Source organism: Tasmannia lanceolata, unplaced genomic scaffold, assembly GCF_043159265.1.
Source record: "Tasmannia lanceolata isolate RefF3 unplaced genomic scaffold, GAP_Taslan_0.1 ptg000113l, whole genome shotgun sequence".
In the NCBI taxonomy this organism is placed as follows: domain Eukaryota; kingdom Viridiplantae; phylum Streptophyta; class Magnoliopsida; order Canellales; family Winteraceae; genus Tasmannia; species Tasmannia lanceolata.
In genome coordinates this window covers 163,553-235,641 of record NW_027518790.1, presented here as the reverse complement: position 1 = coordinate 235,641, position 72,089 = coordinate 163,553, and the positions used below count along the sequence as shown (strand labels likewise).

The 72,089-nt window shown below is 41.2% G+C and overlaps 1 protein-coding gene across 1 annotated transcript; it reads right to left on the bottom strand.

Moving 5' to 3' along the window:
* Positions 1-43,595: 43,595 nt before the first annotated feature.
* LOC143865836 (uncharacterized) lies at positions 43,596-71,698 on the bottom strand. The gene is made up of 3 exons (XM_077375936.1): positions 68,444-71,698; positions 67,725-68,282; positions 43,596-44,019 (listed from the first exon to the last, which is right to left on the bottom strand). Exons 1-2 carry the CDS (start codon positions 71,240-71,242, stop codon positions 67,800-67,802), a joined length of 3,282 nt encoding a protein of 1,093 aa, XP_077232051.1. The 5' UTR covers positions 71,243-71,698; the 3' UTR covers positions 43,596-44,019; positions 67,725-67,799.
* Between the last annotated feature and the right edge of the window lie 391 nt (positions 71,699-72,089).

The window sequence follows — 72,089 nt, the reverse complement described above, 5'->3', positions numbered from 1 at the left end:
TTGAGGAATTTTCTATACCTAGTTGGCCATTGTGGATTTTCAACTTCTTATGACTGTTAACAAGAGGGATTTACCTCCCAGTATCAGACAAGAGCTACCTTTTGGTTCCAATTGGATACTCTCAAAGTGTTCCAGATGTTAGTGTACATGCCTATGATGACCACAATGAACAATTTATGTGTATTATGTCCCAAATATAACAAGCTCGGCTTCGTCAATGCAACCAAGTCTTTGAAGTAGGCTAGAATCCAACCCTTTAAACTCGTAGCTGAGATAATAGAAAGGTAGGATTGCCTATCAATGAAGACTAATTATGTAAGGGTAAAGATCGGACACTATATAATCTGATAACAATGACTATGATTCAACTCTTTCTTTACTTAATTATGTTCTGGCATTTGGCAATGTGGGACCCGATCCCACGAGAGGGGTGGGGCGCGAGCCGCCACGCTCTCTCTTGGTCTCTCGTACCCACGCGATTGGCGTGTGCCTTTTAGTATTGATTTTAATTCATCTTTTATGTGAACTTGGGATCACTAAGGCAATCCGAATTCCACACAAAAGAGACTGACAGAGTCGCCACCTAGATGTGGGATCTAGGACCCATAATTAACCAGAAATCTAGACTCGCTACCTGGTTACAAGAATGGAAGGTATGGGGAGTTATCCACCACATGCACCATTCCTGCCCGTTAATCGATCTTCGATTCCAAAAGCTAACTCTTTTAAATTTATTTTAAATGGCTCATTCAACTCTCTGTTAATGTGCGAACTAAGTGACATGCATCCTATGATCTAATTTCAATGTAGATCCTAAGTGTGTATCTTGATTCCTTTATTTGTTTGAATTCAATCTAGGTGCAAGTTCTCCTAAGATTCTAATTTCATGGAAAGCCCTAAGTGATTTAATTAAGCATTTACAAGAAAATTAATATACAAAACCCCACAATTTGTTGTGGAGCCGACTCGCGGTTGGTATGCCATCAGACATCCAAGCTGCCTACGTACCCAAGCCTCACTGGGATCAGAGTCGACGTAGTTCGGTGCACCTAAGCTAAGCTACTTATGCCTAACTCAACTAAGACACCGACCTAGACGGAATGGACTGTTTCAACAGTTTTAGGAGAAGTTATTTAATTCAAGTTGAGGATTTTATTATCCTAGGATTTCATCTAAGATGCTATATGATTCTTATCTAAATGCAAGTGGTTCCTTAGACTAATGCAGGTTAGCCTACATCCTAGTTTACTAGGCTTGTCCTAGGGAAAAGATTGGGTGACTAGTGTAACTAGACATATGGCACGGTTGCTATTCATAGCAAACGTCCGTGATGAGGCTGGACTCCTAACTCTAGGACTCCCTAAAACCTAGGACACGAACTGACACAAGTGTTTCTAAGTTGGGCTCTAATGGTTCTTATGTCGGAAACCATAATCCAATGGTTCCGAAAGACTCGAGACATATCGATTCAAGTTCTTGAAGTTAATGAATTTCAGATTTCAGGGATTTTCAGTTTATAGACATTTAAGGAATACCAATGGTTCTAGGTTTCACCAGTTTCGGCCCAGAATAGCATCCAAGGAAGGGAATCGTGCGCTCTTTCCTTGTGCAATTTAATACTTAGGTTATAGCATCTTATTGCCTGGCATATATCAGGATTTCCGTAGACAGTGGACCTCGGAGCCAACAACATGCTATAGCTTAAATATTCAAATTGTCAAAGATCAAGTGCAATTGGGATACGATTATGGATGCACTGGCCATTTTTCCTGGGAAATCTAAAGATCCTAAGATTTCTGTTTTAATAGATTAAGGAGTGAACGTGTGACAGAATTTTAAGGTTCTTTAGAAGCTTTATGATGATTTTTAGTTAATTTTCGTTTTTCAATGGATTTTATCAATTTTAAACCATATGAGTGATTTTAGAAGTGAAATTGTTGCAAACGAATTCGAAATGATTTGAAATTTTTGCAGCAACAAGACATGATGGGATGTATCTTATTGAAAGAGTTTTACAGATTTTTAGATTAAGCTCATATTTAATTTTGATTTAACAATTAATTGACCAAATTGCAAAAATAACACAGAAACCACTAGAAATAGAAATCTAAATTCAATGAAATTTCCACAGTAGTAAGATATAAGTAAAAATAGCATGTTGTGAGATTGTCATGAATTTTAGAAACTATTTACTATCAGTTTCAGATTTTTCAATTTTGAGACCAGATTATGAATTAACACTACATCCCATATGAAACAAGATCTAAATCACTTGAAAAGTTTACAGCAACTAGAAATATAGAATATAAGACTACTGTGAAACTTTTGGGAATTTTATCTGTGATCTAATGTCTGTAAAAATTCTCCCAAAATCTGATAATTTTCAAAGAAAACATAAAATAATATACCAAACCAATTCCAAAAATTCTCAAAACGTCATGGTAGAATGTACCAGTATCATATTATTTTTCCACAAAATTTTATTAATTTTCGAATCCGTTTAGTATATAATTTATTTTTCTTCGTCAAAAAGATATTTTTGAAAAGTTTTCTATTTTTAAAACACGATTTTCGAGAAAATTATGACTCCGGAAAACGTCCTTTAATCTTGTTCCCGATATGATGAACACAAGAAAAATTTTAAATTCCAAAAAATAGATCATCCTGAGATGGCTAGTTTTTCGAATTTTGTAATTTCTCAGCCATTATTTTAAATAAAATTCTATTCTTCACTCAAATTCTAAAAAACCGTTGATCCAATGTCCGATCCGATCCGACTGTTATTTTAGTCTAATTAAGTAGATCATTGTATTAAATTTCGAGGCGAAACGGAATTGAAACACCCATGCAGATCATGATTTTGAGCACACACATTTAATATTGAATTAAAATCATTTAAATGCTTGAAAATCATGCAAAAATCTAAAAACAAAATACCAAATAATTCGGGAAAAATTCGAGAACAGTGTACCTACCTGTGGTGGAGATCCTCGCCGAATCCGAGAGTGAGAAATCCGAAATTGTCCCGTCGACGCTAGATCCGCTCCGCCGTCTTTCGCCTTTTTCTTTCTTTTTTTTTGTTTTTTGTTTTTTTGTTTTTTTTCACTGTAGATGAGGAGAGGGAGGTAACTGAGAGAGAGATAGATGGGAGATGGGCAAGGAGGGTTCGATGGTGAGGAAAATACAAAGAGTGAGAGCGTGAGAGAGCGAGACAGAGGAATAGAGAGGGAGTATGAGAGAGATAAACAAAGAGAGGGAGTAAGATAAACAGACAATGAGAGAGAGTGGGATAAACAGAGATTGAGAGAGTGAGATATAGAGATTGAGAGAGGGAGAGACAAGCAGAGTGATGGTGAGAGTGAGGAATGACAGAGGGTGGTGAGAGTATGGGAGGGACAGAGATGGAGCTTACAGAGAGACTCTCTGTTTTATTTTTTTCTTAGAGGAGGTGAGTGTAAGACCAAGAGAGATGTAGTGAGAGAGAGAGTTGCAGACATAGAGTGAGAGAGAGATACAGACAGAGTGTGAGAGATAGAATGAGAGAGAGAGAGAGAGAGAGAGAGAGAGAGAGAGAGCGAAAAAAAACAGAGTATTACGATACTCTGTTTTTTCATGCTCCTTCTCTCTTTTTTTTCTTTTTTTTTTTTTAAATATAGGTGCTGCTGATGAAGGGAGGTTGGAGGGAGAGATAGGTGGTGGGGGATAAAACAACAGAGGGAGGAGATAGGGAAGAACAGAACCGAGTGAGATGTAGAGAGGGAGAGTGCTAGAGGTAGAGGGAGAACCACAGAGAGTGGTGAGGTATGGCTGCTGTTGGAGGTGGGTCTAGAGGTGAGGGAGATGGAGAATGAGAAAGAATGTGTAAGATAGAGAGGGAGATGGAGAGGGAGAGATGAGAGTGAGAGAGATCAGCCCGAACCGAGAGAGAGCCGTTCCTCCTGTTTCTCTCTTCTTCTTCTTTTTTTTTAAAAAAAAATAGAGCCCACCCCACACACGCTGCCCCTCTTCTCCTCCTCTTTTTTTTTATGAGAGCCCCCATAACCCTCTTTTCTTGAATCCAAGCTTGCCTTTTTTTCTTTCTTTTTATTATAGAAACTCCTCTCTTCAAAGAGCAATCCCCTCTACATTTATAACCTATGCTCTTTATTTTTTATCCCACAACAGAGGGGTGGACAGATTCGTCCACCGATTGAGCAGACTTTCCTCTATTATCCAAACCTTCAAATTCACCAACATGCTATCTTGGTTGAAACATTCCTAATTGTTATTACCACCTATGTAGCTTCGGTTCGTAAGGAATTGGTAATTCCTCCTTCCATTTGGCAGCTTTCTAAAAAAACATTGAGAGGAATTAATAATTGTCTTTTCAGCTAAGTTGCCGAATGCAATAATCCTAATTAAGGAAATGCATGAACATCTCTCCGAATAGCCAGCCTCTCAAGCGATGTAATTATGGAAATTAGTCCATACAAGAGCTTTATAAATTTCTTTAAAGGCAACAGCTAATACACTTGATTGAGACAAAGAGCATCTTCCTCATATGGGATCGTCCATCACCCTTGAGGTAACATAGCAGCAGGTCTCCACATGGGAAATTTATTTCCAAGTGAGAAATAACTCTAAAGTCCACACGTGCAAATTGTTGGAGGTTTCCAATTTTACATAACCGAGACCGAATTCATCATGCCCTTAAGATTAGAAAACTTCAAACACTAACTCCCCTTACCAAGTTGGTCACACCCATTCGACATCCAAATTTATGACAATGGCGGGCCTCTTCCCCGATGGCCAAAAATCCTTGGAAATAAACTTCAACAATTAATATAGCGGGCCTCATTCAATGTGGACAAATATCCCAACGCATTTAATCGAATTTCCCAAAAATATAGTGGGTCCCACTTGAAACCGAATGAATTTATGTTCCCCTTAAATTCCAAACATTTAATGGACCCAGTTGAATGCGGCCAAATATTCCTACCCATTTAATCAATTCTATGGGCTGATCCATACCATCCAAACGATGGGCTGCACTGCGACTTGAATTGGTCATCACTAACCCCTTCTGTAGAATGATCCTAGCTGTCTGATTATTGAGCCATAACATGAATGGTCACACCCCACAAATCAACCATTGGATGATCCAATCCGCCCACTTAGTGGGCCGCAACGAGAAAGGATTGGGCCCACAAACCATTTTCATGACATAATCCGAGCCACTGATTTAATGAACCTCAATATAAATTCGCTGTGCTCCTTGCATAGTTCTCAAATGTTATCTGGATAGCTCAACTTGATGATCATCTTTATGCATTAGATCGACGCAGGCTCAACACTCATTTTTCATTAAAACAATATGCGGGCCCCCTGGTTGATCCAAATCTTAAACAAATGCTCAATGCGGGCCCGCCGAATGGGTCCAAATTCTCCTCTTGTTTAGGTTTTTGTAAATAACCCTCCTCAACACTTGGCGGACAAGTGCGAAACATGGCGGAAATAATTGAAAAGATCGAGAAAGCATAAGGGACGGACACGGGAATAGAAAGCACTGAAAAAGACTGATAACAAAATATTAATTTCTTTGTTGATTAGAGCGGAGCAAAATGGGGTGTCTACAGATGCCTCTCTTTGGTAGAGATGACGTAGTCATCGAATACCAAAGCAAAAATGACAGAACCATTTTGCGTAGCTTTAATCGACAAAGGACTCTCTAGACACAACGCAACTTAACATACTGCAAGACCCTCGATGAAATCCTGGAATTGGAATGTAATAAAAAATCCCGCTGCGGTGCCGTTCTCAAACGGGCAATTAGAGAATGAGATATCATTTTCGAATGGATTCTGAAGGGAAAGGACAAAGATCGTTCTCAAACGGTTTTTAGAAGAAGATGAGACGCCGGTCATAAGCGGTGTTCAACGAGGATAAGAAGCATTCCCAAATGGACTCGGACAATGAGGCACCGTTCACAAACGGGCTCAAGGAGGACGAGACCCTTCACAAATGGATTCGAGAAATGAGGCACCGTTCACAAACGGGCTCAAGGAGAAGACAAGACCATTCACAAATGGACTCGAGAAATGAGGCACCGTTCACAAATGGGCTCAAGGAGAAGACGAGACCATTCACAAATGGACTCGAGAAATGAGGCACCGTTCACAGACGGGCCCAAGGAGAAGACGAGACCATTCACAAATGGATTCGTGAAATGAGGCACCGTTCACAAACGGGCTCAAGGAGAAGACGAGACCATTCACAAATGGACTCGAGAAATGAGGCACCGTTCACAAACGGGCTCAAGGAGAAGACGAGACCATTCATAAATGGACTCGAGAAATGAGGCACCGTTCACAAACGGGCTCAAGGAGAAGACAAGACCATTCACAAATGGACTCGAGAAATGAGGCACCATTCACAAACGGGCTCAAGGAGAAGACAAGACCATTCACAAATGGACTCGAGAAATGAGGCACCGTTCACAAACGGGCTCAAGGAGAAGACGAGACCATTCACAAATGGACTCGAGAAATGAGGCACCGTTCACAAACGGGCTCAAGGAGGACAAGACCATTCACAAATGGACTCGAGAAAAGAGGCACCGTTCACAAACAGGCTCAAAGAAACAAGATAGCTTTGATTGATGAATTCAACAACGAAGAATTTAGAGATTTTTCATGAACTTGAATTTGACGTAGGATTGGATTTTATTTTATTTTTTGAATCGGGGATTGGATTTGATGAATTTTTTATTTTTGAGAAATGAGGCACCGTTCACAAACAGGCTCAAGGAGGACAAGATCATTCACAAATGGACTCGAGAAATGAGGCACCGTTCACAAACGGGCTCAAAGAGAAGACGAGACCATTCACAAATGGACTCGAGAAATGAGGCACCATTCACAAACAAGCTCAAGGAGAAGGCGAGACCATTCACAAATGGACTCGAGAAATGAGGCACCGTTCACAAACGGGCTCAAGGAGGACAAGACCATTCACAAATGGACTCAAGAAAAGAGGCACCGTTCACAAACGGGCTCAAAGAAACAAGGTAGCTTTGATTGATGAATTCAACAACGAAGAATTTAGAGATTTTTCATGAACTGGAATTTGACGTAGGATTGGATTTCTTTTTTATTTTTTTGAATCGGGGATTGGATTTGATGAATTTTTGATTTTTGAGAAATGAGGCACCGTTCACAAACAGGCTCAATGAGGACATGAGACCATTCACGAATGGACTCAGAAAATGAGACACCGTTTACAAACAGGTTCAAAGTGACCACGAGACCATTCACAAATGGACTCAGAAAATGAGACACCGTTCACCAAACAGGCTCGAAGAATATAAGAAACTATTCCCAAATGGATTTTAAAAAAATGATGCACCGCTCCCAAACGGGTTAGAAGAAGATAACAAGCCATTCCCAAATGAACCCGGAAGATGAGACACCGTTCACAAACGGGTTCAAAGAAACGAGATAGCTTCTTTTGATGAATTCAACAACGAAGGATTTAGAGATTTTTCATGAATTTGAATTTGACGTAAGATTGGATTTGATGAATTTTTTATTTTTGAACTCAATGAAATCGGGGATATTATGGATCGTGCCCGACAAAGATGTTGGAAACTACGATTTTGACGAATGATGAAACGGCAAACCTTAGGAACGAAGAACCATTACTAACAAGAATGGATTAGGGACACTTTTATGAAACTTCAACAAGATCTTTCTCAAAGAGACTGCTGGTCTTGTCTTCTAGGGATTTTGATAACTGAAACCTTGAACAAGATACTTGAAATTGGTAATCTAGAACAACGGCTCTCTTGGATATAATCATGGAAAAGTGGGATTTGCCTCTTGACAGGTGTTTAGATAGACATTTCTTGACCAGGATAGTATTTAACTAACTGGAAGGAGATTCTGAATTTTAATGGTTCATCTCTTTGAGAAATTGGCTCAACCACCATTGCATCTGAGGCTCTTCCAAGCTTAAGGTGCCTTCCTGGGGTATGATCTTTTTACGGAAGCTGGGCTTTCTGATGTTTCTACTTCTGAATTTTTCTGAGTTTATCTTCTTTGAAATGAAGCTGCTTGACTAGATTACCGAGCTCTTTCATGCGATCGCAGGGAGTTGCCGAGGCCGGGCCTCCTTCACCAAGACAGTTGCATCATTTAGGCATAAGAACGACGATTAACTCTTTCTAAAGAGAAAACTTAGATCAAAGGTACTACTCAAAAGATTGAGCAGCTCTGAAGGAGTGAACATAGAATGATAAAGATTGACTAACTACACTGACAGACACAGTAATGCTTCTGACTTAGTTAACGTTTTATTTGGTAAGTCTATTCTTTCGAGGAATATATTTTTTTTACAATTGGTAAACACTGGACTTTTTCCTTAAAACAGTAATGCCTCAAGGATTTAATTACGACTCCTAAGATTGCTTAGCTTCATTGCCCCCAGTTTTGAGGATGTCACTTGAATTTGCTTGAACTTCAATTGATCTTCAGTCTTGATACCGACTGTAGCCTTCTTATAATAGTTCTCTTACCGTGACCAAGTCACCTCTTCGGGGTTTTTAACTTGGCGGACCGTGCTAGCCTTAACTTTTGCCTGAACCACCTTTCTAGGTTTTCGATTCAGCAGGCTATCCCCTTAGCTTTTGCCTAAGCCGCCCTTTCGGGTTCTCAACTTAGCAGGGGAATGATCTTAAATTTTGCCTAGACCGCCCTTTCAGGTTTTCAGTCTAGCAGATCTTCAAACTCCGCTCTTCTTTTTTTTCATCATTTTTTTTATTACTTATTGTGTCTTGGGACCTAGATCATTAGTTCTGAACACCAGAAGGACTTTATATGTAGGATAGGGCTTTTCAAAGAATGGCTTAAGGTTTAACAAAGATTTCGACCGAACCTGTGAACAAGTTGCCTACATATCCCAAGGTAGGAATCAGGTCGTGGGTAGCTCAGGGCGGATGCCCCTAGTTTGAAGATAAATTGTTTGAAGGTTAATTAATTTTTCTTTTTTTTTCTTTTCTTTCTGGAATAATTGACTTCTCTTCTTTTGGAACTTGTCCCTCTTTTTTTTTCTTTTTTTTTTTGAAAGTGGTTGAATTTCTCTCTGTTTTTTTTTTTAATCGACCGAACTCAGTTTAACCGAGCTGCCTACGTACCCCAGTGTAGGGATCAGGTCTGGCGTAGTTCGGGGTGAATGCCCCTAGTTTGATGGGTTTTCAAGAAAATTTTATTCAGGCTCAAAGGGTTTACAAACAAGTATTTGTTTTGACATTGGGTTATGATTCTGGGATTTGTTCGGCCAAAGAAGGCCTTCCGATGTTCAGATTCGGACTCGATATAAGTTACTAGAGTCCCTCTGGTACTGATTATTTATTATTATTATTATTTTCTCTCTTTTTTTTACGGAGTTTGACGGCATTTCCAAGTAAGAGATAATGGATCTTCTTCTTTCAAGATTCTAATATGTGTTTTCGACTTTCATAGGGCGAAACTTGTTCTTTGACATCCTCCATCTATGGATTTGTAACTCTTGATATCTGATGATCACTTTTCAATGCTTGCTCTTGAACTTCTTATCTTGAATTTGTTGGCTTCATGCTATGAATTTGAGAACCAAGGTCATTGATTGGAAATATGAAAGTTGTTTCCGCTCTATGCCCCTTGTATAGCATATGTCTTTCACTTTCTTCATTCTCTTGAGCTTTCTATCTATGTCTTGCCCCTGGTATCGGTTGTAGCTTTTCCAGACAATCTTCTTATTCTTGAAATAAGTTTATCAATTCTTCACACTCTTCAGAGGGTAATGTACTTTTAATCGGCATTCACTGAATCAAAGTTTCAGTGCCAATGTTTACCACTTCAATTTCATCTTTGAAAGGCTGGGATTGACGCTCCTTCTCTTGTTCAAGTAATTGCTGTGACTCAAGTGGAGTTTCGTTAATTTTGTCCTCATTTGAGGAGGGAGTCTTACTTTAAGATCAGAAGCATACTTAAGAAACAGACACAAGTGAACTATTGGAATTGAAATTTTTATTTAAAGAAAAAGCTATTACATCTGACGACCTATCCTGAACATGCTCAGGATTCACAACTTTGAATAAAGAGAAAAGCAAAAGATAACTTGCCTGGACTAGGCATTAACCTTGAACTGTAAAACCGGACTCAACAATTGTACTGACCATGATGACTGACTTCAACATAAAATAGTAAACGACTAAAACTTTAACTGCCGCAACTGTCTAGCTTCGGAGGCTCGGTGAAGGCTGGTTCATATCAGGATAGCAGCTACTAGAACATCTTCACTGTCTGTATCTTCTTCTTCTTCAAAAGGTTCCGACCCAGACGTTTCAAAGGTAGGTTCTAAGGCACAGATAAGAGTGAGAGGATCAAATTTTGGGTCCCCTATGGTTATAACACTGACAGCAGCAGCAGGGTTTGCATGACCAGGTAATGGGTTATCGGGTTTTGGCTCGAACACAAGATCTTTGTTGTCGAGCAACCTCTGGATCCTGAATTTCAGGGCAATGCAATTATCAGTGAGATGGTCGGAATTTCTATGGTATTCGCAGTGTTGATCTGTTCGCCAATTTGCTGGTAAAGGATTAGGAAGAGCCCTAATGTCGGGCAGGATTATGCGACCTGAGGCTAGACACTCCTTGAGTATCTCAGATGGTGGAAGAGGGAGAGGGGTAAATTCTGTCTGGGCCTGTGGCCGAGGTGCAACAGCAGGTTGGGTATAATCCATCACCATGGGGTTCTGAGGTTTTGAAGGCTGAGGCTTGGAGCGGGAAAGGTTATTAATTTCAGCTGATGGAGACTTCCTGAATTCTCTGGTATTCGGGTTACTTCGGTTGAATACACCTTGAGCCATAGCCTCCTCTATTTGGGTGCCTGCCACGATAAAGTGTTTGAAGTCCGGATAATACTGCAACGACATGTGATACTGGAGCTGGGGGGAAATATTTTTCATGATTATCTGGACCTGCTCTTCCTCAGAAGGGCGCTCCATCATCTGAGCTGCTAGTCTTCTCCATCTCTTCACAAAAATTAGAAAAGATTCCCTCGAATCTTGCTTGGTCCTTTCTAAATCCTTTCTAGTAATTTCTGTCCCATCGTCATATTTGAATTGCCTGATGAATTGCTCACCGATGTCTTTCCATATCCTATAACGAGTCTTGTCTAGGACCATGAACCACCTTCTAGCGACCTTGGTTAGGGAAACCGGGAACAATTGAGCCATTTGCTCAGGAGATAAGCCTTGAGGCTGACACATGATGGTAAACATCTGTAAATGGGTGATTGGACAACCCACACCATCATATTTGTCGAAATCTGGCATTTGAAAATTGGCAGGGAGACGGATTTCGGGAAACAGCGTAAGATCACTTGGATTGAAACCACCCTGGTCTTGAAACTGGATGTCTTGAACTTTCTTGGCAAGACTTTCTAATTTCTCCATAACTGTCTTATCAACCACGGACTGAGAAGGCCTATTGCGATCCTCGCTGTACTGCTCTTTTTCCAAATCTTCTTCGGCTTTATCGGGGATAGTGATGAATGCTGGCTGGGCAGGTGCGGTTGAAGTAGCTGCATGGTGCATAGGCCCTTTATCTTTGGACAACGACGGCCCCAACTTCTCAGAAAGCTGAGCCTTGATAACTCGGTTCTCTTCTTTGAGCTCTTGAAGTTGCTGGAGAATCAAGGTGAGGGTATCGGTAATAGCAGCAGGTGGAAGGCCATCTTGGTTATCTGCCATTGGTGAGGATGAGAAAGAAGGAGATGCTGGGGTTCTCAGAGAGGGTGGTGGAGAGACAGAATTCCTCTCCAATCGTGAAGAGACCCGAACCCAAGGAGCAATGGGGTTAGCTATGGTGTTTTACTGCCCTGAAATATTTGAAAGACACATTTTAAAATCACGCAAAGAAGTAAACAATGACGCATGCATAGACTAAGATAATGAGAGAGAAAGATGAACTTTATTGATCAATCATTGAAGCTTGAGTACAGGGTTCATTCTTTCAAAGATAAACGGATAAGATTAAACATGGAACTAAGCATTCTTTTTAGACTTCTTCTTCGGAAGACAATCTTCCTCAGCTGACTCTTTTAAAGGTTTGATGATTCTGACATCCCAAGCAGATGAAACGGCTTTGACAATCTTGGGCTTGAGATCCTCAGGCGGATAAAAATGACGAAGGGGAGGCACAATAGATTGCTCCCTTCCATACTGACGCAGGATCCTGGCAGGAACATAAAAGGAAGTCTTTTCGAGGCCAAGAAGGCGAACATAGTTAGCTTCTCCAGTGTTGAAGACAGCTTCTTGGATTCCAGGAATTTGCCAATAAATTTGATCTTGTTGGCGAGAATTTAACCATTCAACCCAATCGCTCTTATGATCGAAGGAAACATCATGACGCCATTCGCTGAAGGTGTATAATGTATGATCGAAATGCACAGGAGCTGCAATTTTTAGCTTGTGGCATAACCACACCTGAAGTAAAGCAGGACATCCTGAGAAAGAACCAACGAAGGAGCGAACATAAGAGCCTTAACCTGAGCTGGCACGAAGACGAGCCATATCATCAAATCCATTGAAGGTTTCTGCAAGCATAGTAGGAATTGGATTGGGTTCTCAAAGGTTATCTGGATAGCTCAACTTGATGATCATCTTTATGCATTAGATCGACGCAGGCTCAACACTCATTTTTCATTAAAACAATATGCGGGCCCCCTGGTTGATCCAAATCTTAAACAAATGCTCAATGCGGGCCCGCCGAATGGGTCCAAATTCTCCTCTTGTTTAGGTTTTTGTAAATAACCCTCCTCAACACTTGGCGGACAAGTGCGAAACATGGCGGAAATGATTGAAAAGATCGAGAAAGCATAAGGGACGGACACGGGAATAGAAAGCACTGAAAAAGACTGATAACAAAACATTAATTTCTTTGTTGATTAGAGCGGAGCAAAATGGGGTGTCTACAGGCAATAACACAAACACTCACCAGACTTGTATTTTATCTTGTCTTCTCTAGGATCTGCAGAGCTCGAAAGCCTCACATCCCCTGCTCTGATACCATTTATTACATAGATGGGACCTTGTAGGAAGGGCTCTATTACCAATTTAAATGATGTAGGCTGTGTAACAATTGCTCTGATACTATAAATTGATGTAGGTAAAATGGCACTGAAGTGAAATTCACAAAGAAATCCAATGGTAGAGACTACTTTGATTGGTTCTCTAGTTCTTGGTGATTTCCTTGGCTTTAAGACTCAAGAGATCATATGACCAACATAGTATGATTAAGCAGATGCATGATTGGGCTAATGTTATTCTCTTAAAAAAACCTGGTCAACTGGGTGTACTAGCCTAAAATATCACTTGGTTGCACACCAATTATCTCATTGTAAACCACACTTAGTGTAAACAATTGTCCCTAGCTAAGCTCATTCTCTTTGTCCATGAATTATTTGGGTTACTCATCATGACCCAGTTCAATACAATTATCCAAATAGAAGAGATTACAGCTACAGGAGAGAATAATAGAACCTGTTATACAATATGCCACTACCAAATGATATGATGATAGAATGTCATAGTAGAGGGAATCAAACCTTATTCACAACAGTAACACTCTAAATCCAAAAAATTAACACAGTGGTATGGAGTAAGAAAGAGTTTAACCCAATGAGATCTCCATATCTACAAACGAATCAAGACCATTTAAAATTTGCTAAACTATCATTGAGAAATCCCAAATTACTGTATTGGCGTGTTCATCAAACACGACCTAGAACCTAACAATGTGCATCAAAACTCATCTTTGTTAGGAATTGTAATAACATATTTTTACTATTAGTCCCGAGGTTAAACCTATCTTGTTCCTGGCTTAATTAGAAAACCATCCTAACATTCAAATCAGTATGAAGCAAATAGCGTGAACTAAACCTGGGATACTCACAGAGAATAGAGGATAAGAGTGAATATCCAGTAGACAAATCAAGGCATTAACAAATATAATCGACTTTGTGAGAGTAGATGTTGGATAATATCCATATCTTAAGAAGCCCAAATATTATGATTCTTAAGATTGTTGGATAAAATGGACGGATCTGATTTCTACAGATATTATAAACAAATAATGAAGAAATGATATATGGCTTACTCGAACCCCAAAAGACAGAAAGCCGAAGTCAAAACAAGTTTTTCGAACCCAAAACAAGTTACTTGAAAACATGTTACTCGACCTCAAAATAGTGCAACTTGAAGCCAAAAATTCATGTACTGTAAATCCAACCATAATTGAAATAAAACATGAAAAAACATATTGCAGTTATCTCTTTTGATGAAAACCGTTTGGAAAAACCAGATTCGAAGAGAGAAGGCTGAGTCGTGCCACATGGGCACTCTCCTTAAGAATCGTATTTGCCCCTACCGGTGCAACCGCGATCCGCAAATCAACGATCCAAGCTAAAACAGCCAAATATGGCTCTAGTCCACGTACACTCGCTGACTGGTCCACCCAGAACCACCTTAGAACTGTGCTCAAACAAGGAAGGAACGGAAGGAAGGAGATCACGCAAAACCAGAAAATAGAATCTTTTTTCTGTGTAAATCTCTTCTTTTTCTATTGTCAAAAGCCACCCCAAAACGTCTGTCCAGATCACTTTTCTGTGTATATAATTTTTTTAGCAATGATGTTTCTTCCCCTCTATATAGACCCACAAATGTGACTGTTGGGGAGGGAAAAGCCACCATTAAAGCCATAAAACGTTTATCTCCCAATAGCCACATTTGTGACCGTTGGAGATGAAACGGTTTTGCAAGTTTAATGGGTGTTATTATCACAACCGTTTGGGGTGCCAATAGAGCAATTAATGGGGGTGTCCATAACAAAAACGTGGGGGTAAAAATGAACCGTTTTGGGCACTGGATCCAACAAATTCTAAAGCCCCTTGAAGGCCCAAGCCTTTCTCCAACTCTCCATCTTATATGGATGAGAAGCATTTTCTTCGAAAGCAATGTGGGATTATTTGCTTTTGCTTGTAGTTGAGAGCTCACTTTAAGCACGCACACTCCTAGGTCTTGGGTTCAAATCCCCCAAAAAACACTCAAAAGTCACTAGCTTTTGAAATAAGAGGAAAACTAAATTTTGAGTCTTTCACTCTAAATTTAAAGACAAGGCAAAAGGTACTTTTGACTTTTCAAATTCTTTAAAATTTCCAACAATAGATCGTTTACATACCAAGTTGTAATCATAGAGTAGAAAGCTAAGATGGCTTTGTCAACATACAATACTACTAAACCAATTTAAGAACATGGATCATTAAAGCCTAGTAACTCTGGAATTGACATTAAACACAAGAGTCATCAAACAAATAAACTAACACGAATATCATTCAAAACAAGTACACTTCGCAACTGAAACAGAAATCCCCTTTCCATTGTTTCTTTATTAAAATGCAATACCTAAATCAATCAGGTGATGACAATCAGATTCGCGGGCTAAAGCTCATTTCAGCACTTGTTTGAATACATTCAGCAAAACCGAAACTAGTGATCAATATTGAGAAACCAAATTTCTTCTTTGTTCTTTCAAAAGCATGAATTAAAATTCCAAGCAAAATTGAAATAGGATCTATGATCATGAATACTCATAATGATAAGGAGAATAAGCAAACTGCCTGATGAACACATTTATGTGTGAATGGTAGTGATAGGAAACATGCATATTTTATCATTTAAAGCGGTGCTACTAAGGTATTTTCTTTGTTTTTGTTGTTTCAGGCTTAAATATGAACTTTCATAGAAAATTGAGCTAAAGAGATGAAATTCCAAAGAATTTTCCATCAATTGAATGGTATGGATCATTCTATGGAATAAATGGGTGGTACAAGCAATTTACACTATGGCCACATTTCATTACGGGCAATCATATATACGGCCTAGATCAACACAACATGGAAATAGATTGGGGCCACCAAGGTTTATTTTTGAATTTAGAATTGTGGACCCTACGAGTGGAAATGATATTTTGGGGTGCAACCTATTGCAATTATCCATTCTAAAGAGGTCGAATATATAGTTTCTATTTGGATTAAAGGGCTAGTGTCAACCAATGGAAATGATACTTTTCAATACAATCTCGGTGGGATCATCTAAATGGGTGGTCATCAATTTGGACGGTTTGATCATTCTATTGCTGGGATCAAATTTTTTTAAATTTGAGGGCTGTGCATGTGTAGTCCAACAATTTGGCTGGTTGAGATCATCCTTTAGAAATGAATTAAGGAGGTGCTACAACTGATTTGCATGTGTGGCAACCACTTTGAATTGGATTAGCCAATAATTTGGACCGTTTGGATCATCTTGGGTGAATATGTTTGTTTGTGCATAGAGGGGCAGTTTTGCCATTTAAGATTGAATTGGTTTGAGTGGGCTGTGCATATCAATTGAGAGTGGGTTGATGGAAATTTGAATGCATGGGCTGCACAAAGGTGGTTCGGCTGCTGTTGGGGATAACATGTAGAAATTTAACATGTGTGAACCACACACGTGGATCACATATGTAGGACACACCCCATTTACATTGTGGCCCAATCAAATGTATGGTTTAGATCATCTATGATGGGTCGTATAGCAACATTATATCATAGCTAGTATTCTAATCGGTACAAGAATATGATTCACAAACAAGATTTCTCTTCCCTGAGTTCGACCCGTGACTACACGTGATCCGTGCACTTGCGGTTATTTTATTTCCCAATCAAGTTTTTGGCGCCGTTGCCGGGGAAGGGAGTTGATTAGAATCTTAATTAATGGAAGTGTTAGATTAGTAGTTATTTTTAGTTTAGTTATATTTTTGGTTTCTTGCCTATTCATCTCTCTTACTTGGTTTTCTTGTGTTTATGACCGTAGGTTGGGTGCGGAACTCGGCCAATCGACTAGAAAGAGCAAAACAGTTAGAGACGGCAGAAGACATCGAACCTAATCCAAATCAAGTAGTCATGGCGGAAGAACAAGAGCCGCCCAAGAGTTTGCACGATCGCTTCTATCCGGCCCGAACCGCGCAACCTTCTTGCATTCGATTGCCGGTTGCGCACGGCAATAATTTTGAGCTAAAATCACAATTTATCTCTTTGCTTCCTCATTTTCATGGCCTCCCATCGGAGGATGCTTATTTATTTTTGAGTGAGTTTGAAGATGTATGTGCTTTGATTAAGTTGCAACAACTTACCGATGATGCGGTAAAGTTGCGGTTTATTATGTTTTCACTCAAAGATGGAGCCAAAAAATGGCTCTATGGCTTACCAACGAACTCCATCACCACTTGGGAGGAATTCGTCGTCGCTTTCCTAAAAAAGTTTTTTCCATTACATAAAACTAATAAGCTTATGAATGATATTTTACAATTCAAACAAAAGTCATTAGAGTCATTTTCTAAGTTTATGGAGAGGTTCAAAGACCTACTCCAAGAGTGTTCTCACCATGGAATTGATTTGTGGTACTCATGCCAAATTATTTATGAGGGCATAGATTACCAAACAAAGCAACTTCTTGAGTCCATGTGTCCTAATGGTTTTACATCTTTCACGGATGAGGCCGCGGCATGGAACTTCTTACTTGATTTGGCAGAAAAAATAAGAGAGTGAGAATCCACTCAAGACAGTAAGAGAGCCACTTCAAGCAAGGGATTTCTAATAGAGGGTGCCGTGGCAAAAGAAGCCCATCTTGATAGCCTAATCAAAAGGCTAGAAGCAATAGTTGTCAAAGGACCTTCACAAGTCAATCAAATTGCACATAGTGTTCCCATGTGTAATTGGTGTCAAGCCACGGACCATGTCATGGAAGAGTGTCCAACTCTTGCTAAATTTGGTAATTCTAATGAGAATGTGAGTGCTCTTTATGCTAATAATCCTTATTCTAGCACTTATAATTTGGGATGGAGAAATCATCCCAACTTTTCATTGAGTCAAGGTGGGCCATCCAATTTCCAAGGCCAAGGCCAATTCGGCCAACCTAGGCCCACCTTCCCTCGCACTTTTGTTCGGCCATCACCTTCTCTTCCTACTTTTGAAAACCCCATTTTAAATAATGTTTCAAATCAACCCCCTCTGGGTTTTCAAAAGCAAGGGAGTCGGCACGCATTGCATCTTTAAAGAAGAACATAGAGCTTCTCATGAGTACCTTCATGACAGGCCAACACAACTTTGAAAAGCAAATTTCTCAACTTGCTACGGAATTAAGTGAAAGGGAAAAATGAAAGATGCCAAGTCAACCCATTCCTAACCCAAGGAATGTGGCCATGAATGGGAATCAACAACCACATGTGAATCAGTTGAATGCCATGCAATCTAGTTTGTCGTAGCAGGACCCTGCGAATCAATGCAATGCGGTTTATGCTTTGAGAAGTGGAAAAGAATACCAAAAAGAGGAGGTCAGCACCGAACCTTCTAAAAATGCACAAGATCTTCCAAATGAGGTAAGTGAAGAACCTTGCTCCACAGGCTCAGAAAAAGAGCCCAAACAGGTAAGTACAGAAGATGTAACTTCTCCCCCTGCACGAGATTTCATTCCTAAAGCTCATTTTCCAAGGAGACTTGCTAATAATAAAAAGGTAGATCAAATTGATAAAGTTTTGAATATTTTTAAACAAGTGCATGTGAATATTCCTTTGCTTGATGCGATTTTTCAAGTACCCACATATGCTAAAGTTTTGAAAGATCTATGTACACAAAAGATAACAACGAATGTGCCCAAGAAAGCTTTCTTGGCCACAAACGTTAGTTCTATTTTGTCCCATCAAATGGTAGCAAAATATAAGGACTCGGGATGTCCCACTATATCATGTACTATTGAAAACACTCAAATTGATCATGCCTTGTTAGATTTGGGTGGTAGTGTAAATCTCATACCGTTTTCGGTTTTCAAGCAATTAGGACTAGGTGACCTCAAACCTACCACCGTCACACTCCAATTGGCGGATAGATCCATTAAAACACCAAAAGGTTTGGTTGAGGAGGTCCTAGTAAAAGTAGGCGATTTCTTATTTCCTATGGATTTTGTGGTTTTGGACATGGAGCCGGTTGTTAATAACAAGAACCAAATCCCTATCATTCTTGGTAGGCCTTTCCTTGCTACTAGCAATGCTCTCATTAATTGTAGAAATGGATTAATGAAATTGTCTTTTGGAAACACATCGGTTGATTTTAATGTCTTTAGATTGGGTAAGCAACCTAATTTTCATGAAGAAATCAATATGTTGCATTCTTTTCCTGATGATATTCTTACTAATTTTGAAATTGATTTTGATGCAGGTTTCCAAAATTGCTTGAAGGAGCTAGGAGGTGATGAAGGAAGCGATTTCTTTGCCGATGCATGTGCCATTCAAAATGTGGAGCCTGGATCACTAGCAACATCTCTTCCAAAGCCATCAATCGAAGAAGCCCCACAGTTGGAGTTGAAGCCCTTGCCTTCTCATTTACGTTATGCTTTTTTTGGTGATAATTGTACTTTGCCTGTAATAATTGCTGCGAACCTAACCTCCACTCAAGAGGAGGAACTCATTAAATTGCTAGAAGATAACAAGGAAGCCATAGGTTGGACAATGGCCGACATAAAAGGAATTAGCCCTTCGATTGTGCAACATTACATCCACCTCATTGAGGGTTCCAAACCTTCAAGGGAACCTCAAAGAAGGGCTAATCATGTGATGAAGGAAGCTATCCAAATTTTGTTTTTAAATGGTTAGATAACGGGATCATATATCCCATCTCAGATAGCCAATGGGTGAGTCCCGTCCAAGTAGTGCCTAAGAAGTCAAGAGTCACGGTTATACAATCCGCCACCAACGAGCTTATTCCTACTCGTATTCAAACGGGTTGGCGGGTTTGTATTGACTACCGAAAGCTTAATACCGCTACTTGGAAGGATCACTTTCCTTTACCTTTTATTGATCAAATGTTAGAAAGGTTAGCAGGTCATGAGTATTATTGCTTTTTTGATGGATATTCCGGTTACAACCAAATTCCTATAGCTCCTGAAGATCAAGAGAAAACGACATTCACATGCCCCTTCGGAACGTTTGCTTATAGACGCATGCCTTTTGGGTTATGCAATTCACCTGCAACTTTCCAAAGATGCATGATGAGTATCTTTTCTGACATGGTGGAGACCTTCTTAGAGGGTTTTATGGATGATTTTTCTATTCATGGCTCCACCTATGCCGAATGTTTACATCACTTAAAATTGGTCGAACAAAGGAGTAGAGAAAAGAACCTTGTCCTCAATTGAGAAAAGTGTCATTTTATGGTAAAAGAGGGCATCATTCTAGGACATGTGATTTCTAAAGAGGGAATTAAGGTTGATAAAACCAAGGTGGATCTCATTGTCCATCTTCCACTGCCCAAAAGTGTGAAGGATATTCAATCATTTTTGGGCCATGCAGGCTTTTACCGAAGTTTTATAAAAGATTTTTCTAAAATTGCTAGGCCTCTAACCAACTTGTTAGCAAAAGATCAAAATTTTGAGTTTTTCAAAGAATGCTTCGATTCTTTTGAGTGTTTGAAAAAGGAGTTAACTACTGGTTGCATTATTCAAGCACCCAATTTGACCGAATCGTTTGAAATTATGTGTGATGCTTCCGACTTTGCAATAGGAGCCGTGTTGGGTCAAAGATTCAATAAATTACCGCATGTAATCAATTATGCAAGTAGGACTCTCAATGATGCACAACTCAACTACACCACTACGGAAAAAGAATTCTTAGCGGTTGTGTTTGCATTAGAGAAGTTTCGGTCCTACTTGATTGGATCGCATGTGATAATTTATACCGATCATTCGACAATCAAGTATCTTGTTGGAAAGAATGATGCTAAAGCTCGCTTCATTAGGTGGGTTTTACTTCTTCAAGAGTTTGATTTGGAAATTAGAGATAAGAAATGTACGAAAAACTTGGTTGCCGATCACTTGTCTAGACTTCCTAATGCAAAGAATAACAAAGGTCCAATTAATGAAAACTTCCCTGATGAGCAATTGTTTGCTATTTCTAGTGAGCCATGGTATGCGGATATTGTGAATTACTTGGTTACAGGTGCTACACCGGATCATTGGTCCAACCAAGACAAATACCGGTTTCACTCACAGGTAAAGTATTTCTTTTGGGATAATCCCTATTTGTTCAAAACTTGATCGGATCAGATTGTCCGACGATGTGTGCCCGATCATGAGCACCAATTGATTCTATCTTTTTGCCATGATCAAGCCTGTGGTGGCCACTTTAGTGCAAAGAAAACCGCGCACAAAGTTTTACAATGTGGTTTCTATTGGCCTAGTCTCTTTAGGGATTCTTTTGATATTTGTCAAGCTTATAGGTCATGTCAATCCTTAGGAAGAGTTACAAAGCGAAATATGATGCCCCTCAACCCGATCTTAGTGGTAGAAATCTTTGATATGTGGGGTATTAATTTTATGGTTCTGTTTCCCAACTCTTTTGGAAACTTGTATATTTTGTTAGGTGTAGATTATGTGTCAAAATGGATTGAAACCATTGCTTGCAAATCCAATGACCACAAGGTGGTGGTCAAGTTTCTTAAAGAAAATATTTTTTCGCGCTTCGGTACACCTCGTTCCATCATTAGTGATAGGGGTAAGCACTTTTGTAATAGACCGTTTGAAGCTCTTATGAAGAAATATGGTATTACTCATAGGTTGGCCACCCCTTATCATCCTCAAATGAGTGGCCAAGTGGAGGTTTCAAATAGGCAAATTAAGCAAATTTTGGAGAAGAAAGTGAATCCAAACCGCAAAGATTGGTCCATTAGATTAGTGGATGCCTTGTAGGCTCATAGGACAGCATTTAAGAATGATCTTGGTCAGTCTCCTTACCATCTTGTATATGGAAAAGCTTGTCACCTCCCGGTTGAATTGGAACATAAAGCTTTTTGGGCTATTAAGAAACTAAATTTTGATTTGTCTGATGCAGGTAATCATAGAAGACTTCAACTTGCCGAGTTGGAAGAGTTGCGGAATGATGCCTATGAGAATGCAAAAATCTATAAAGAGAAGACAAAAGCTTTTCATGACAAACATATTTTGAGAAAATCGTTTCAAGAGGGCAAAAAAGTGCTTCTCTACAATTCAAGATTGCATATCTTTCCAGGCAAGTTAAAGTCTCGATGGGATGGACCGTATGTGTTTAACAAAGTTTTCTCCCATGGTGCGGTCGAGGTTCTAAATCCAAGCAATGGTGAGATTTTTAAAGTTAATGGTCAACGTTTAAAGCCGTTTATTGAGTTGTCAAAGCCGAATATGGAAGAAGTCATGGATCTCCATGAACCTTCCTATTCTAATTCTACTTAAGAAAATACGGTATGTACCCTCCTTTCTATTTTTAGTCCTCATATTTTTATTTCTATTTTTAATGCATTGAGGACAATGCATAATTCAAGTATGGGGGAGTAGCTTTTAGAAAATTTCCTTCTCTAGACTTTTCTATGGTTTAAAGTTAGAAAGTTTCTTTTCTTTTTATTTTTGGTAATTTTTCTCAAATTAGGAAGAACTTGGTATTCTTAGAAAGAAAGTTGTTTTCCTATTTTAAGAAAGAAAGTTAATGGATATTTTAATTCTGGAATCGAAAAAAGATTAGAAAGTATAATTTCCTTTCTTAGTTTGGTTTTCTTTTAGAATCTTTCTTTTAAAAGAATTTGAGTAAGGAATAGAAATAGAAACTTGCTTTTCATATGGTGTGGAAAGAAGAAAAAAAAGAAAAAAAGTTCTATTTTTAGAAAGTTTACCTTTTGATTATAGTTTTGATTTGTAGCCTTTTTGACTTGAGCTATTAAGTCTGAAGGGTTTTTATGCCTAGTTCCTTAAAGCCAATTGGCTTGAGAGCAACTGATTGGAAACTCCATACATAGGTCAATTAGAAAGCTTAATAAATCAAAGCAATGCACATAATCAAAGGTAAAGCTTGAACTCATATGCATAAATGTCTACGACAATTGCAAATCAAATATTAGTCGGACATTGCTTAGTAACCTAGGTGTCTGGTGCATGCCCTGCATGTCATTCACGCCAAAAGCAGTAGAGGATTACAAAAGTGAGTTCTATTCTTAGAAAGTATTAGAAAAGTGGAAAGTATGGTGGGCCATATAAATTTATAAATTTTCTACTAAGTTTCCAATTCAAATTTCTTTTATGGTATGATTACATTAGAATCAAATTTAAGGGAGAATAGTAGGAAAAATTCAAAAGAAGATTCCTTACTTAAAATATTTTTTCTACTTTTTCGTCTTTGGATAGGATGCAAAGTTCAAGTATGGGGGTATTCTTGTTCTTCTATTTTGAGTAATTTATCAAAGAAAAAAATTAGAAATTTTTGGCTTTATTTATTCTATAGTGAGATTTGGAAAGAAAAGTTATTTTTAGAATTTTGTGTGTATATTCACTGCAAACACTCACGAGACAAAACTCGTCCACTAAGGTAACCTAATGGTTTAAAGGCTTGTTGCATGTGCTAAGTGCAATCATGATTCCTACGAACGTGAGTTAGAATTTTATTTTGTTTCTATTTTTTCTTTATTTTCTTCTTATTTGCTTGAGGACAAGCAAAGTTCTAGTATGGGGGAATTTGATGAACACATTTATGTGTGAATGGTAGTGATAGGAAACATGCATATTTTATAGTTTAAAGCGGTACTACTAAGGTATTTTCTTTTTTGTTGTTGTTTCAGGCTTAAATATGGAGTTTCATAGAAAATTGAGCTAAAGAGATGAAATTTCAAAGAATTTTCCATCAATTGAACGGTTTGGATCATTCTATGGAATAAATGGGTGGTACAAGCAATTTACACTATGGCTACTTTTCATTATCGCCCATCATATATACAGCCTAGATCAACACAACATGGAAATGGATTGGGGCCACCAAGGTTTATTTTTGAATTTAGAATTGTGGACCCTACGAGTGGAAATGATATTTTGGGGTGCAACCTGTTGCAATTATCCATTCTAAAGTGGTCGAATATATAGTTTCTACTTGGATTAAAGGGCTAGTGTCAACCAATGGAAATGATACTTTTCAATACAGTCTCTGTGGGATCATCTAAATGGGTGGTCATCAATTTGGACAGTTTGATCATCCTAATGCTGGGATCAAATTTTTTTTAATTTGAGGGTTGTGCATGTGTAGTCCAACAATTTGGCCGGTTGAGATCATCCTTTATAAATGAATTAAGGAGGTGCTACAACTGATTTGCATATGTGGAAACCACTTTGAATTGGATTAGCCAATAATTTGGACTGTTTGGATCATCTTGGGTGAATATGTTTGTTTGTGCATAGAGGGGCAGTTTTGCCATTTAAGATTGAATTGGTTTGAGTGGGCTGTGCATATCAATTGAGAGTGGGTTGATGGATTTCGATTTGAATGCATGGGCTGAACAAAGGTGGTTCGGCTGCTGTTGGGGATAACATGTAGAAATTTAACATGTGTGAGCCACACACGTGGATCACATATGTAGGACACACCCCATTTACATTGTGGCCCAATCAAATGTATGGTTTAGATCATCTATGATGGGTCGTATAGCAACATTATATCATAACTAGTATTCTAATCGGTACAAGAATAGGATTCACAAACAAGATTTCTCTTCCCTGAGTTCGACCCGTGACTACACGCGATCCGTGCACTTGCGGTTATTTTATTTCACAATCACTGCCCTAACATGGAATTACAAACAAGAAGGAATGATAGAGTCAAGCCTAAATTCCAAGCTCTATACCCAAATTTTTTCAGAATTCACATAACTTCAACTAAAATAAAGCCCTAACTTTGATCTCATCTCATTCCTTGATTTTTCTACAAAATCAATCAGAAATATGAACAACTAACGAGATGTAGTTCGCAGACAGTGATTTAAAATGCATATTCAGAGCATTAACTACATGATACTTTTGAATCACACAAAATCATATTAAATCTTGTTAAAAATCAGAGGTTCGATGCTAAAATCAAAGTATGTAACTCATCAGGAGCAAGATCAAGTGACTAAAACAAGAAAGAAAATGAAAGGAAACAAGAAGAAAATGGCTAATGATAATCACCTTATTTCTCAATGGATTTTATATGAGAAAACGAACAAATCTGTTAGGAATAGAGATCTTGATCTGAGCTCCGATCTCTCTACCTTCTCTATTTTCTTTCCTGATATTTAGTCCTTCTGATCTGAGATTTCTCCTCTTCTTTCAACTAAATGAGGGTTTTATGGTGATGAGGTAATGATGGCTGATGGAAACAAGAGGTGGATGTAGTGGTGATGTGATGGTGGAACACTCCGGGGTCGGATCTCCGGAGGGATCTCGCTGGAGAAGATGATTAGGGTTTGGGGCTTGAGATCCCCTTTCTCTCTCTAGCTCTCTCTATCTCTTTCTCTCTCTAAAACATTAGCAAAACCCTAATTATTCTCTAAATGAGCCTTAATGTCTTATTTATAGACATTTTCAATAATTTCCCCCCTAAAGTTGTCTAGACAACCCAAATATATTGATTCATAACTACATTTTATTATATAGGGGTGTCTCATAAAAAAAATAAGTAAGTAAATAGTTAAGGAATTTTGACTTTATTAAACTCTGCTGGACACTTTCTATTAGTCTAATTCAACTCCTTTTGTAACACATTCAGCTCTTTCTTCCAAAGGCCAACCCCTATTCCGGATAATGGACTCTCCTTTTTACTCTATATTGCAAACTCGGTTCGTCTTATTAGGTAATTTTAGCGGATTTCAATGTGTTGGAGGTATGAAGATTCGAAGTTTCAAATAGAGCCAGACATATAAAAGGATCGGAGAACCTTTGAAAGAAGTAGCGACTTTATTGGCAATATTGTCTAGTCCATTAAGGGTTTCTGCCGGGATAGTTGGCACTGGATTACTTCTTTGAGAGATTTGGTCAACAAAATCTAAGAGTACAGGGGAAGTATTGTCACCTTGGTGAAAAAGGAGCCACCTAGCATAAACACAAAGGACTAGGGCATGAATGCGACTGGTTTGATGCTCTCGAGTGTACTTTCCCAAATCAAAAAAGACCTTGACCAACTGAGGAACTGACAAACCCTTGTCATTTAAAAAGAAATTGACGAGCATTAGTGAGGTAGGAAACTGTTTCGTGAAATTAGCATTGTAACCCAATTGAAATTTTGCAGGGACCTACTGGGGATCGTAAACTACTCTAGGGTTGATTTTGTGACTAATTCACTAATTTGACGGATTTTTATTCATACATGATGGTTTAGGGTTTGGTCAAAATGGGGTGTCTACAGCGTGCGATTCTTCCTTTTAGCAATTCTATTTGATTGAGGTGAGTAAGGGGCAGTGGTTTCTGCCACAATACCATGCTCCTTGAAATATGCCTTTGCCTCATTGAACTCGTATTCACCACCTCTGTCATTTCTGAGCCTTCTTTACAGGTCGACTCTGTTGCTTCTCAACCCTGACTCGAAATTCTACAAACTTCCCAAAAGCTTCATCTTTTGACTTCAACAAGTACACATGACAAAATTGAGTGTGAGTATCAATGAAGGTGAGAAATACTTCATACCTCCTCTCGTAGTAAAGCTTCTGAAATAACACGTATCAGAGTGAATGAAATGAAGACACTCTATACTCCTTGTAACTTTAGGAAAGGGCTTTCTAATAATTTTGGTTTGTGTACACACTTCACACTTTACAGGTTCATCACCCCCACATTTGGGTAATAATCCCAAACTCTTATTGTCTTGCAACTTCCTATAGTTAACATGAACAAGTTTATTGTGCCACAACTCAGAAGAATAATCAAAACTAGTAATTTCATTAACATCAGAAGATACAATGCTCATTTTGTACATTCCATCAATGCGGTAGGCTTTTCTAAAATGCGCATTGTTATAAGAAAGAATAGCCTTACCACCTTCAAAATCAAGACGCATACCAGCATCAAATAGAAGACTTTTCGACACCAAGTTCTTAGCTATGGATGGAACATGCTTTACATTATTCAAAGTAAGAGTCTTCCCAGACGTGAGTGTCAATACAACAGTCCCAAAACCGAGCACATTAGTAGTAGAATGATCCGCCATAGCCACTTTCTCCTTTGAAGCACATAAGAAGAAAATAGTGACTTGTTGGTGCACACATGAGAAGTAGCACTGGTACTTAGTCACCAATCAATAGAATCTGAAGTACCCTCAACATCAGAGAATACTGCCACAAAATCTGAAATCTCTTCATTTCCAATGACAACATTAACTAACTCCTTGAGTTCTTTGTCCTTTGGTGGTGCCCTATGATGAACACATTTATGTGTGAATGGTAGTGGTAGGATGCATGCATATTTTATGTTTTAAAGCGGTGCTACTGAGGTATTTTCTGTGTTTTTGGTGTTTTAGGGTTATTTATGGATTATCATGGAAAATGGAGCTAAAGAGATAAAATTCCAAAGAAAGATTCAAAAGTGGAAACAACTATGAGAACAACACCATTTGTGGCCATCACTTGGACGGTTGGGATCATAAAAAAGAAGAAGTTGGGGTCGATTTATCACTTCCAAAAATTAGAAAGAACCCCAACTGACCCCACTCTTTTTCTCTCTCTCTTCCCCTAATTCGTTTCCAATGTATTTTGTCTGTTTCCTCATTTCGTAAGCCCATTAAAATTGGACGATTTGGATTATCACTGAGTGGGGCCCACCATGCTCTTTGAAGAATGTCAGATTGCATGCTAGAGTGCAATATATGGGCTCCCTTTCCAGCAGATTACCTCACCAATTGGACGGTAGAGAAAACCAATTTATGTGCCCACCAATTGGACGGTTCAGATTACCTCACGGAAGAATTTGGGGGGCACATCTTCACACGTGTGATTGTGGGCTATTTTTAGTGGGTTGTGAATTAGGCTATTATTATTAATCAAATGGATGGTATGGATCGGTCTTGGGAATTTGAGCGGTTTGGATCAACCTAAGGTGATGGGAAAGGCGCATTGGATTAAAAGTTAAAATTGAGTTTCGGCCAACTTGTATTGGGCCCACTAACGATTCTTGTTGAAGAAAGAGAGAGAGGTAAAAGGTTGGTAAACATGCTATATAAGTTACATTAACAGCACATGCTAATGGGGGCAAATTGGGAATATTTTTTTCTTCTTTATAAAAACATGATGTCACGTATGTATGGCTTTTGGAAATCCATGCAAGCTTTGCATGGATTGGATTATTGCGACCATGCACGTGTAGGGGAGTACAACATGCATATGCATATGAACACAGGCGGCAACAAAGAGAATGGAGTGGCTAGTTGCTATTTTTGCATGCCAATATTTTTTGGGCAATTATGCATGGTATAAAAAATAAAAAAAGAAGCAAGTAATGCAGGCCATCAATGGATCGGATGAAGGCATGCACCTGCATGCACAAGGAGTGTTAATAATAGGAAGGTGGCAATAAAACGGTGGGGCCCACTTGAACTTTATTCGGAATGCACAGCATATGGCAATTTCTCTCTCTATTCGGATTTATCGTTTACAATGGAAACTTGCCTCAGGTTTCGGATATCCATGTGACATAATTTATCTCTCATATTAGATATTTTGCTTTGACGTGTGACAATGCATGGTTATAGTAACTATCACGTAAATTACTACTTTCCAGTTGGAAGAAGATTGTGTGGACGTTAAGAAACGTTTTGCTCATATTCTATATCCAGGCTTTTACTATTGGAAGGACACCCACTCAGGAAGGAAATTTGGTATGGTCAACAGGGAATGTGGGAAGGGTGCCAATATCAATTTTATTGATCACAGGTTTAAAGAAAAAAAAAGGGCAACATATGGCTTTATAAATTGGTGGTCGTTCCCTCTCCTTGGAGGATTTTTTTCCCCTTCCAATTTTTCTTTTCTTTTGGCCGATCACTTTATCTCTTTTCTCTTAATTTTTCACCCATTCTTTTTCTTTTACTCTCTCTCTCTCTTTAATTTCCGCCCCATTCTCTTTCTCTCCCTCTCTTAAATTTTCGTTTTTGTTTTTCTTATTCCAATTTTCCATCCATCTTTGTGTCCTTCTTTTCATTGCATACTTCATCACAATAGGTTCAATCTAACCGTCCAAGATTTGATCCAAGGAGACACCAAGGCAAAGAAGGAAGGCAATAAAGGATTCAACCATTGTTCAAAGGAGAAAAGACTAAGTTCTTCTTTATTTGTTGTTTGTTTCCATTTCAATTTGATATACCCTTGGTATTAATTTTCAATTAAAGAAGAGTGGATTGTTTTCTTTTTCTTTTCTTTAGATGACCATGGGTTATATGAATTTCTTGATTCCTTTTCCTTTCTCCATGAGCAACTAAACTCCCTTTCTTGGGGTTTAGATGAAACCATGGGGAAGGGGAAAGAGTTTTGATAAAAATATTTTATGATACAAATATAACGTACGTATATATAGGTTGTATAATTGCTCTATCCCAATCATTCATGCCATCGGCTTTCCCCGTTCGCATGATTGATTGTTGATGAAGTAGATTATATACTCTATATATATAACTTTACAACTTGATTATATAATCGATAAATTTTCATAGAGAATGACATCTTTTGATCTTATCCTCCATAGACCTTGTTTATTGATTATATACCTAGTCGAAGTAAAATTTTGATTTAATCATAAATCTAACCCAACCCTGTGGTGGATTCTTGCCCCAAGTAGTTTTCCATATTGAATCAAATCTTTTTCACTAGTTTCAAATCAATTTCTTTTGCAAATTAATTTCATTAGTTTAGTTTTCTAGTTAGATTAGAGATAGTTAATCAAATCATTAGAACTTTGGTGCACTTTGCCTAAATTAAGATTCTCAAATCGCAATCTTATTTGTGTTCGATTCTTAGATTGTTTAGAATACAAACTTATAGATATTGTTGGCTCCGAGGCACGTCCACGAAAATCCTGAGTAAATGCCAGGCAACATATATCATAGTTTATATTCTAAGTGATACAAGAATAGGATTCACAAACAAGATTTCTCTTCCCTGAGTTCGACCCGTGACTACACGCGATCCGTGCACTTGCGATTACATTTTAAATCACAACCACCCTACAATCCATAGTAAAATAGCCCTACTTACCACAATTGAAATATTGACCTTTCTTCTTAAATTCCTTTTTTTGCACATTGAGGTTCTTCTTGTTCCACAGGTTGATAAGGGGTAGGTCCTAGGAAAGAGAAAAAAGACCTTAGAAGGAGGAAGCTTTCTACAGCAATACAACTCTCCGCTGCAAGACTAATAGTCCTTGGACAATGTTGGGACTATTATTAGTCTTTAAAAATATTCAATCGAACCGTTGAACCTTTGAATAGGAATAGTAGTGCCTTGTTTTTGTAGAGATCTAGGATAGGTTCGGAGCTGCTTCGGGTTCTTTCTCTACAGTTGTTGTATGGGAGATGACATCATTTCACTTCTTCTTGGGTTTGTACTTCTTCTTTTTCACATCATATCTTCCTGTGTTATTTTCTGACTTTGCCTCTATCATGTTGGCAGTAGCCTTCTGCTTTTCAAGCAACTCAAGTTGAGAACGAGTTCGGGCTTCATCTTCAATACGAATGAACCGCTTCAAATCATCAAGAGAAACTTTTTTCTTTCTTCTATGCATCTTCGTAAAGAAAGATAACAAGGAAGGAGGGAGCTTGTTTACAATAGCTCCAACAATGAAAATGTTGTTGAGCTTTATCGATTTCTGTTTAAGCTTCAATACCAATTTTTCAAGTCCTTTAACTTGGGGTAAAGCTTCTTTTCCACCTTCAAATTTCATATCAAGAAACTTGTCAATAAAATGAGTCTTTGACAGTTTCTCTCCATCTTTCTATTGCTGCTCCAAATTGTCCCAAACTGCCATAGCTGTTTTGTTTTGACCATAAACATCTGCAAGATGGTCTGACAAATAGTTGAGCAAATAACTTCTACAGAAATCATTATTTCTATCTCAATCAGCCTCTTCCTTGGTATTCTCCTCTTCAAAATCAGGTTTCTCCTCTTGAACAATGTAATAGATTTTCAGAAGTTGCATTCCAAAATTCACTTTTCGATGCCAAGCGTTAAAATAAGAGCCGTCAAAGTTCTCAAGTTTTAGACTATCAATACCCATAGCTTTTGCAGTATCCATCTTATACGAATAACATCTTAAGATTGTTGGTGCAATAGGGGAAACTATAAAATGAAAACTACAATAATATGATCTTAGAGAAAGATGGAAAGACTAAATCGAATATAGATGATCCTCAATATGTGTAGAGCTGTTGTACGTCTTCGAACGCTTCACTTAAGACGTTATTCGGCCCTATTCCGATGTAAGGATCTGACGATCGAACCGTCTCTAGGAACATCAACTAAGTGTTGTGTGCACCTACCAAACACTTTAAAGGCAAAGCTTTGAGTCTCTCTAGTTAAGCAAATCGGGCTCTACATAGCACTTTGAGGCTTCGTGTGTGGACTGTAATCTCACACAAAAATAGTGGAACAAATCACACCAAAAATATGGGACACATCCTGGATTGGCTTTTCCTTTCTCACAGCACAACACTGGTAGAGAACCTTTCTCCTTTCTCTTTTCTCATTATTAGAAAAGTTGTATTTTTTCTCTCTTAATAGAAGCTAGCCAAGAGTCTCTTCATTTTTTTGGAATCACCCTTAATGAGAGCACTAAAGGCATACCACTAGTGAGAAAACCAAAGAGTCACCATTAATGGAATACGAAGAGTCAACTAGAAAGGCTAACTCTCTTGTCCTTTTGTGAATGACTCTTAGAGTACCAAGGAATATCAAAAGCCACCTTAAAACCTCAGCCCTTTTATTAATATTTGAAACTTAATTTTGGATACAAAATCCAACAGTTTTAGCAAGGGCACCCTTCATTCTATCATTGCTCATATATGAATAACAAAAACTGAAATTGCAGGAACCAAATTCCTAAGACCGGTCTAATGGGTGGGGCCGTGTTGGGCCTGTAGCTCAATGGTTGAGGCTTGGTTTCTGAACCTTGAGGTCACAGGTTCAATCCCAGCTTACCTACCAAAAAAAACCCGATCTAATATGTTATGCCCAAAATTGGTAACAGATACGACAGTGACGAAAGAGCTGATCTGGCGGGCCTAAGGGACTGAGCTGAAGGAACTATGCCCTACACAAGAGCGCACGAGGTCAGAAGACCAACCCAGAGTCGTTGCTCCGGACGGGCCCTTCGATACTCAAGTCAGTATGAGCAGAAGTGCATAGCCAGAACTTTAAAAGTGGTAGTTCAGAAGTTATTACCCCCTTCTTTGAGCCTTAGAAGGCCTTTTATAAAGAGAGCCCTGGGGTGGTTGAATTACCTACCCCAAGACAGGTGTCGGGCCATTTGTGGGTTTAGGTTTACCTGCTCTTGGCAGATTACCAGACTACCCCTGGACAGGTGCCGAATTCGTGGTGGGCACTTTAAGGGCCACGTGTCGATAGCTAATTGGTCGTTGCTTTTCATACCCTATCAGTTGCCCCCCAGTTCTCCAAGTCATTGTGGTGATTTGGGAAAGTATGAGGTTGTGTTCCTGAGCGGCCGGAAAAATGAAGTGAAATGATCTGTACGGCCTGGGGCGGGTAGAAGTTTGAAGTGGAAAGTCTGTCCGGCCAAGCCGTCTGTCCAGCCTGGGATGGGCAGAAGTATGAAGTGGAAAATATGTCCGGCCAAGCCATCTGTCCGGCCTGGGACGAGCAGAAGTATGAAGTAGAAAATCTGTCCGGCCAAGCCGTTTGTCCGGCCTGGGACGGGCAGAAGTATGAAGTGGAAAATATGTCCGGCCAAGCAGTCTGTCCGGCCTAGGATGGGCAAAGTTTGGAGTACCATAACCTGTCAGGCCAAGCCATCTGCACGGCCTGGGACAGCCAGAAATTTGAAGTGAAATCTATCCGGCCAAGCCATCTGCACGGCCTGGGACGACCAGAAACTTGGAGTGAAATCTGTCAGGCCAAGCCATCTGGGCGGCCTGGGACGACCAGATTTTTGTCGTTTTGTGCAACGCGTCATATCCTGACCGGCCTGGGATGACCAGATTTTTATCGTTTTGTACAACGCGTCATATCTTGGCCGGCCTGGGACGACCAGATTTTTGTTGTTTTGTGCAACCGTCATATCCTGGCCAGCCTGGGATGACCAGATTTTTGTCGTTTTGTGCAACACGCCATATCCTGGGCGGCCTGGGACGACCAGATTTTTGTCGTTTTGTGCAACGCGCCATATCCTCGGCGGCCTGGGACGACCAGATTTTTGTCGCTTTGTGCAACGCGCCATATCCTGGCCGGCTCGGGACGAGCACAAACACTTAGAAAATATCCCGCTGCCAACCATTTAGAAGATTCTCCGCGCCCAAACACTTAGAAAATTTTTCGTATCCACCCTGTACGCGTATACATAGAAGGGAAGCGTATGTAGTCTATACACGTACGTATTATACGTATTCTTATACGTATACGTACGCTTGCCTCGCAGTGTGTGCCCTTCATTAATGAGGGACACGCGGCACCACCTGGTTCGTGAACACGAACTGCCTCAAGCCTCAAGGCTATAAGAAGAGGTTTTCAACCTTAACTTTTCACTTTCACTTTCACTTTTTACTTCTGCCTCTTTTTCCTCTGCCTGTTCGGCTCTGGTAGCTTGTGGTTATGGTCGTCCGCGAATTAGGAGCCTTTCTCTTCAGACCGGTAATCTTCTTTTCAGCACGTCTCTATTTGATTTTTCTTTTGTGTTCTTGATGTCCGATAGTACCTCTAGTTCTAAGTCTGGTTCTAGGTCGTCTTCAGGGGAGTACGCATCTTCTAGTAGCTCAGGGTCTAGTTCGTCGGAGAGGACCCAAACTAATCCGACCAGGGTTCCTGGTCCGTATATGGCAAGCCTTAGGATAAACGTAGTTGATCTTGATGAGCCCGTAGATAGTGGGGACGAGGTGATTTTAGACTTAAATACCACCCCGGTCCAAACGGACAAGGCGAGTGGAGGTAGTGATGCTGCCGAGACGTCCACCACATTCGTTCCGGGCTGGGCCGCGGAGGTCATAGCTAAGACCTGGATGGACGCCAATCCTCAGTACAACATTCAGGCTCTGTACGAGGAGAATTACCTTGAGGAGTCCGAATTAGGGGAAGTTCGGGATAGGTACTGTATTCCCAAGCGGTTCAAGTTGAGGGCAGCCATAGAGGGAGATAGGGCTTGTAACGATAGCACCGATGTATGTATTTATGAGGATTCCCTAAGAGCCGGGCATAGGTTTCCTCTGCATCCCTTTTTCGTTGAGGTTCTCCGATACTACGGCCTGGCCCCAGCTCAAGTTGCGCCGAACTCATGGAGAACGTTAGTCGGATTTATGTACCTAGTCCAGGGCCGGCTCCAAAGAAACGTATCCATTCCGATGTTCCGTATGTGTGCGCACTTGAAGAGGCACAAGGACGGAGGTTGGATCTATATAAGCCAACGTCCTGAGGTGAAGATGATCACCGGCATTCCATCCTCCATACATTCATGGAAGAACGGGTTCTTCTACGTCGAGGACAGTGGAACTGCTGAGTCCTGGCCGGTTCCTTTAAAATGGGACACCCCGGACACGCTTGCGCTAAGCCGCAAGCCGATCCTGGAGGGCGAGGATAAGCTCACATTCGCTCGGGTCTGTGAGGAGCTGCAACGAGAGGGCCTTATTTACTGTTTGGAGTTCTCCAAGGAAGAGGTTCTAGTCGAGCTCGGCATTAGTACTGCTACTCGGGCACATATGTGGTTTTAGGCTAGTTTTGATCTTGAGTCTTCTCTTTTGTCATTACTTACCTGTTTGTCTTGTCGAATTTCAGAGATGCAGAAGCAGTCCGCACTGCAGAAGGTAAGGCAGAGTGCCTATGGGAGGGGCCAGGGCCAGAAAAGGAAGGCCCCCGAGACTTCTAGTCCTGCACCAGCGCAGGACGCGCCGCCCAGGGTAGCAGGCCATTAGTAAAGATCGTGGACGCCTTTGGCCGGGGAGCTGGATCCTCCCGGCCTTCGGACATGGTCCTTGGCGTCCAATCTCCTCCCTCAGGGCTTGCAGACAACGTCTTTCGGCCCAACTGGGCCGTTCAAAAGAACGACATCGGCCTAGGTGACAGCCGGGTAGCCAGGGAGATAGTCACCAAGGGCTTGTTGAAGCAGGACAGGCTCAAAGTTCTCCATGAGTCTCCAGACACGGCCGATGAGGCTATGTTCTCCTCGATCTATCAGGAATACCTTTACCCTTTTTTTTTGGGTCTTGCTCATGCCTTTTCATTGGTCCGCAGATCGGATGTTACTACAATGACCTTCGCGAGAAGAGTCAGAAATTTTCTCTCTCGATTACCAAGTCAGAGGAAGAGAACGGCGAGCTGAAGAAGGATGCCGTCGAGCTCCATAGGTCCATTCAGGAGAGGGACCAGGAGATCAACAGGCTCAAGGGTAAGATGACCGCCTTAAAGGAGAAGGTCGGTGACGCCCTCAATCAGCAGAGGGAGAGAGCTCGAGAGAGGCATAAAGAGGCCGTGTAGAAGAAGGAGGATGAACTCGTCAGTTTGTCCACCGAGTCCTACAAGTTGGGATTCATGGATTGCTTGGAGCAGGTCAGGGGGTCCAACCCAAACGTCTCTCTAAAAGGTCTTGTCCTACCTAAGCCGGCTGCCGGAGATGAGGGCGAGCAGGACCCTCCTCCGCCATCCGATGCTCCTGAGGCAGATCCTCCACGGGACGACGGTCACGAGGAGTCTTGAACTCCCCACCCTTTCCGAGTTCGGTGCTGATGGATTCTTTTGTAGTGGCCTCTGAGCCCATTTTTTTTTGTAATGGCCCTTGCAGGCCCAACCTTTTATGAATAGAAGTTGTGTTTTGTTATCTATTGCACACTTGACCAATAACACTTGGTAACATGGATTGTTTCCGATCAGAGGTACGCTTCCGGTCTTTGCGGGGGCAAACCGGGGTGAAACAGGCGGCAGATACCCAAGTATTATTGAACTTGGGTTCTTGGCGAGGGTTTGGTTTTCTGCCCGAGTTCGTTCCTGACCAAAAGTGCGCTTCCGGTCTTTTTGGAGACGAACCAGGGTGAACCAAGCGGCGGATACCCAAGTTTTATTGAACTTGGGTTTTTGGCGAGGGTTTGGTTTTCTGCCCGGGTTCGTTCCTGACCAGAAGTGCGCTTCCGGTCTTCTTGGAGACGAACCGGGGTTAACCAAGCGGTGGATACCCAAGTTTGATTGAACTTGGTTTTTTGGCAAGGGTTTGGTGTTCTGCCCGGGTGCTTTCCTGACCGGAAGTGCGCTTCCGGTCTTCTTAGAGACGAACCGGGGTTAACCAAGCGGCGGATACTCAAGTTTTATTGAACTTGGGTTTTTTGCGAGGGTTTGGTGTTCTGCCCGGGTGCTTTCCTGACCAGAAGTGCGCTTCCGGTCTTCTTGGAGACGATCGAGGTGAACCAAGCAGCGGATACCCAAGTTTTATTGAACTTGGGTTTTTTGCGAGGGTTTGGTTTTCTTTCCGGGTTCATTCCTGACCAGAAGTGCGCTTCCGGTTTTCTTGGAGACGAATCGGGGTGAACCAAGCATCGTGTATTATCTAAGACGAAGAACTCGGAGCTTTCAAAGAAACAGTAGCCTTTTTATTATCCACATTCAGGCGTGATTACAACGGCATCCGCTTTTGTACCAAGTGGTAGGCTATTGGTATATTTTCTGGGGTTCTTCGAGTTCCAGGCATGGGGTAGTAGGTGCTCGCCAAGTGTCTCCAGTTTGTAACTCCCTCGGCGAATGACTCATTTCACTCGGTACGGCCCCTCCCAAGTTGGGGAGAGTTTGCCTACCTTCTTTGGTTGGGAGATGGCGGCCTTCTTCAAAACTAAATCACCCGCTCGGAATTCCCTTGGGCGTATCCTCATGTCGTGATAATGGGACACTTTCTGCTTGTAGGCCGCGACCCTGATTCGGGATTCTTCCCGGACTTCTTCCAGCAAGTCAAGGTTCGCGCGGAGTCTATCCCCGTTGAGCAGTTCGTTGAAGCTGGTGACTCTGGGAGATGGAGCGCCAACATCAACGGGGATTACTGCCTCAGTGCCAAAGGATAGGTTGAAGGGCGACTCCCCCGTTGTGGTGCGTGGGGTGGTACGATACGCCCATAGGACGTGATAGAGTTCATCAGCCCATCGGTCTGCTTTCTCGTCCAGCCTTTTCTTAATCCCTTCGAGCAGGATTCTGTTCATAACTTCAGTCTGCCCATTCGTTTGAGGGTGTGCCACGGAGGTGAACCTTTGTTCGATTTTCAAGTCTGAGCAAAACTTTCGAAAGTTCCGGCAATCAAACTCCTTGCCGTTGTCCGTTATCAAGACGCGGGATATCCCAAATCTGCAAACAACGGATTTCCAAAAGAAGGTCTGCACATTTTGCTCCGTGGTTTGGGTTAGAGGTTCAGCCTCCACCCACTTGGTAAAGTAGTCTATAGCGACTACGACGAACTCTCGTCTCCCCGATGCTGGCGGAAAAGGGCCCAGAATGTCCATCCCCCATACTGCGAAAGGGAGTGGACTGACGATTGGGGCCATTGGTACAGCCGATTGATGAATGGTGGGAGAGAATTTTTGGCATCGCTCGCACTTTTTGACTAGGTCCAGGACAACTCGCCTCAAAGTTGGCCAGTACATGCCTCTCAACAGTACCTTGATGGCCAGGGCCTTGCCCCCCAAGTGCTCTCCACAAATTCCTTCGTGGGTTTCCTGTAGAGTGTACGTGGCGTCGCTCAGCCGGAGGCATTTCAAGTATGGAAGGGTGTACGACCTCTTGTACAGGCTCTCACCATCTAAGGAAAACCTTGTTGCTCGTTGTATCACTTTGCGGGCCTCCTTCTTCCCTTCAGGAAGCTTCCCATTGCGCAGGTAATTGATGATTTCGTCCATCCAGCATGGCTCGTGCTCGACCTGCATTACTCCCACTGCCTCATTCTCGATGCTGGACTTCTTCAGAAACTCCATACATATACTCCTGAGAGCGGTGTAACCGGACGCTACTAGTTTGGATAGCACATCTGCTTTCGTGTTTTCCGTTCTAGGGATTCTGATGACCTCGAAGCTTTTGAACTTGCTGGCTAGCTGGCGGACCTTGGAAAGATACTTAATCATGCGCTCGTCGCGGGCCTCGTAGACTCCTTGGATCTGGTTTGCGACCGGTTGGGAGTTGCAATACGCCTTCAGCCTTCGGCACGGGTTTGGACTGCCAAGTTCATTCCGGCGATGAGAGCATCATATTCTGCCTCATTGTTGGACGCACGGAATTCGAACAGTAGTGCATAGTCCAGAACAAAGTTTTCAGGCCCGGTGAGGATCAGGCCGGCCCCGCAGCCAGTCTTATTTGAAGACCCGTCCACATATACTTCCCAAAGCGGCTCATTGGACGACAGATTCTGGTCTGCTGGTATAGGGATGCTTTCTGCCCTTACAGGTACAGTCCCAACTTCTACTTGGGCCCCAGGCGTTGTTGTCTCTTCTACAACCGGAGTTTGGATAGTTTCGGACGCGGATCTTTATCGGGGGATGGTGCATTCGGCTATGAAGTCTGCCAGCACTTCGGCCTTTATCGCCGGCCTGGGCAAGTATTGGATATCAAATTCGCTCAGTTCCACGGCCCACTTCACAAGTCGCCCTGAGGTGTCTGGCCTGTGGAGAACCTGTCTAAGTGGTTGATCGGTTAAGACTTTTATTGTGTGGGCTTGAAAATACGGCCTCAGTTTTTTGGCCGCCATGATGAGAGTATATGCCAGCTTCTCCACTCGCTGGTATCTGGTCTCAGCATCGTGTAGGACCTTGCTGGCATAGTAGACTGGTTTCTGCTGGTTGTGCTCTTCTCGAATCAGTACTGCCGCCAATGCCATGGGACTCACTGACAGGTACAGGAGTAGCTCTTCTCCGGGCTCTGGCTTGGTTAACAATGGCGGACATGACAAGTACTACTTCAGCTCTTCGAATGTAACTTGACAATCTGATGTCCAGGGGGCTATTTTGATTCCTTTGACAGCATTGAAGAAAGGCAGGCATCTCTCCGCAAATTTTGAGATGAAGCGCCCCAGTGCGGCCACCATTCCGGTTAACCGCTGCACTTCCCTAATGGTCTTTGGTGGAGTAAGCTCCACCACAGCCCTGATCTTCTCCGGATTGGCTTCTATCCCTCTTTTGCTTACCATAAATCCCAGGAATTTTCCCAAGCTGACACCGAACGTGCACTTGGTGGGGTTGAGCTTCATGTTATGCTTCCTTAGGACGTGGAATGTCTCTTTCAGGTCAGATACATGATCTTGCGTGCTCTGGCTTTTGACCAACATGTCATCTACATACACCTCCATGTTGCGGCCAATTTGTTTTTTGAAGAGCTTGTTTACGAGTCTCTGATAGGTTGCCCCTGCGTTCTTCAGACCGAAAGGCATGACGCGGTAACAGTATGTGCCCTGATCTGTTACAAAGGATGTTTTTGGTACATCCGGTTCATACATTCTGATTTGGTTGTACCCGGAGAAGGCGTCCATGAAGCTCAGTAATTCGTAACCTGCGGTGACATCTATCAGTTGATCGCTTTTTGGGAGCGGGTAGCTGTCCTTAGGTTCGGTTTTACTCCGACAAGACCATGGATTATTCCGGGATGTATCGGATGATAACTCTGATCAACATCCACCACTATCTTTCCGGAGACCGTTTCGGTCGTGGATATTCAAAGCCAGATTTATCTCAAGTTTATCGCAAGGTTGAAGACGAATTGGATAAGGATAAGGATAAAAATCTCCTTAATTTGTTAAAGGCACCCACCCAAATTTTATTTAAAAGGCCTTTGCAATGTACACGTATCTCATTTTTTGAAAAGGCAAACAGATATGTGGGAGTAGGAGAAAGTCTTTTGACTTTAAGGCCCCACTTGAAACCCCACTCCCACTTAATAGTATTGCCACCCCATGTCAAAACAAAAGAGGTTGAGGCTGTGTTACTGTCATGGTTTTAAATTTCGACCGAGACCGAAACCCATGAAAATCGAAACAGCCATTTATTTCGACCGCAATTTCGGTTTTCCCGAAATTTGACCAAAATTTTTTTTAATATTAATTTAATATTTCAACGAAATTTCGGTAATTTCGGCCGAAATTTCGGTAATTTCGGCCGAAATTTCATATTTAATAAAATATTACTTTCGGGGTTTTGTACCAGATTTCGACCGAAATTTCAAACTCCGAAACCGGTACCGAAACCGAAATTTTAAACCTTGGTTACTGTTACCCATGACTCTACTTTGGGTGCTGCAATCAAAATTGACCAAATGATTTTAAAAGGATCCAAAAACCATTTTATTTGACCACGACAGTTGTTGTGAAAGTGCTAAGTTCAAAATTGGCCAAATGAATTTCAGTTTTCAGTTAAACCGTTTTATTTTTCTTCCACAACTGAAACCGAAACCAAAAACCGAATTTCTGAATTTATAAAACCGAAACGAACCTCTCCACTGTTGAACCGAACCGAATGGACCGACCGAATTTGGTTTGGTCGGTTAATTCGGTTTTAACGGATTAATCCTCACCCCTATTCTCGGGTACGGTCTTGGTTGAGAAGCAAGAAAAAGGGTTGAGGTTTTCCAGTTTACATGTTAATCCCGTTGTAATGCTTATTATAATGTTTTTTGACAGTGGAAGATCATGTTCTCTCTTGTGGATGTAGGCATATTGGTCGAAGCACAAAATTTCGGTGCTCATCTTATGGGATGTGTATACTTTTACTTTTTGTTTATTTGTGCATGATTGGATTAGATTTGTCCCGCATTTTTTCTCAAGTCAAGTACTGGTGAACGAAAGGCGAAGTAAGATCAAACCACCGATCAACGATTGGTGTCTGTAGCCGATCAAGGACTAGTGTACGTAGGCGATTGAAGCCGATCAAGGACTAGTGTACATAACAGATCGAAGGAAGATTAAGCCTCGAGGAAAATAACTTCAATACCCTTAAAGTCATCGTAAATAATTAAAACACTCCCGTGAATAAAAAATGATCAAGATATCTCAATTGGGTAAAAATGAGCGGGATACCCCCTTAGCCATGAAAAATAACAAAAATACTAGGGGTGCAACTCAAGTCGGGTTGAGGCGAACCTGAACGCAACCCGAGGAACCATTTTTTCAACCTGAACCCGAGTTCCAACCCGATGAGGTTCAACCCAACCCGACCCAAGGAACCCTTTTTTCCAACCCAAACCTGACCTGAGTTCAACTCTACCCAACCTGAGTTTTAAGCTTACTAAGAAATGATAGAAAATGTCGGGTTTCACTCGGTCAGGTTGCCCGGTCGGGTTGCCCAAGACCTCAACCCAAACCCGATTCAAACTCAACCCGGGTTGGGAAAGCTTAACTCGAACCTGAACTCAACCCAACCTGACCCTACTTTTTTCTGGTAGAACCCGACCCAAGTTGCACCCCTAAAAATACCCCTAGTCATGGCAAATGCCTAAAATACCCCAATGACATGAAATGATCTAAATACCACATATAGGGTAAAACGAACCAGAATAACCCTGAATAGTGGAGAATGACAGAAATACCCCTTATATTGGGTAAAGTGACCAAAATGCTCTTGCGTCATGGAAAGAGACTCAAATAACCCTATAACATAAAAATGATAGAGACACCACATATCAGGTGAAATGACAAGAATACCCTGGATCGTGGAAAATGACTAAAATAACACTACGACATAAAATAATCAAAATACCTCATATCCGGTAAAAATGACCCGCATACCACTAGTAATGAAAAATGACTAAAATACACTCGGGACATAAAAATGATCAAAATACCCCATATCGGGAAAATGACTAGACTACCCTTGAGTTACGGAAAATAACTTCCATGGGTCGTGAAAATGACTAAAATACCCCCATGATATCAAAATGATAAAAAAAATTCACCATATCAGCTAAAACTGACCAGAATACCACTGGGTCATGAAAAAAAATACAAATAAACCCCTTAATCATGGAAAATTACTAACATACCCCATGACATAAAAATGAACAAAATGCACAAATCGGGTAAAACTGAGCGGAAAGCCCTTCGTCATGAAAAATGACGAAAATGCCACTAGTCATGAAAAATACTAAATGGACATAAAATGACCAAAATACCCTCATATCGGTTAAAATGACAGTAATACCCCTAGGTTTTGGAAAATGATCGAAATACCCTATGTCCTGTAAAAAATGTCCAAACTACCCCTAAATCAGAGAAAATGACTTAAATACCCCCAAGATATTAAAATAATCAAAATAACTAATATCATGTTAAAATGACCAGAACACCCCTGAGTCATGAAAAATGACCAAAATGCCTATAGTCATGAAAAATGACTAAAATAGCCCATAAAAATAATCAAAATACCACACATTCGGTCAAAAATAACCAGAATACCCCAAGTCATGGAAAATGCCCCTATATTGTGTAAAATGACCAAAATACCCCTGAGTAATGAAAAATGACTAAATTACCCTAATAACAATAAAGTGATCAAAATACTTCATATCGGATTAAGTTACAAGAATATCCCTAGGTCATGAAAAATCACTACAATACCTCTACGGTATAACAGTGATCAAAATATCCCATTGGATTTGCATTGGGCATATTTTAGTAATTTTTCATAGAATAAACAAGAGATTATTTAAATTTAGATATGAAATCCAAACCTTTACATGGCCATCCAAATAACACTAATTATAAATTTTTGAATTTTCAGCTTTTGGGTTTCAATTCCACAAATTTTGGAAATCCAAATTCAACTTTAAATCCAAATCCAAGACGTATCCAAAAAGGCCCTAACCTTTCTGTCCATCACCAATAAGCCTAACCCACAAACAGAATATAGCATGTGCACAACACAATTAGCTAGTTACCACTTTATTTCTTAAAAGGAAAGGACTCTCTCTCTCTCTCTCTCTCTCTCTCTCTCTGACCGTCATCCTCATCTTCTCAACAAAAAACCGTCTTCTAAAACACCCTTAGAAAAACCGCTCCTCCTCCTATGAAGGCGATGTCGGCGGGACCATTGGTGCTGTCTGAATAGATGACGCCGAATCTTAGATCAATATGGAGGACAGTGCACACTCATGATGCAGTGGACATGAGCAGTGGAGAAGAGGACGAGGAGCTGTGACCGTCCTTGTTTTTTTAAGAACACCCAAAAGGAGAGACAAAACTTGGTATATGCATGGCACATACTCATGTGAATTTATCAGCGCCCTTAAAAATTTATGGATTTGTGATCCAAAATTTTCAAATTAACAAATTTGTAAATTTTTTGTTTGGATGATCTCGTGAGGATTTGGATTTCAAATCCAAGATTTTAAATCTCTACTCCTTGGATTTGAATTTTAAATTTCACAAATAAAAATAAGTCTCACCTCACAGGAAATAACAAAAATTACCCTAGTTCATTTAAAATAACTAATATTACCATCTCGCGAGAAATGCTAAAAATACTCACATCTAAAATGATCAAAATATCTATAATATGGAAAAATGACCTAATTACACCACTCATAAAAATTGTCAAAACTCAAAACACTGCTACCTCATGAGAAAGGACAAAAATATCCCTATCTCATGAAAAATGGACATAATACTCCCAAGACAAAACAACCACAATACCCATATCTAATGAAAAATAATAAAAATAACCATATATCATAATAAATGACTAAAGTACCCATCTGTCAAAGAAATAAACTAAAAGCCAAGATCAATCCACAACATGCAATAAAAACCAACTCTGATCCACCACATGCACCATCTCCCTCAATTTCTCCATCGGCTTCTCCTTGACATGCCAGCCCAGATAGTTTTATATCCTTTTAGTAGCTTCTCCATTATTTTGTCCTTCTCTCTATCCCCGTCATGCCTGTTTTCCTCCTACAATCAAACAAGGGAGCCAAACAGATAACTTAAAATACATCAATAAAAATAAAATGGAAGTCATGTGCAACAATAGTCATGTATAGCAGCTAAGCAAGAAGCATGCAGATGAATTAAAGTTTAAGATGGCACATATAATTAAAGAGTCATTGTTTAGAAATATTAGTGCCTCAATAGAGAAGAACTCACTTATAATAAACAATAGCATCTGTATTTGGGTAACACATGAAAACGGGAAAAAGTGGCCCCCTCTTTCCATCCATCATGAAGGCTGTAACATCTTTCACTCCGATGTGTAAAAGTCACTATGGAATGTAGTCATTGTCACATTAAAGATCAATCAGTGATAAGATGATTATAATCAATCCAATTACATATTAAAAATTCAAACAAGTGGGATTGGTTGGGCCTTGTTCTCATAACTATTTGGTTTCTGATTGAATGGTAATAAGAAACTCTTAATGGGGACAATTGAGAATGATGGTAGTGACATGTCTATATAGAACGGTTCGGGGTAAAATCGGTATACACGGTACCGACCCTCAAACCCCTTCTCCATCACTCAACTGGATCGATACAACCCCCGCAGCAACACTTCGTAGCGAACATTGATTGGACCGCCTTGATACTTCTCCCTTGACCGGTACCGAGCTACCAGGGAAATCAAACACAATCGCGGGGATCTCGCCCCCAAGCGACTAATCCGGACGGCTGTTATACGTAAGACGCGGCTTTTGAATTCAAAACATCCCGCCTAAATCACCATCCACTATCTCCACCCGGAATCGCAGGAAATCATATCTCCATCTATCATGCACCACGTGGGCTAAATTAAAGGCCTAATTGATATCTCCAAGATTGCGAATCTCCTCCCCTATAAAAAGGGGTCTATACACTCAAGCAAAGAGGCATTCCTTTCTCCTTCTCTTCCTTTGGTCTGGGAACTTATCTTGGCCCTCCCTCCTATCCACCGTTCATTGTCTGTGATTGCCTATCTCTGACTTGAGTGTCGAAGTGGTCGTCCGGAGCCACAACTTCAGGCCCACTGACGCTTTCTCTGTGTGTGCAGGATCACAGGTTCTGTGAAGCTAGTTCGTGCAGTCAGATTTTGGGCGTCATCAAATTGGCGCCATCCGTGGGACCCGACTATGCCAAAGTTGAAAGCTACCTCCGAACCTAACGGTGGAATTGTTATGAGAAGCCAAGCAAGTCAACGAGACCGCGAACCACCGGAGGAGACGGGAGAGATGGGTACTTCCGGCGACGCTCCAGTAACGATGACCGTCTTCAACCAACTCACACAGCAACTTGGAAGCGTCACGGCCGCCCTCCAACAAGTACTCCAAAGGATCCCTCCCCAACCGGCAGCGCCGCCTCCGCCTATAAACCCGTCGGGCGAAGAAATTCGTCACGTCGAGATTTCAGAAGAACAAGGATCCTCAGAAGGACGAAATCCACAGAGTCAAAGACCCCGCCAACGCCAACAAGGGTCTGCCTCAATCACCAGCCCGCCACCCGACCATCGCCGTGATAATCGCCATCAAAGAGGTGACAACTCGATGATGGAACCAGCGAATCTAGCCCACCGGGACGATGATCGGATGCCTCTACGAAGAGGAAGTCCTACGAGGAACAATCAAGCAGAAGAAAACCCCACCATCATGGCGGATCTCCAACGCCAGATAAGAGAACTCCAACAACAAATGAAGGTGCCCTGCGACCTGGACCTCTTGGCAGAATGGGATAGCGAAATCACTTCTCCATTCGTTCCAAGAATCTCCAATGCCATCGTTGCTATGAATTCTGACATGCCTCGGTTAGACCTCTATGACGGGTCATCCGACCCTCTTGAGTTTCTTCGAACTTACCGCCGTGCGATGGTAATCAGGAATGCCTCAGACGCCACGATGTGCAAAGCCTTTTCCGCCTATCTAAAGAAAGATGCTAGCAACTGGTACAGTCGGTTAAGGCCAAACTCCATTGAATCATTCCACGAACTATGAAAGGAGTTTGTCGCTTATTTCGTTAATAGTCGGCCCCGAAAGAAGCCAGCCGATGCTCTTCTGACTTTACGGCAAGGAAATGACGAAACATTACGGAAGTTCATCGGTCGGTTCCGAGTGGAACTCCACCAAATTAACAAACCGAACTTCGATATGGTTCGCGCCGCACTCCGCCATGCCCTCCGAGATAGACATGAAAGTCGCCTTGAATGTGAATCCTCCTCGTGACCTCCAAGAACTCATGGCCACTGCGGATAGATACATCAATAATGAGGAATCATTTGCCATGGAAAGGGAGTTGGAGAACACCCGAGGAAATGAAAAGCGGAAAGACGATTCTAGGGCGCTACCAAGTCATAAGCAGGCAAGAAACAACAATCGACAGAATCGTCGCGCCCCAAATCCCCAGTTTGATAGGGTCAACCACACTCCATTGAACAACACCATCTCAAATATCCTATACGAAATCAGCGATAGAGAACCCATACACTGGCCCGAAAGAATGACAAACTCGGGAAAAGGTAAAAGCTCCAGCAAATATTGTCATTTTCACCAGGATCATGGGCACACCACCGACAATTGTTATCATTTGAAGAATGAAATCGAAAGACTCACGAGCCTTGGCTGGATTGATCGTTACCTTCAAAATTCCCCAAGGAGCCAACAACGACCCAGATCCAAAATTCACCGGTCGGACGAACATCGTCGCGTGCCAAACCACCGGGCGGAAAGCAATAGGCAAAGAGCTTCGAATCAGGAGGAAGCACCTAAGATCACCAAAAATATTGACACCATCTATGGAGATCCGGCGTCCGGAGGACCAACCGAGGAAGGACGCGCACTTTATGTGGAACAAATCAACTCCATAGAAAACCCCTCCAAGAAGTCAAGGACGGACCCAAGTACCAGTGTACCCATCACCTTTACCGAGGCAGATTATGGAACGATAGATCGACAGCATGATGTTGTGGTAGTCCGACTCACCATCGCCAACTTTAATGTGGGGCGAATCTTGATAGACACTGGAAGCTCGGTCAATGTCCTCCATCGGGACGCCTTCGCCGAAATGGACATCAGCAGTGATAGGCTGGAGCCTGTTGACTGGTCCATCTTCGGATTCTCCGAAGGAGAAATCAAGGTACGAGGAAAAATCAAACACCCCGTAACATTTGGAACTCACCCAACCCAGCGCACCGTCATGCAAACCTTCGTAATAGTCAGCGTCCCTTCCACTTATAATGGGATCATTGGAAGGCCAGCGCTGAATGAACAGGGGGCAGTGGTTTCCACTGCCCATTTGAAAATAAAGTTTCCCACAAAACGTGGTGTTGGAGAAGTTATCGGCGACCAGGAGAAAACCCGCGAGTGCTACGCCGCCCTGTTGAAAAAGAAAAGGCCGCCAAAGAAACTTTCTCCATTGGTGGTCCCGACCCTCGGGTTGAGGTAAAGCAGGGAGAACCGGTTGATGAACTCACGAAAATTCCTCTGTTCCACGGCTCCGACGAACAAACCGTCCAAATAGGTTCTCTCCTGTCAGGTAAGCTTAAAACTGACCTCGTCAATTTCTTAAAGACTAACTCGGATATCTTCGCCTGGTCCGCCTCCGATATGCAGGGAATTCCCTCCGATGTAGCGGTCCACAAGCTGAACATGGACCCAAACTCCAAGCCGGTCAAACAAAAGAAACTCAATTTCGCCGCCGAAAGACAAAAGCACATCAAGGAAGAAGTAGATAAACTCCTCGATGCCAAATTCGTCAGAGAAATTCGCTACCCGGAGTAGCTTGCCAATGTTGTGATGGTCAGGAAATCCAACGGCAAGTGGCGAATTTGCATAGATTTCACGGATCTCAACAAAGCATACCCCAAAGATTGTTACCCGTTACCGAGGATCGATCACCTCATTGATGCCACCGCCGGGCATGAGATGCTAAGCTTCATGGATGCCTTCTCCGGGTACAACCAGATTCAAATGTATGGTCCCAACATTCCAAAAACTTCCTTCGTCACCGACCAAGGGTTGTTTTGTTACGAAGTCATGCCTTTCGGCCTCAAAAAACGCTGGCGCCACGTACCAATGTCTCGTCAATAAAAATTTTGCCGAACAAATTGGGAAGAACATGGAAGTATATGACGACGACATGCTCGTTAAAAGCCTCAAAGCACAGAACCACATCGCCGACCTTGAAGAGGCCTTCGCCGTACTCCGACGGAACCGAATGAAGTTGAACCCCGGCAAGTGTGCTTTTGGGGTTACCTCCGAAAAATTTCTAGCCAGCAAGGAATTGAGGCCAATCCTGAAAAAATAAAAGCACTGTTAGAAATTACAGCGCCGAAGGAAGTCCGAGATGTACAAAGACTCACCGCCGAATTACGAGTCAATCGGATCAGAGTCCACAGTGATTCGCAATTGGTGGTCAGCCAAGTAAATGGCTTCAGCGAAGCTAAAGAAGAGCGGATGATCAAATACCTAGAAAAGGTGAGAAAGAAAATCTCCACCTTTGAAGAATTCCAGATAGTACAGATTCCCCGGACCTTAAATACCCGCGCTGACGCTCTCTCCAAGATGGCCTCGTCCGGAAGGTCTGAACCAGGAAAAATCTATACCGAGATCTTCTCTCAACCTAGCGTTGAGAGAGAAGAAATCCTACAACTCAACGAGGAACCTAGTTGGAGGGATCCTATAGTACGATACTTAAAAGACGGTGTCGTACCCTCAGATAGAAAGGAAGCTCGACGCCTGGTTGCCAAGGCCGCCTATTACATCTTCGATGGACAGGAGTTGTACAAGCGGTCCTTTTCATGGCCTTTATTGAAATGCCTCCGACCCTCCACTGCAGAACTCGCCATGAGAACTCTCCATGAGAGAAGTCCACGAAGGAATCTGTGGTGATCACTCGGGAGGAAAGATGTTAGCTCACAAAATCCTTCGCCGAGGTTTTTTCTGGCTAACCCTTCAACAAGACGCATCTGATTTCGTCAGAAAATGCGAACAATGCCAGAAGTTCGCTACCGTACCTCGTCTCCCTGCAGTCCCCTACAAACCCATCTCCAATCCAGTCCCGTTTGCTATGTGGGGAATCGATTTATTAGGGCCTTTTCCAAACTCGACCAAGAGACACCGAATGATGTATGTCACCAATGACTACTTCACCAAATGGGTAGAAGCCAAGGCAGTGAAGAAAATTACTTCCAAAGAAACGGAAAACTTCTTCTATCATGATATCATTTGTAGGTTCAGTATTCCGCGGGTCCTTGTAACTGACAACAAAACCCAATTTGCGAGCCGGCGGTTCAAAGACTTTTGCGGAAAACTCGGTATCGAACAACAGTTCACCTCAGTTGGCCATCCACAAGCCAACAGACAAGTGGAAGTAACCAATCGAACTCTCTTACAGGGATTGAAGAAACGCGCAGAAAACGCCCGGGGCTTATGGGCAGAAGAATTACCAAATCTCCTCTGGGCCTATCGAACCACCCCCAGGACCGCGACAGGAGAGTCGCCATTCAGCCTCACCTTTGCGGTAGACGCGGTCATACCTGTTGAAATTGGAGCCCACTCTCCAAGGCTTAAGGCATTCAACGAGAGGGCTAATCCCAACCACCTAAGGAGTAGCCTCGACCTCGTCGAAGAAACTAGAGAAAAAGCCTGAGTCAGGATGGCCGCGTATCAGCACAGAGTCGCCTGATACTACAACTCTAGGATGAAGGAAAGAGCGATAAGGACGGGCGACTTGGTGCTATGACGATCTGAAGTCTCCGACCCTCGCAACTCAAGAAAATTGGCTCCCACCTGGGAGGGACCCTACCGCGTATCCCGTACTCTCCAGCCAGGATCGTATCAATTGGAAGACTTAGAGGGCAACCCCATTCCCCGCACTTGGCATATTTTGAATCTGAAAAAGTTCTACCAGTAATGTAGTTCGTTTCAATTTTTTTATTTCCAATAAATCTGTGTTTGTTCTTTGCCTCTGTGATATTGCAGAAATGTGATCATTCTCCCCAAGTAATGAAATCTCCTTTTCGATTATCCATCCACAAAAGCGATTACTCCCCAGCATTAATAAATCTCCAAATCGAACGAGCTACGAACGAAGGATAAAAGATACGACCCATAAACCGGTGCCTGAAGAGGCCCGGTAGAGAGTCTATCTATTTGAAAGATACGACCCATAAACTGGTGCCCGAAGAGGACCGGTAGAGAGCCTATCTACTTAAAAGATACGACCCATAAACCGGTGCCCGAAGAGGCCCGGTAGAGAGTCTATCTATTTGAAAGATACGACCCATAAACCGGTGCCCGAAGAGGCCCGGTAGAGAGTCTGTCTACTTAAAAGATATGACCCATAAACCGGTGCCCGAAGAGGCACGGTAGAGAGTCTATCTATTTAAAAGATACGACCCATTAACCGGTGCCCGAAGAGGCCCGGTAGAGAGTCTATCTACTTGAAAGATACGACCCATAAACCGGTGCCCGAAGAGGCTCGGTAGAGAGTCTATCTACCTGAAGGATATGACCCATAAACCGATGCCCAAAGAGGCTCGGTGAAGAGTCTATCTACAAAATACTATCTTGCCAGAATCAGGAAAAAATTTACTATCACCAGTAAAAAGTAAAAATGTTTCAAATACATCACCATAAATAGGGATCGCCTCGAAGGACGAACCCTTCCATCAACACCAAAATGAAATTAAGTCTTATAGAACCAATTCATAAGAAAAGCAAAAAGAAAATTGCAAGGGCCCTGCCCCTAAGCATCCTTCTCCAAATCTTCTACAGCAGAGGGCGCTCCAACGGGCGGAACAGAGGATTCCGCTCCAGGAGATGCAACCGTGAGGTTCGCCTCGTTCGCTTCAGTCGCCTCAAAATCCTCTCCCTCGGAAAGTTCGGTCTCAGGCGGTCCTTCCAGCCTGTCGACGGGAAATATGGAGTCTATGGCCTTAACCTGGTTTCGGCAGTCAATGAACCCCTTCGCCTCAAACTCTAGGACGTGAAGTGCCATATCCGTTTGATACTCTTGAGATTGGCAGAACTCGGCAATCGTCAGGGACCGAATCTCTCCTTCTCGCTGCACAATCTCATCCCGCACCTTCTCGAGGTTAGCACGGATCTCCTTTTCTCGGTTAAGTTCATCCTTAACCCTCTGAAGCTCAGCCTGGGCATCCGCCTGAAGCTTTCTTGCATCTGCCAAGGATTCCTCGAACACCTTCCTATCATTCGCCCGTGAATCCGCGTAATTCTTTACCTCCTTGGACGTGTGAGCATAGAAAGATTGGTACTTGTCCATGCGCCGCGAAGTATAAGAACAAATATCTGACAACTGTGAATAAAAGGGGGAGAAATAAATATTCGCAAAGCCTAAAGGACGTTCAGAGAATTAAAGATAAAAGCACACACCTTCTTCGCCAAAGCGACCATGTCCCGGCCCAAAGAATAATGCGAACACTTCTCGATCTCTGCCAAGTCTCTTGGTAAGACGCTCGTCATCGCCATCTCTACAGCCACCCTCGGGTTACAAAGGGCAGAATCTTCAGTACCCCCACCTTCCAATTAGGATCAAAATAAGGCCCCTGTTGGGTCGCCTGATCGTTCGAAAGAGTCACCAGCTTAAAAAGAGCCTGGGTCCCATCGCAACCCTCGGCGGGCAGGGTCACCTGAGTCACAACTGGGTCTTTACCTTTAAGACCCTCCCCCTCTGCCGACTTACCCTTCTTGCTAGGGCTCTTCCCCGGCAAATCAGCTTGCCGCTTGCCATGTACAGATTTCTCCAGAGATGCAACATCCTTGGACTCTACGGTCGACACCGACCCTTTTCTAGCCTTAGCCGCCTGGTGCTTCAAGGCTCTCTCCTGTTTCTGCCGAGCTACTTCCTCGGCATTCAATCTCCTCGCCTCCTCCATTACCGATGCAAAAATATTAGGGCCCGAACCTTGCGCCGCCATTTCTGTGATAAAACCAAGAAACAAGTCACGATACAGTGAAAAGGAAGTAAATAAAAGAATGGAAAAGGTCGAAAGAGGGAATCACCAAAATGACTCTCGTCAACACTCGTCTCATACTCCTCCCACTCTTCCTCACCTTCATCCCGAGCCTCATCCTCCGAATCTGCCACAACGTTACTTAAACCAAATTTGACCAATACCCGTTCGGATTTAAAATCCCGAACATCAAACCTTTCCTTTCCTACTTCCATACCCCTACCTACAACATCGCTAAAAACCAGCTGACTCAATGTTCCTAAGGAAAACTTCAGCCCCATTTTCTCCTCATTGGGCTCTCTCCAATCAAAGGGAAATCGCCACTCGGCTGTTTGAGGCTGCTTCACGAAGAAAAATTCATTCTTCCACCGTTTGATGGAAGACGGAGATCCGCCCATGATCATCAATGTCCGACGCTGGGCCACATCTACCCAGTCCCCTTTCATCTTCATAAGAAAACACTTCCGAATAACATCCAAGGATAGTGGAGCCCTCACCATTTTACTTTTTACTATGTACGCCAGGAGGCCCCTCCACCCATTTGGAAAAATCTGGGACTGTGCCAAGCCAAAGAAATAAAAAAAGTATATCAGAATCGGATGAAGAGGAAAGCGGACACCCGCCTCAATAACCTCTTTGTAGAAGGCTGTCTCCCCCTCCATGTTGCTACTGCACGCCCGCTCGTTGGAGGTAGGGAGCCAAACTTTATACTCATCTGGAATATGATACTTCTTCCGCAACCGCCTGAGATCTGAGAGTTGAAGAATGCCCATTGAGCTCATGGTAACTTCAGGACGATATATCCTGCCAGGAGGCACGTGTGGCTTATGAAGCTCCATCGACTCCCTAGCAAGACACCTAATCTGGACATCCATCGGTGCCGAACGTGAATCACTCCTATCCTCAACCAACGCAGCAATTACGGGGGCATCACTCGGCACCAACTCTGCTGCACTTGGGGGTTCGAGGGGAAGAATCGGATCTACCTCTTTTCTTGGACGTGGCGCTACCTCTTCTGTGACCCTCCACTCCTTTCAATCATCATGCCACCACCTACTTTCTTGGCCTTAATTTTACGCCTCTTCGCCGACGATTGCTCCGGTATGCTCTCCGCCTCCATTTCCAATGGGATCCGGGGAGAAGAGGATGATTCCTCCATTCCCATGGGCTCAATCGACCGGTTCTGTGAATCCGTGATCGCCGACATGACAATTTTAAAGAAATAAAATACAAAGATCGGGTTGAGAAACGGACCGGTGGAATCAGAGAGAAAAGCTGTGAAGCTCGCCGGAGAAGACGAACCAGTGCCCTTAGAGAAAGAAGAAATCGGGCCGGACAACTTGAAATTTCACGAATCCTCGAGCAACGCAAGAGAACGAAGCAAAACGGAAAATTCTGACAGAAAAAGGAGGACGATTCGCCGGAAAAAGGGGACTTTACGCCAAAAATCTAACGGAATCTCGCCAGAGTAGAAGAAAGAGACGACGGGAGGAAAAAAATAAACAAAAGTAAAAAATAAAATGGAAACAGGCGGGCTTTTATAAGACCCGAAGGCGGAAAATCAAAAGTCGCGTCCGTCTAACGTTAGATGACACATGGCGTCCCGTAATCCACGCACGACTTTTAAGAGCATTAAAGACGTCGTTTTCTCATCATTATTTAAAGAGCAAAAAACCGTCATTACCCAAGAGTCGCGACTGTTACACGTGTCTCTTCAAGGCACCTATTCAAGACATGACTACCCGTAGCCCTAACGTAAAACTTGCTCCGGTACCGAGTGTCATATGGAAAAACTGATATTCCCGCGTTATGCGAAATTCGTGCCAAGGTCCGAATACATTCGGCCCCGACTGTTATCTATCAAGTGACGTGCCTACCATACATCTACGCACTACTTGCAATATTGAACAAAAAGTGTTACTAGGAAACAACAGAAATAACAAAAATCATTTTATTCACAAGTAAAAGAACATTTACAAAAGGAGGGCTTCTAGGCCAAATGCGAGAAAGAAAATACACTCAAGACCGTACTGAACTACAGCTAACTACAAAAAGCAAAATGCGGCTGACAATTCACCATCTCAAACAAACGGCCTTCTACTGGGATGTTTAACCAGATGCTCGAGAAGGAAACTGTGGAGGTTCAACACCGGGGACTTCAGTATCATACGCCTGGTGAACCACCAAGTACTGCCAGACATTGGACCTCACCATCGCCACGACACCCGCTTGGCACAATCTTCTTTGCCACGGGAGGAGGCTTCAAACTGACTATGCCAAGGTCGTGGCCGAGGATGCAATCATTCGTCCGGATCCTCTTCAGGGTCTTCCTCAGGATCCTCCTCCGGCGAATTCTCCTCCAGATGAGGCTCAGGACGAGGTGACATGAAGCCGACCCTCGTATCGCCTTCGATTACCCCTTGTAACATCACCTTCAGGGCCTCGTTCTCCATTTCCAACTTCTCAACTTTAGCCCTTAGTCGGAGAACCTCCGAGCCTTGCCGAAGAAGTTGATCCGCCACCCTGCATCCCCTCGCCATAGTATGCTTCAAAGATTGCTTATAATTGGCAACGAAGCTAGGAACGTCACAAGGAGCGAGGCAATCTCAGGGAGCGGGGGTACGCGAATGCTCTTGGGGTTCCACTTTCCGCTTCTTCTTACTCTGGGAGCCGCGATCCGCCCCCTCAACACCAGCCAATGGGGAAATCACGGCCACTGGAGTCACCACTTCCGGTGAACCAAATCCCTCTGCGATCCCCTGGTTCTCCGAGACACCGGCTCCCCGACGAAAACCGGAGGCTCCTCTTCTCTATCTGATGGCGAATTCACTTCTACCACCGAAATTATCGCCCTGGTTGATCATCGCCGACAAGCTCCTGAGACATTTTCAACAAAGAAAAACTGAGAGGGAGAGAGAAAGGGGAAAGAAAGAAGATATGGCGAATAGTTCTTTCCCTCACTCCCATTTTATAACGATCGTTAGGCGGGAAAATCGAGCGGGATTTAATGTCCCACCGGTTTTCGAAATCTCCTCCGAAGCGGGAAAATAACAACCTGGCCGGCTTTTCGAAAAAACGCGCAAAAAAAAAGGCGGGATTCAAATGTTTCCGCCGTTTCTCGAAAACCCATAAGGATAGAATAACGCGCCTATCAAGCGACGTGACACATTGAATTCACCCACCGATTCCCGATAAAGGCGCTTCAACTCCATCATCTTTAGAGAGTCGGCACCGATTCACCGCTTGAGAATTTAACTACTTCCTTGACCCTTACAAAGGGACAAGAAAGTAGGGGGCAGTATGTTAGGGGTAAAATCGGTTTACATGGTACCGACCCTCAAACCCCTTCTCCATCACTCAATTGGATCGATACAACCCTCGCAGCAACACTCTGTAGCGAACGTTGATTGGACCTCCTTGATAATTCTCCCTTGACCGGTACTGAGCTACCAGGGAAATCAAACACAATCGTGGGGATCTCGCCCAAGCGACTAATCCGGACGGCCGTTATATGTAAGGCGCGGCTTTTGAAATCAAAACATCCCGCCTAAATCACCATCCACGATCTCCGCCCGGAATCGCAGGAAATCATATCTCTATGATCTCATTCTCCATCCATCACGCACCACGTGGGCTAAATTAAAGGCCTAATTGATATCTCCAAGATCGCGAATCTCTTCTCCTATAAAAAGGGGTCTATACACTCAAGCAAAGAGGCATTCCATTATCCTTCTCCTCCTTTGGTCTGGTAACTTATCTTGGCCCTCCCCCCTATCCACCGTTCATTGTCTGTGATTACCAATCTCTGACTTGAGTGTCGAAGTGGTCGTCCGGAGCCACAACTCCGGGCCCACTGACGCTTTCTCTGTGAGTGCAGGATCACAGGTTCTACGAAGCTTGTTCGTGCAGTCAGATTTTGGGCGTCATCAAGAACATAACTTGAGTGGAAAGGAGATAAAAACAGGAGCAGCATCTAAGTATAAGTTTCTGATCATAGTGGTGATACTTATTTAACGAAAAAGGATGAATACATATGGCAAGCTTTCAGGGGAAGGGAAAAAGGAAAGCAATGCTGAATTTTGTGCAATTAACATACTGTACACTAATTATTCGACATAAAACATAAAAATAAAAAAAGAGGGGCTTAGAAAACTCACATACTGTGCACTGATGACTGAATAATACAGAACGATTCAACATAAAACTTGAAAATAAAAAGGAGGGCCGTAGAGAAAAGGTGTTTAAACAAGGATTCAAAGGACAGTTAAACAGGTACATGATGTTGCACCATTTTTTAGTTTTTAAAGAAAAACATAGAGAGCCGGCAACTTGCGACAACTTACATTATTAAAAGGACCACCACAAGTAACATAGCTTCTGAAGGAGCCAATGGTTGCAACAGCCAGTAGGGGTCAAAAAACTAAAGTGGTATTGAATCAAGCAACCACCCAACACCACAGGATTTGCAGTATAAAAATATAAACAGAAAATTCAAACCAATTGCAAATCAATATGAAGAGAGAACACACATCAATAAAAATAAAAGGCGATGATATTCTCACCCCCCCCCCCTCTGCAGTACTTGCACACCCCCCTTATAACGTGATTTGACATAAAGTTGCCCACTTTTCACGTCAAATCACGCTATAAGGGGGGTGTGCACGTAATGCGCGGGGGGGGGGGGGGGGGGGGGGGGGTGAAAATATCATCTCCCAAAATAAAATGGAAGTCATGTGCAACAATAGTCACGTATAGCAGCTTAGCAAGAAGAACAACTCACTTATAATAAACAATAGCATCTGTGATTGGGTAACACATGAAAACAGGAAAAAGTGGGATTGGTTGTAACATCTTTAACTTCGATGCGTGAAAGTCATTGAATGTAGTCATTGTCTCAATAAAGATCAATTAGTGATAAGATGATTATAATCAATCCAATTACATATTAAAAATTCAAACAAGTGGGATTGGTTTCTGTTTGAATGGTAATAAGAAACTCTTAATGGGGACAATTGTGAATGATGGTAGTGACATGTCTATATCGAACATAACATGAGTGGAAAGGAGATACAAAAACAGGAGCAGCATCTAAGTATAAGTTTCTGATTATAGTGGTGATACGTATTTAATGAAAAGGAGGAATACATATGGCAAGCTTTCAGGGGAAGGGGAAAAGGAAAACAATGCTGAATTTTGTGCAATTAACATACTGTGCACTAATGATTCGACATAAAACATAAAAAAAAAGAGGGGCTTAGAAAACTCACATACCGTGCACTGATGACTGAATAATACAGAACGATTCAACATAAAACTTGAAAATAAAAAGGAGGACCGTAGAGAAAAGGTGTTTCAACAAGGATTCAAAGGACGGTTAAATAGGTACATGATGTTGCACCATTTTTTAGTTTTAAAGAAAAACATAGAGAGCCAGCAACTGGCGGCCCCTTATATTATTAAAAGGACCACCACAAGTAACATAGCTTCTGAAGGAGCTAATGGTTGTAACAGCCAGTAGGGGTCAAGAAACTAAAGTGGTATTGAATCAAGCAACCACCCAACACCACAGGATTTGCAGTATAAAAATATGAACAGAAAATTCAAACCAATTGCAAATCAATATGAAGAGAGAACACAAAACTGTCCCCTTTCATTCATTGTATTTGCTTATACAAACAGTAACAAAAACTCATAATTTCTAAACAGACTCTGCACTAGCTTGTATCCAACCCCAACCCTTCCAGCAGTCTTTTAACAATCGTGTTTCTAAAATTAGACCTTTTGTAGTTTGAACTGACTGCTTTGTGCTAATTTGAGAACACAGAAACCAGCCCATAGGCATAAGAAACAGAAAAGAGACTTCTATATTGACATCCTCTACTTGCAAAGAACTAAAGTAGACTCTTTCTTAAACTACAAGTTTCTAATCCCTTCCAAAAATGATGCTGAAAGAAACTAGAGATTCTAGATCTCTGATGAGAGGGTTTTTTCCCTACTGCATGGGTTTCATAGGAAGCACCCAAAAAGTGAGGGTTTTAAGGGAAGAAATGCCGGAAACATCTTCCAGGGATTCTCTGGGGTCTTGAATTACTAAGGCCCTGCTTGTTTTGGATTTTTAGAACCGATTGTGAGTCCAAACTGATTATTGGACACAAAATGTAATGTAAATTTGACTTGGGCAACTCCTTTGCTGAAGAGGGAATAGGTAGAGATGCTTTTGTTTTAAGGCAAGCATTGCCCTTGCTGTAATTGTTGTTTCTTTCTATTTACCAAAGAGTTCTCTTCCAATTTCCAAAAATTTGTAAATTAAAACGATCTCAAAGATAAAGAAGAAATATTATCACCAATCTCTTATCATTCAAAAAAAAAAAATGAAGGAGAATATAGAAAAGCGTATCTCAAAAGTAAATATCACATCAGTGAGCTCTGAAAACTGAAAACATTATCAATAGCCTATCCAAAAATGGAAAATGTTATTAATTGTAATGATATTATGGGGTCTCTTTAGGCATTGCTCTGCCTGATTCCCTATATTGGTTTATGTACTGGGACACCTTGTCCCTCTTTTACTTAATAAAATTCCTTGTTAATTCTCAAAAAAAAAAAAATGCAAAACGTTTCCAAACACTGAAAAGTGAAAACTGAATATAAAAATATAAGAAGTCAAGCTTAAATTCCAGTTCAAATTAAATATGAGCTGTAAGCATGAGTAAACAATGACATGGGATGCTAACTCAATGTAAAATATAAGGTACCATGCGTCTATCATGGTAAGCAACCTGGTTTTCCATGACAAAGGAGCTAAAGCAGTAACAGATGCATGAATACTGATGTTAAGGGTTCGCTCAAAATCAGCATTTGGAGTATTAAGGTCAGGTTTGGCTGCCATGAAATTTTTTTCCATGGAATCATAGTTTATCAAGTAGTGAGAGGGCTAGGGAGCACATGCCAATTTTAAAAGTACGGACAAATATTGCGAATGATAAAACAGGGAGACAGATAAAAAACAAATGCAATTTTTTTTGGGTAGGTTAAACAAAGAAACAAAGCAAAAATGATATTATCAATTGTAGGCAGCAAGATTAACATACTAGATTTACTGGCCAGTCAGACCATATAACTAACCTGAATATCAAATGAACCTCCTTTCTATGTAAAAGTATAATCATAATAGATAACTAATCCACAAATAATAGCCAAAATGTTAAATGAATGACTATTATCAAATTGCTTGTAGAAACTCATGCTTGATATGGGAAAGGACTAAGCAATGGAAGGTGATGGCTGTATAGGTATGAACTGATTTATTTCAACTGTGACAATTGCAACTGAGCCTAAACCAAGCATAACGGATTTTTTTTTGGGTAATTTGATGAATGTAATAGCGAAAGCATGTCATTCGTTGAGGCTAAAAATAAATAATGAAACGGCATGATTCTAGTTCTAACGACGGCAACTGAAAATCGAGATGATACAGGACAACTAGACCATATAACTAACCTGAATATCAAATGCTAGCATTTATTAGTTTATTTTAAACAAAATTAAGTTAGAATTTTCAAGAGTTTTATTGGTATTACTTGGCTTCTATATTAATTCCAAGAAGCATTGCTACGCGGGGAATAAAAATAAATAGACAAAAGGGATCTTTACCTGCAGGACCCTGCAAAAGTACAAGTGGGGTCTATGGTTTACTGAAAAGTAGAATAAACTGAAAGCTGAGAGGCACCAGAAAAGCATTCTTCTCCAAATTGCTCGGCCTGTAGTTTGACGAATGAAATATTACTCATTATTATTTGACATGCAGCTGATGAAACAACAGCTTACTAAAGTTGTTGCTTCCCAAATAGGTTCAGAGTCATTAACTTCCTATGTTGCCTCCAGATCTTCAAAGTTATGAAGGGAGCTTCCTGTACAGGTAGCAATAGTTTTTGGCTCTACATGGGGAAATTGGGTTGAATATAAAAATATGTGATCCTTCCACCGAAAACCAAACACTCAAATTAGTGCATATAAAGAAGGGCAACGGATTCAAACTCCAGAATCATCGTCCCGAATGCTCAGAGATTGAAACAAAACCACCGATACTCCTTCATTGAGTCTCGAAATCAAGAAATCAGCACTAACTCCATGATCTAGAGCTTCAAATGAGAGAATTTTCGTTTTCTTTTTTTATCTTATAGGGTTTTAAAGACGGAACCCTGGGAGCTGAAAAAAAAAACCTAAGAAAAGACAAAGGAAGGAAAACAGATTGGGAGGCTTATCGGGTTTGGAAATCCAGACATCCAAGAGCTTTTGATCCAGGGCAGCATTGGGAAAATGAACCCTAAAAAATCTTTCTTTCCTTTTCTTTTTTCTCAGCAGCTTCAGATAAATATTACAGCGCTCAGCATGTCATGTCTTCCTTTTTTTTCTTCCTTTCAGAAGAATTATACTCCCTTCCCTGTACGTATCTGCTTCTTCTTCTCCATTGATATTTTTTCCGCTTTCCTTTTCCTTTCGAACAGAGAGAGAGACGATAGCGAGTGCCTAGGGGTCGATGGAGTCAAGACGAGTGTCGGGATGGAATCGACATGATTAGGCCTCAGATTTAGATTTATAAATAACAACTTTTAATACGCATTTCTAAATCAAAACAGATCTTCTTATTTTGTTACTCAAGAAATAATTTGGATTTGACTCAACAAATCCAAATCCGGTAGTCAAAAATTGATGCCAAACATCGGATTTGGATTTTGAAACCCAAATCCAAAGCCAAATACAAATCTAAAAGCTATCCAAACGGGCCCTAAAGTTTCTTAGTTATATTTGGAAAACTTCATACAATTGATTTTAGCTTCTATCTGTTAGAGGTAATTAGGTCAAGCAAAGAGTGCTTGAAGCATTACACCCAAGGTATCTAGTTTGGAATACCAAGTTTGTTGCCTCCAGCCCCTATATATAGATACACTAGGGTTATAAGAGGTTAATGGGCTCCATCCCATATGGGCCCACTACACTTGATCCATTACCTATTGGGCTTATATTAGAACATATACTAGGGTTATACCATACACATGTATACCCAACAATCTCCTCCTTATGTTCTACATATAGCACAATCCAATAGATAGATAGTGTGATGTTCAAACAAAATATTGAATCATCCATATCACCATATCATAAAAGATCTGTAATCCAACTGAAAACACGAATACTTTTATGATCAACCAAGAGTTTGAGATACAATCTAAACTCAACCAAAGGTAGTTTCACATATAAGTGAACTCCACTGATTTTAGAGGAATTCATTCATGGGGTATGATTCTCACCGAGATCCAAAATAAAGTTTCACAAACAAGTGAACTCTATACATACTGAAATGAAAGCATAGTCTCCGTGACTTTAGAAGATTTATTCATCAAGTAAGTCATCCTCATCAAAGTCCAAATCAAGACAAGCTCCTCCTTTTTCGCCAATCCCTGTGAATTACCAAATATGGATTTCATGAAAATGAATCCAACCAATTGTGAAAACATGAAAGTATCTAGTTCTACCTGAAGAAGAACTTACTACAATTCCTTAATTCACGAAAGTATCTAGTTCTACCTGAAGAAGAACTTAGTACAATTTTAAAATGGCTAAAAAAGTATCAGTATCACTCTCACCATAAGCATCATTGTCAAGTTTCAATAAAGAACAAGACCTAAACAGCTTCTTTTGCAAAGAACCATTCATTATTGTCAAATTTCAATAAAGAACAAGACCAAACTAGTTTCTTTTGCAAAGAACCATTTTATGTTTCCATTTGGAATGTTACAGTCATCTTATCCAAATTTGAGTTAAGCTGAATCATCTATGTATGGAATGTCCAACCCTTCCCAAAAAGGATAACCAAATTTGAGTTAAGTTGTATCATCTATATATGGATTGTCCAACCTTTTTCAAAAAAAGGCATGTCATCTATGTATGGAATGACACACAACAACCACAAACATCTAAGAAAACATATCAAGTGCCTATCTTGGCCAAAAGGGAGATTCGAAAATTCAAAATAACATGAATGTAGGTTAAGTCATGTCTATACAGACTTTAACCCCATCTCCCCCACAGTTTTGAATATTCAATCTTTGTTCAGTCCCTTTGCAAGAGCATCGGCCATATTATCCTTCGATCTCACATCAATCAAAGTGATAATCCCGTGTTCAATGAGATAATTCAGCATGACATGTTTCAGCTTAAGATATCTCCTCTTACTATTAAAGAGTGAGTTCTTCATAATCGTAATTGTAGCGTGATTATCACAGAAAACACTTAAGGAATTAATCCATAACCGAGTTAGTGGAATGTCCATAATCAGATTCTTTATCCACTCTGCTTCATCCCCTGCAGAAGCTAGAGCATACAATTCTGATTCCATAGATGACAAAGCAATGCAAGTCTGTCTCTTCGACTTCCACGCAACAGTAGCTCCACCCAGGGTAAACACATAACCACTGGTGGACTTACTGTCTTTTAATTCTAAGCCCCATGATGCATCAGAATATCCTTCCAGTACAGGAGGATGGCCACCATAACAAATAGCATAATTTTGAGTACCCTTAAGGTATCTCATCAGCCTAATAAGGGCATCCCAGTGCTCATGGTCAGGATTACTAGTGAAACGACTCAGCATGCCAACTGTAAAGGCTATGTCTTGCCTAGTGCAACTCATCGCATACATGAGACTACTAATCAGTTTAGAATAATCCAACTGATTCACACTGGCTCCTTCATTAGGTCTCAGCTTTTTGGTATAATCAAATGGTGTCTCAATCGATTTGCACTCACTGCGTCCCCAAAAGAAAAGTAGTTTTTCATATAATGGGCTAGGCCAAGGGTGATTCCTTGCCTTTCAAAAACTTACTTTCATACCAAGAATGGTGTTAACAACACCCAGGTCTTTTCATGTCGAATTCTTTACCCAAGGTTAGTTTCACATTACTCACCACAGAGAGAGATTGGAAACAAGAATAAACATCTATATACAAGCAAATATCATGACCTTATTTGACACAAAACGATAGTAAATGCATTTATCCGAGTAATTGATCAGAAAACCCAAAGCTCTTTACTACTTTGTCAAATTTTGATGTCACAATTTAGGTGCTTGATTATGGCATAACAAACTTTGTATAATCACATCAGAATATCTTCTAGTACAGGAGGATGGCCACCATAACAAAGAGCAAATTTTGATGTCACAATTTAAGTGCTTGATTATGACCATAACAAACTTTGTATAATCACATACAAATATCTACTTACAGCCCATAGTCTTTAGCCCCTTCTGACAAATTGACTAATTGCCAGGTTAGATTTTCTAACAGATAGCTCATTTAATCATAAATGACTTCTGTCCACAACATAGAGTCCCTAGATCTCATCACTTCCTGATAGGAAGATAGATTATTCTTCAATTGGCAGGTCACAAAGTCCTCACCAAACCCTTAGGTACTCTATCTCATGGAGGAGCGTTTAGAGTTTTAGGATGTGATTTGTAGTCAAAGCTGCCTCTCCCCAAATGCAATTAGGCATGCCAGCTCTCATTAACATGGAGTTTAACATTTAAGTTAACGTCATGTTCTTACACTCCCTATACCATTTGATTGAGGCGAGTAAGGAGCAGTAGTTTCAAGGATTACGCCCTGAGAGGCACAGAATTCCTTGAACCCTGTCAATATGTATCTTCTCCTTCTCTATCACTCCTAACTCTCACACTTGTCAAATTTAATTGACATATATAATGGTATCTTTTGAGTGTTGGTAAGTTGGATCATTTTCTGATAGTTTACATGTCCCAATCGGTTGTGTAACAACTTAGGATCAATTAGCGGTGAACTATCCTGACTAACAATCTCATTTTCTAAACTCAAACCATACATACCATCTATCAAATATGCATAGCCAAAATAGTATGAGTTAACAATCAAAATTACTCTACCACACATAAATAAAGTGCATATACCAAAATAGTAGTAACTACTTTAACATCTTATAAAGTTAGTTATTTACCTGAAGAAAGGGCCAAGTTCGCAGTACCAGTGTGAGTGACCTCCATGTCTGCTCCACTAGCCACTGTACCAGTCTCCTTCGGTAACTCCAGTGGAATTTTTATTTTTATTTTTTTTTGAGTTGCAAACATGACAAATGGCAGCTGTATCTAACCACCAATCTGAAGTACTGGCCTTATCTTTGCCCAACAGGGCAGTGAAACTTTTAGGCTCAGTCTTACCTACTAACATAGTAGCTTCCTTATATGGTGTGTCAGATTTAACTATCTTAGGTTGCCTACAATCTACAGCAAAGTGACCATATCTCCCACAGTTGTAGCATTTGCACTTCTTTTTCTTAAAGACAGTCTTTTTGGCTTCCAACTTGAGGATATCACTCTTAGGTGACTTGGATTTATTAGGAAAGTTCTTGGGATATATCACCGTGTTAGCAGCTGACTATTGCTGTCTAACCATCTCCAAGTTATTCCTAGCTTTATTCTCATCTTCAATTCGAATGAATCGTTTGAGATCATCTAGTCCCACTTGCACCTTCTTTCTATACATCTCTGTATTGAAAGAGTGCCATGCAGATGGTAACTTATATATTATTGCACCCACAAGAAACAGATCACACACTACCATTTTCTCATTGGTTAATTTAGATCTCAAATTCTCTAAATCAGTTACTTGAAGAGTGATTTTCATGTCCTCCTAGAACTTGAAATCCATGAATTTGTCCACAAGGTGAGTCTTGGACAATTCATCCACCTTTCTGAACTGAGCATCTAAATTATCTCAAATTTCTTTAGCAATGTTAAACTTGCGATAGGTTTCTGCTAGACGATCTGAAAGACAGTTCAACAAGTAGTCTCTGCAAAAATCCTCATCTCGAATCCATTGAGATTCCTCAACACCTTCAATCGAATCGGCAGAAGTACTCAAGACGGTGTAGAAAACATTCAAATATTTCAGACCGAATTGAGTCTTTCACTTCCAAGAATTAAACTCAGATCCTCCAAACGATTGAAGTTTGACCATCTCAAAGGGAATTACAATCTTTTCCATTTTAGTTATTTTTTAGATTAAAACACAAATTGGAAAGAGTGCACTTGATTTGAAGAACCAAATTGCGAAAGCTAAAGTCAAGAACAGAATCGCGGACCAAATCCAAAACCCGAATCCGAGATGAAACCCAACAGCAAGAAATTATCACTAAGGTAATACCCGAGGCGAGGACAAACCAACCAAGGCGAATACCCAAACCCAATGATAATTAGGATTTACAGAGGGTGAACCAAGAACAAAGTACCAGCCAAGGCCAAACCCGAGGCCAGGTGTGTACGAACTGGTGAAAAGGAACCAGCAAGATTCGGCAATTCGGCCACCAAGAATGAGATGCCAATATGCAACCGGTGAGGGAGGGCTGCCAATATCAATTTCCAATATAAGGTTTGATCACAAAGAGGGTTCGGCTAAAAAAGTTGTAACCCACACAATCGCCAGGTTCTATAAGCGAGGAAGAGGGCTCCAAAAGGAACACAAAATTCCAATCGAAGTTGCTGTTGGGTTTTGAGAAATCCCAACCAAACACAAATTCCTCTTCGACTTAAAGTGACTCAAGCTTTTATGCAGGTTTAATGGAGCCATGAGACGTGTGAAACCTCCACTGCCGTGTGAAACCTCCAAAGACGTGAGAAACCTCCAAATCGGAAAGAGGGTGACGAATAAGAAAATTGCCTCACACTGTTTCTACTATGGTGGGAATAAAAAGAAGAAACCCACTTATAGAAAGAAAGAGAACCAAATCCAAGTTGAGCTCCAAGAACCGAATCCAAGCCAAATCCAAGAACCGAATCAAGGTCCAATAGACCAATTCAAAAAACAAATCCAAGAAGCGAAGCCAAGTTGAGTATAGAATCAACCGTGGGATGTTGTTCAAAAGTCTCGGCCACTATGGTTCGAATCCAAAAGAAATTCACTGACCAAGACAACCCAAAAGGGTTTCTTAGGCCAAGACAACCCAAAAGGGTTTCTGCTCTGCTTTTGTTCTTGTGAGAAGAGCAAAACGAAGAATAAAAAGGGTGGCAATAAATATAGAGGGGTTGCCCGAGATAAGTTGTGGAAGATCCAATTTGGCTGAGGTTGGTAACTGACCTCCAAGATCAACACACAATATAGAAATCCAATCCAAGGACCCTCTAAAAAATCAAAAAACGTGAATTCAACCGGATCAGCCAAGAAGGATCTGCAGAGATGTTGGGTTTCTTCGTCAAATAGCTCTCGTGAGATCCAACCCAGATTTGCCAACGAGAGTGAATTGAGAGTTCCGTGAGAACCCCGATTAAAAAAAATCTGATAGGGCTGAAGTAGAAAACCGAATCTTGAGGGAGGTGAAAATGTTCCCAAGAGATGATTAAGAGAAGCTAAAAGCATTTAGGGTTTTACAATAATGCTTCAAGATTGTTAGAGGTAATTAGGTCAAGCAAAGAGTGCTTGAAGCATTACACCCAAGGTATCTAGTTTGGAATACCAAGTTTGTTGCCTCCAGCCCCTATATATATATATATATGAGGAAAGTGTTGGTGAGCTTAAGCTCACCAAACTTATGGTGAGCTTAAGCGCCCAATCACATTGGGGCCTACTTTGTTAGGATGATCCAAAGCATTCATTTGAAAGGCCCTTACATAGATGGGGTGTGTACCAAAAATCAGCACCATAGGATCATCCTAACCCATCCATTTGTGGAGGTCAAAATGGACAGACATTATTTGTACACAAATCTGCCCATTTTTGTCCTCCACAAATGGAGGGGTTAGGATGATCCTATGGAGCTGATTTTTGGTACACACCCTATCTATGATAGGGCCTTGCAAATGAATGGTTTGGATCACCACGGAAAATGTGGGACCCATGTGATTGGGGCGCTTAAGCTCACCATAAGTTTGGTGAGCTTAAGCTCACCAACACTTTCCTCTATATATATATATATATATATATATATATATATATATATATATATATATATATATATATATATACACTAGGGTTATAAGAGGTTAATGGGCTCCAGCCGATATGGGCCCACTACACCTGATCCATTATCTATTGGGCTTATATGAGAACATGTACTAGGGTTATACCATACACATGTATACCCAACACTATATGCATGTGGGAGACCCTAAGGTATCTTATGAACCCAAAAGATATTCCTGCATTAGCAATTCAAGTTATTAATCTAGCATATCCCATACAGACAAACAAAAGTAGAATATAAGAAACTGAGATCTAAACTGAAATGAAAGTAACCTGTTTCCATTGAAGAAATAATGGAAAATAAAATAAGAAAACAAAATAAGCCTCAAGTTAAGACTTGTCAAACGATCAAAAGAATCCTCACAGGTACACTTCAAGACACCAAACAAAAATCATATCCAGTTTTAGGCAATCAATCAGATTCTTAAACCATAAAGAACTGAATGAAGACATCTACAGTTACCAAAATTCAGCAACCTCGCAAGCATTACATTGCAACATATAATTTACAATATGAACATAAGAAGTGGTTTTTTTAATCACATAAGCCTCAAATAAACTCTCAAAAGAAGGAAATAAAGTAATTGAGGTACTCCATAAAACAGAAGCTACTTAAAATTAAATTCTTGAAGAACACAACTACTATAAAAAATCATAACCAGAAACCCAACCTGTAAAAAAAATCCATGAGCTCCAAGATACACCATAACAGAAGTCACACAAGCAATTTGTCTCTTTCCCCTTTTTCAGTCGTCAACTTCTCGATCAGAATGATTAGAGCTTGAACTTGAGCTGGAGCTGGAGCTAGAGGTAGATTTACCAGACACTGCATTCTTGTGTTTTTCGTCACTGGAGCTCAAATCATCAGATATCTCTTTGGCTTCATCACCTGGTTTTCCAGCGCTCGGTTCTTCGGTACTTGTGCCAGTTTTTTGGGTCATGGATTTATTAAGAGCCGCTTCGACCTCTTTGGCAGATCGCACAAGAATAAATGACTCTAAATGTCGCTCGGTTGCATCAAATTCAGCAGATCTATCTTCAACAACCTCTGACTTGGTCTCCAAAAAGATTGAAGATTCCATGCTTTCATTCTGTTCTATTATGTCTACGCTACTTGAATCACGACCAAGAACAGAAATTAAGGGAGGCACTTTTGAAGAAATGTTGTCTTCCGGCTCATGGAACTCATTCTCATTGTTGTCATCATTGATTTCCCCAGACAAATCTCTCTGGTGCAAAGATATATCATGTTCAAAATCAGATTAGATAACATTATCTGTTAACAAGATATAGAAACTCAGATTGACATGCCTCATGCTTCTCTTTACGTTTAAAATCTTATTTAATACCATTAAAACCAGATGGCATAATAATAATTAAAAAAACTTACCTGAGATTCTTCAAGACCACCTTTGAAAGATGGCAAAACTGCTGATTCCCCTGTCAAAGGCTGTATTCTCTCTGATGCAAATGAAGTCAAATTATCAAATAAATTTGATGAAGAGACTTGAGACTCTAAAGACCAATCATATGCTTCCTCATCCATCAGACCATCCACCGTCAATTCACTCTCTGATGAAGACGAACTTGAGTCGTCCAAAACTTGATCAACGGTTGATTCTGGTGCAGTGGAGTTATCATGTTGTTGGCTAACTCCTGCAAACCCACTTTGGATAACATCACACTCATTAATTTCTGTTACTTCCCTTGATCTTGATTCATTTTCATCTACGGCAGATAAGTTTGGTGACGCAAACCACAACCTTTCATTACTGGATGTCATCTCCTTTTTTGCATTTCCATCATCTAGTATAGATTCTCCACCTCTAGGTATAGTGTTTCTCTCAAACGGCATCATTGATGGTAAGCCTCCTGATATCTCAATGTGTGTGCTGGATGCTATAGAAGAAGTAGAGTTGAGAATCCCCCCATTCACATAAAATAAATCTTCTTCTATTGCTGTCATGTTAGAGAGGGTTTTCTCAATCGCTGATGGGCTCGAATCATAAACGGGTTCCACAACTTGTCCATCATCAATTCCTTCCACACCCCTGCTCAGAAGATCAGAATCTACGACGGCCGATAGCACAGATTCGCTAGACCACTTAGAAGAACCACCCTTTGTTTGCTCAAGATTACCTGATCCTTCATTTGTGTTCATTTCAAAATACTTTTCATTCACTTTAGATGAATAGGAGCTCGATCCTTCGTGCTTCTCTTCAACCAATTCTGATTCCACGTATACTTTGTTAGCACCATGCTCCACGTAAATGTCTGAAATGGTAGTACTTGTTTCTTCTTCATGGATAATTTCATCTTTCACCATTTCCAAAGCATCAGTATCTTGATGATCTTCGTTGACATCAGAAGCACTCGAATCAGTCTCGCCACTATCACTCTGTTCTTGCTCGATTTCCACTGAATCTACTTCTTCTGAGGATTGACTTTCTTGTTCAACAGGTTCGGCAGCACGGTTAGTGGGAGAAATCAGTTCCCCTTCAAGATTTAAGTCTTGTTCAAGTAGCTCTTTGCGTTCTTCCCGGTCTACAACAGAAGAAGTATCAGTTTCGGGAACAGAACTCATCTTAGAATCACTCTTGTCGCTTAATTGCCTTTGATATGTGGTATAAGCTGCCTCCTCTGAAACAAATCGCTCCAGTACAAAAAAAGGCTTCAACCTAACATCATTCTTTTCTTGCCTGATTTCTCCTGGAAATGATGCTCTTAAAGTAAAGCTTTCATGTCTTCGAAAATAGATTTCTCTCTGTTGCATAGTCAGGGACTCTTGCTGGCCCAAGCTCTCCCCCATTAGAGTGCCCCTTTCACTGGTATGGTCATAAGGAAGATCAAAGGGATTCCTCCTAGGTAATAGAACCGAAGGAGCTGAACCGGGAATAGGCAGTAACCCTGAAATATCATCTGAACCATAGGGAAGATCAAAGGGGTTGTGTCTTGTTGTTGAAACAGAAGGGATCTGAAATTGAAGACGAGTCAGTTCCTCACTAATCGACGTGCCAGTGTGTGCAGACTCATTACTATCTAACTCAATCAGATTCTTCTCAGATTCAAATCTTCGGTTCTTCCTTGCTTTTCTTTTTGCGATCAAATTCTCCAACCTTTGATTTCTTTCGATCTCGGACGTACCAAGATCCTTGAGATTCTTCTCATCATCCTCCGTCCATGTGACCATGACTGCAGTTCCATCCCGTTGATCTTCGTGCGCCTCCTCTTCTTCTTCCTGATTTTCAGCCTCCTCTGCTAACTCAACACTACCACCATCTGATTCATTACTTGGGGAGGACCCTTGAGAAATGGAATCAGAATCGTCTACCGATATATGAGTTGGCTTGGGAGCTTCAGAGTCTAAAAGTGGGTGAAGCTCATCAAGCATCGGCATGATGCTGTCCATGGAAGCATCAGGAGAAGAACTCTCCGTGTAATCAGAACCAGAATCAGAAGCTTCATCATGGTCATCAATCTTTTTCCATGAAGAAGAATCAATGTGACCATCCAAACGGGTATCGACAATTTCATCCACGGACTTATCTATTTCCTTCCTTTGATGCTCAGTTGACTGGCCTTGACCATCTTCTTCAACTTTTACTACATCCTCAATTTGTTTCTCATGAAATTCTTCATCTTCAATCACTTTCTTCTCTCCATGAATTTCTTTCTCAACACCCTCAATAGAAACATTCTTACCAATCAAAACCTCTGCTGCATCATGGGTTTTTGAAGAAACCACACCTTTCTCCATCTTACTGCCCCTTACATTGCCTTGTTTGCCCATATCTGTCTTTCTTATCACCTTCTCTTCGATCTCTCTTCTCTTTTCTACATGGGATTCTAAAGAAAAGCTCTCATCTTTCTTAACAACAAGATCATTAGGAACACCCCCAGCCTTTAAAGAAGAGATCTCTTGGCTCCTCTTTTCCTCTTCTTCAGCTTGGGGGATATTGGGCTGCCCAAAACTCAAAAGGGTTCCAAGAAGAACAGCAGTGCAGACAATAATAGGGGAAGAAGAGACAAAAAAACCAAAGACAGAAGGAAAAAATATATAGAGTAAGAGAGACCAAAACACCATAACCCAAACAAAGGGATGATCACAAAGAGATCTATAACAAGTTTTGATGGAAAATATCACACCTTTTCTCACATAAACTACAATATCCTTTGCATCAACACCCATCTCTTCCTCAATATGATTTCAAGGAAGGCTAATCTGTAGAAATGTGCACAACCCACTTCCAAAAACCTATCCAAATCCAATCTTTTAGGGGGAAATGAAATCAAACGATTGAAAGAAATGAATAAAAGAAAAATAGCATAAAAATATTCACAAACCCAACTCCAGAAACCTACTAAAATAAAAAATAAGCTATAGAAGTGATGATGGGAGGTGAAATTTCCTATGTAGAGAAACTATAAGAGATAGATTGACTAACTTGGATCAAAGATCAGAGAGACCAATGGAATCTCCTTTCTTTCCTTGTCTGCAGCAGCTCTGGGTTTGGTTTGGCGTTTTGGCCTGCAGAAAAGAAGAAACAAAAGAAAAAGGATCTGTTTTTTCTCTGTTTTTTGATCCTATAACGTAGGGACTCCCCTTCTAATCTCTACTTACAAAGGCAGCAACTTCTAAATGAATTATGAAAACAACCCTATTGCGCTAGACACTGGACTCAAATGATAAATATGGGTTCAACTTAGGCCGGGCTCAACCCGAACCGGAAGGGTTCATCCTATGTTGGGTTGGGTTGGGTTGGGTTGGGCCGATTTAATTTTGTGTGTTGGTAAGGGTTGAGGCCTTGGGCAAATGGACCCAACCCGAACCCAACCTAGTCCTCTAATTTTATTTAGGCGTACAGCTTGGGTCGGGTTGGGTGGAGCTTTTGCTAAAAAATGAAATGGAATCAACCTGAAGTTAACCCGATTTTAAGGTGAAAGCTCATCCCGAATTCCAAAAAATTGACCTGAGTTGCACCCCTAATTTTAAGGTGATTTCAAAATCTAAGTACTGTGCCTTTTATTATATCTTT

What these genes read in the sequence shown, in the direction of transcription:
- LOC143865836 (XM_077375936.1), bottom strand. Translation starts at nt 71,242, where the DNA reads ATGGGTGTTGATGCAAAGGATATTGTAGTTTATGTGAGAAAAGGTGTG. An exon ending in GTGGTCTTGAAGAATCTCAG is followed by an intron (nt 68,283 to 68,443) that starts GTAAGTTTTTTT and finishes TCTTTGCACCAG; the next exon opens with AGAGATTTGTCTGGGGAAAT.